This window comes from Bombina bombina, chromosome 4 (assembly GCF_027579735.1).
Source record: "Bombina bombina isolate aBomBom1 chromosome 4, aBomBom1.pri, whole genome shotgun sequence".
In the NCBI taxonomy this organism is placed as follows: Eukaryota; Metazoa; Chordata; class Amphibia; order Anura; family Bombinatoridae; genus Bombina; species Bombina bombina.
The window spans coordinates 820,511,876-820,583,964 of record NC_069502.1 but is presented as its reverse complement, the minus strand read 5'-3'; the positions used below and the strand labels follow the sequence as shown (position 1 = coordinate 820,583,964).

Sequence of the window (72,089 nt, the reverse complement as noted above, 5' to 3'; positions counted from 1 at the left end):
GATCCATGTCTGGAATGCCCCATAATTGAGTTATTTGGGCAAAGATTTCCGGATGGAGTTCCCACTCCCCCGGATGGAATGTCTGACGACTCAGAAAATCCGCTTCCCAATTTTCCACTCCTGGGATGTGGATCGCAGACAAGTGGCAGGAGTGAATTATTTTGAATTATTTTGGTCACTTCTTCCATCGTCAGGGAACTCCTTGTTCCCCCCTGATGATTGATATATGCAACAGTCGTCATGTTGTCTGATTGAAACCTTATGAATTTGGCCTTTGCTAGTTGAGGCCAAGCTTTGAGAGCATTGAATATCGCTCTCAGTTCCAGAATGTTTATCGGGAGAAGAGATTCTTCCCGAGACCATAGACCCTGAGCTTTCAGGGGTTCCCAGACCGCGCCCCAGCCCACCAGGCTGGCGTCGGTCGTGACAATGACCCACTCTGGTCTGCGGAAGCTCATTCCCTGTGACAGATTTCCAGGGTCAGCCACCAACGGAGTGAATCTCTGGTCTTTTGATCTACTTGAATCGTCGGAGACAAGTCTGTATAATCCCCATTCCACTGTCTGAGCATGCACAGTTGTAATGGTCTTAGATGAATTCGTGCAAAAGGAACTATGTCCATTGTTGCAACCATCAATCCTATTACTTCCATGCACTGCGCTATGGAAGGACGAAGAACAGAATGAAGTACTTGACAAGAGCTTAGAATTTTTGATTTTCTGACCTCTGTCAGAAAAATCCTCATTTCTAAGGAATCTATTATTGTTCCCAAGAAGGGAACTCTTGTTGACGGGGACAGAGAACTTTTTTCTTTGTTCACCTTCCATCCGTGAGATCTGAGAAAGGCTAGGACGATGTCCGTATGAGCCTTTGCTTTTGACAGAGACGACGCTTGAATCAGGATGTCGTCCAAGTAAGGTACTACTGCAATGCCCCTTGGTCTTAGAACCGCTAGAAGGGACCCTAGTACCTTTGTGAAAATCCTTGGAGCAGTGGCTAATCCGAATGGAAGTGCCACAAACTGGTAATGCTTGTCCAGAAAAGCGAACCTTAGGAACTGATGATGTTCCTTGTGGATAGGAATATGTAGGTACGCATCCTTTAAATCCACGGTAGTCATAAATTGATTTTCCTGGATAGTAGGTAGGATCGTTCGAATAGTTTCCATTTTGAACGATGGTACCCTGAGAAATTTGTTTAGGATCTTGAGATCCAAAATTGGTCTGAATGTTCCCTCTTTTTTGGGAACTATGAACAGGTTGGAATAAAAACCCATCCCTTGTTCTCTTATTGGAACTGGATGAATCACTCCCATCTTTAACAGGTCTTCTACACAATGTAAGAATGCCTGTCTATTTATTTGGTTTGAAGATAATTGAGACCTGTGGAACCTTCCCCTTGGGGGTAGTTCCTTGAATTCCAGGAGATAACCTTGAGAAACTATTTCTAGCGCCCAAGGATCCTGAACATCTCTTGCCCAAGCCTGAGCAAAGAGAGAAAGTCTGCCCCCCGCCAGATCCGGTCCCGGATCGGGGGCTATCCCTTCATGCTGTTTTTGTAGCAGTGGTAGGCTTCTTGGCCTGCTTACCCTTGTTCCAGCCTTGCATTGGTTTCCAGGCTGGTTTGGGTTGTGAAGTATTACCCTTTTGCTTAGAGGATGTAGAATTAGAGGCTGGTCCGTTTCTGCGAAAGGGACGAAAATTAGGCTTATTTTTAGCCTTAAAAGACCTATCCTGTGGGAGGGCGTGGCCCTGTCCCCCAGTGATGTCTGAAATAATCTCTTTCAAATCAGGTCCAAATAATGTTTTACCCTTGAAAGGAATGTTAAGCAATTTTGTCTTGGAAGACACATCCGCTGACCAAGACTTTAGCCAAAGCGCTCTGCGCGCCACGATAGCAAACCCTGAATTTTTCGCCGCTAATCTAGCTAATTGCAAAGCGGCATCTAAAATAAAAGAGTTAGCCAATTTAAGTGCTTGAACTCTGTCCATAACCTCCTCATACGAAGATTCTTTATTGAGCGACTTTTCTAGTTCCTCGAACCAGAAACACGCTGCCGTAGTGACAGGAACAATGCATGAAATTGGTTGTAGAAGGTAACCTTGCTGAACAAAAATCTTTTTAAGCAAACCCTCTAATTTTTTATCCATAGGATCTTTGAAAGCACAACTATCTTCGATAGGAATAGTAGTGCATTTGTTTAGAGTAGAAACCGCACCCTCGACCTTGGGGACTGTCTGCCATAAGTCCTTTCTGGGGTCGACTATAGGAAATAATTTCTTAAATATAGGGGGGGGGACAAAAGGTATGCCGGGCCTTTCCCACTCTTTATTTACTATGTCCGCCACCCGCTTGGGTATAGGAAAAGCGTCGGGGGGCACCGGAACCTCTAGGAACTTGTCCATCTTACATAACTTCTCTGGAATGACCAAATTGTCACAATCATCCAGAGTAGATAATACCTCCTTAAGCAGTGCGCGGAGATGTTCTAATTTAAATTTAAATGTCACAACATCAGGTTCAGCTTGATGAGAAATCTTTCCTGAATCTGAAATTTCTCCCTCAGACAAAACCTCCCTCATGGCCCCTTCAGATTGGTGTGAGGGTATGACAGAACAATTATCATCAGCGTCCTCTTGCTCTTCAGTGTTTAAAACAGAGCAATCGCGCTTTCTCTGATAAGTAGGCATTTTGGATAAAAGATTTGCTATAGAGTTATCCATTACAGCCGTTAATTGTTGCATGGTAATAAGTATTGGCGCACTAGATGTACTAGGGGCCTCCTGTGTGGGCATAACTGGTGTAGACACAGTAGGGGATGATGTAGTATCATGTTTACTCCCCTCATTTGAGGAATCATCTTGGGCAATATCATTATCTGAGGCATTACTGTCCTTACTTTGTTTGGACACTATGGCACAATTATCACATAAATTTAAATGGGGAGACACATTGGCTTTCATACATATAGAACATAGCTTATTTGATGGTACAGGCATGTTAAACAGGCTTAAACTTGTCAACAAAGCACAAAAAATGTTTTAAAATAAAACCGTTACTGTCACTTTAAATTTCAAACTGAAAACACTTTATTACTGAATATGTGAAAAAGTATGAAGGAATTGTTCAAAATTCACCAAAATTTCACCACAGTGTCTTAAAGCATTAAAAGTATTGCACACCAAATTTCAGAGCTTTAACCCTTAAAATAACGGAACCGGAGCCGTTTTTACATTTAACCCCTATACAGTCCCAGCTATATTCTTTGCTGAGACCCAACCAAGCCCAGAGGGGAATACGATACCAAATGATGCTAACTGTTTCCCCCAACTGAAGTTACTTCATCTCAACAGTCCTGTGTGGAAACAGCAATCGATTTTAGTAACTGTCTGCTAAAATCATCTTCCTCTTACAAACAGAAATCTTCATCCTTTTTCTGTTTCAGAGTAAATAGTACATACCAGCACTATTTTAAAATAACAAACAGTTGATAGAAGAATAAAAACTACATTTAAACACCAAAAAAACTCTTAACCATCTCCGTGGAGATGTTGCCTGTGCAACGGCAAAGAGAATGACTGGGGTGGGCGGAGCCTAGGAGGGATCATGTGACCAGCTTTGCTGGGACTCTTTGCCATTTCCTGTTGGGGAAGAGAATATCCCACAAGTAAGGATGACGCCGTGGACCGGACACACCAATGTTGGAGAAATGTAATTTAAAATTAGGCAGTTACACTAAAGCGCCAGTTCAATTGTAATGTGTTGGTTAACTGGAGGATAAAGCAATTTTTAAAGTTTTATTATATAGTGCAATAGTTGAAAATTGAATTGCAAATTAGCTGCAGACAAAAGAAATTGTATAAAATGTCTCTTGAATAAATTAGTTTCCTTTTCTCTTGGTCTAACATAAAAATGTAGTAATAAAAATGTGCATTGCTCATAAGAACGTCTTAGATTCAGAAAAAAACAGCTTTGCAGACTGGGAAAGGTTTGCGCTATTAAACAAATATTTTACTGTTCTCTTCAAACAGAACTTTGCTCTGGATGCACTGTGGTAAGGAAAACTTACACAGTGCAGCCAGAGCGCACTGCTGTTTGAAGAGAACAGTCAAATGTGGAGCAGCGCTGGAAAGTTAAATCGTTGACAGTTCCTGCATGTGTCCTTTTCTTTTTGCAGACATTCTGCATTTTCTGCGATGACAGCTCAGATCACTGGATGTTCTGCCTTGTAGCATGGCAGGAACTAGTGCTGCCATCTAGTGGTTTTACAAATGGATACCATTCTTGCAAAACTGCTGCCAAATAGTGCTCCAGAAATGGGCTGGCTCCTTAGCATATGTCCCTCCTTTTCAAAAAATTATACCAAGAGATCAAAGAAAAATTGATAATATAAGTAAATTAGAAAGTTGTCTAAAATTGTTTCATATCCCTTTAACAATGTGATTAACCATTGGTTAAACACATAGCACTACAGTGTTGCTAGTGTTGAAATTAGTTGTTTTAACAGCATTTGAACACTATAATAGACTATTACCTTTTTATAATAATCTATATCTGTATATAAGATGCTGCAGAGAGGGTTGTGTTTGTATGGAACCTCTCTACTAAGTTTTTGTAGAAGTTGGCTCTGTTTGATTGAGAGGGAACCTGTCTGTGATAATATGTATCTCTATAAGGTACTGGGGAGGGGTCTGTATCTGTGAGAGGCAGAGGGAACATCTCTATAATTATATATAGCTGTATAGAAGATACTGGTGAGGGGTCTGTGTATGTGGGAGGTATAGGGAACTTTATATATATATATATATATATATATATATATATATATATATATATATATATATATATATATATATATATATATACTGTACAGTAAGCACATTGAGTTTATCTGTTTTTTAAATGTTTAGTTCTATGTAATGAAATAACTTTTTGCAATATATTTTCTCTATCTATTTTGCCCCTTTTCTGTGTAATTTGGTTCAGAAAATTAAAGTGAATTTAAATTTTGATGTTGAAGTGCCCGGTTTTTAAATATTCGATTAAAAACAGGGGCACTTTAATTCATCAAAACCTACCTTTTAAACTTGACAGCCGCTCCAGCTTCCCACGGCCATTGCAAGCCATTTCTGACGTAAGAAATGATGGATTGGTCATCCTCCAATAACGGCTAAAATCCCCCCCCCCCCAGGGGGAATCAGTGTCTGATTCAAAGCCGTGATTGGAGGAAGCCGGATTCCACATTTTAGACCCAGGAAGAGGCTTTGCGACGGGCGGAGGAAACTGGAGCGGCTGTCAAGATTAAAGGGTAAGTATTTTTTCACAACATGAGTGAAATGTAAATTTTTATGAATTAAAGTGCCCCTGTTTTTAATCAAATTTTTAAAAACCGGGCACTTTAGCATCAAAATTTACATTCACTTTAAGCAATTTCTAATTCTAAGAACTTGGGGTGCACCCCTGCTGGCTTCTCAAGGCTAACTCGGCTACATACTGGGGCTAGCCGTGTTGTCTGTGGGCTAAACCCCAGATTGGCTTCTCTAAATAAAGAAAATGCTGGGTGGAGTTTGGCTATTGAAAAATAACTGCTGTAAAGAAGGATGTTAATGTTAGACTTGGCTGATATGTTATTATATAGCAACACAACAGGAATGTCCTGTAATTGCAAGGTGTTTGCTGTCCCTTTAAGTGATAGTAGCTCAGACAAACTGATAAAAGTTTATTCATCCCTGTGACTCAGCCGATACTTGAATCCTGGGAGTCTGTTTAATTGAGGGAACTGTCGGAGTATAAATAGCGCTTCTTATCAAACTCCAGGTGCCATTAAACAATGTTGGTGATGTGGAAAAAAAATAAATGCTTTTTGTTCCACTTGCTATAAGCTACTGCAGTATATTGTAAAACTGTGCATGGGTACACAAGGGAATTCCAGAGAATTATCACCAATTTGGGCTTATATTTTCATTAATTTATTAATTAATGAAAACTAAAGTTGGTTTCTAAAAGTGCTAGGTCTATTGAAAATACAGCATATAGTTTGTGTGGGTAACTCACAGAAGAAATAAACACATTGAAGTTGATATTCAAAAACAATAAATGTAAATGGTTGTAAACAGCTTCAGCACAAGGTTGTCAAGTGGCTCAAATTAAAGGGTTAAGGCTTTGTAAATAATAACATAAAATAAAAAGCTATATATTGTTAGAGAAGTTAAAGGGGCGGTCTACTCTAGAATGTTTATTGTAAAAGATAGATAATCCCTTTATTACCCATTCTCCCTAAGGGTGATGCGGGAAGCCAGATATGGACCCGTTGCTCAGTGTGCCTAGAGCTTTATTACCCAATCCTCAGTTTTGGATAACCAGCATGGTTGTATTAATACACTTTTTTACCTCTGTGATTACCTTGTATCTAAGCCTCTGCAGAATGCCCCCTTATTCTAGTTGTTTTGACAGACATGCATTTTAGCCAATCAGTTACTCCTAGGTAACTCCATGTGCATGTGCACAATGTTATCTATATGGCACAAATGAACTAACGCCCTCTAGCTGTGGAAAACTGTCAAAATGCCCTGAGATAAGAGACGGCCTTCAAGGCCTTACAAATTAACATATGAGCTTACCGAGGACTAGCTTTCAACAAAGAATACCAAAAGAACAAAGCAAATCTGATGATAAAAGTAAATTGGAAAGTTTTTTTTTTTTTTTTTTTTTTTTTTTTTAAATTGCATGTCCTATCTGAATCATGAAAGTTTCATCTTGACTAGACGGTCCCTTTAATGTATACCCCATATGACAATGAACTGTACATGAGTGTCTCTCTCTCATCTCTCTGTGTTTAGGCTCCTGTTACTGTGAAGATCACGTACAATAGACGTCACTGCGTTTGCCAGTAAAGGGGAAACATTATAAGAATATCTGACAAATTCAGTTGTGCTGAACAAGAAAATGTTTGCCAAGACTGAGAACCAAACCTCAAACTTTCCTGATGCTCACGGAGGTAAGCAGGACATCACATGTATGTCACCTGGTTTTGTCATCAGAATGGGAAAATATTTACATTAACTGACCAGAAACCTCCGTGATCTCATCGTCTTAAAGGGACAAAGGGGTTGATAGTATATTGGTAATGTACAGAAGTCTCTACTATGCTGTGTATACAATCTTGCTTTACTAATGTTGTTAATGACCAGCCCCAAGGCAGAACATACTGCGATGTGCGATCTCATCGCAGAAAATGTACCATTTCTGCAGAATTTTTTTTTGCCTGCACTTTTAATTTCTGCCTGCAGGTGTCACTGTTCCATTCTTTCTCAATTTAATTATTTACTACGTTCCTCTCTCTTCAATTTCCTCCCCATTCCTGATCTCCAGTGCGGTACAGGGTAACAGCACATTGCAGAAATGTAAGTCAGGGCTTAACAAATTTATTCTAGGAGTCTAGGAGCCAATCAAAATACTTAGGAGCAAGATTTTTTTTTTTTTTGTTCTTTAATGTGTGTGTGTGTGTGTATGTTTGTATCTGTGTGTGTGTGTATATCTGTGTGTATGTGTGTCAATTTCCTCCCCTCTTCCTGAACTCCAGTGTGGTACAGGGTAACAGCACATTGCAGAAATGTAAGTCAGGGCTTAACAAATTTATTCTAGGAGTCTAGGAGCCAATCAAAATACTTAGGAGCAAGATTTTTTTTTTTTGTTCTTTAATGTGTGTGTGTGTGTGTGTGTGTGTTTGTATCTGTGTGTGTGTGTGTGTATGTTTGTATCTGTGTGTGTGTGTGTATGTTTGTATCTGTGTGTGTGTGTGTATGTTTGTATCTGTGTGTGTGTGTGTATGTTTGTATCTGTATGTATGTGTATGTGTGTCAATTTCCTCCCCTCTTCCTGAACTCCAGTGTTGTACAGGGTAATAGCACATTGCAGAAATGGTGAGTCAGGGCATAACAAATTTATTTTAAGACACTGCAGAAATTTTTTATCAAAAACAATCTCACTGCAGAAAATAAAATAAAAAAAAGTTCTGCCTCTGGGATGACCAGATCGGCACTATGTGCTCATGCCCAGTCTCTGCATAAAGAGCACTTATTGGATAGGTAAGCTCCATGCATAGTGTACCAACCAATCAGCTATTGCACATGTTGCCAATTTCTTATATACAAAATGTCTAAACATGTTTTTGTTTGTTTTTGTAGGCACTTTGCATTGCACAATGTTTTACTCTAGTGCGCTTAAATTGTACAACACCAGTTTATGAAATCAGAGTGCAATCTATACATGACAGCAGTGCTTGTCATCAGAGTTTACTGAAGTAGGCTCACAAGTGTGCTTTATAAATGGCAGCATTGTTTGTTGTTAGAGCATTCAAAGGTAGATTCAGGAGCATGCTCTATATGTACAGCAGTGCTTGTCATGAGAGCATACTGAGGTAGGCTCAGAAGTGCACGCTATCTATGGCAGCAGTGCTTATCATGAGAGCATACTGAGGTAGGTTTAGGAGTGCACTCTATACATGGCAGTAGTGCTTGTCATGAAAGCATACTGAGGTAGGTTAAGGAGCGTGCTCTATATATGGCAGCAGTGCTTGTCGTGAGCCCATACAGAGGTAGGCACAGGAGCACTGTCAATATATGGGAGATGTGTTTGTCATGAGATCATACTGAGGAAGGCTTAGGAGCGCTCTATATATGACAGCAGTGTTTGTCATGTGATCATACTGAAGTAGGCAACAGCAGCTTGCTCTATATATTGCAGCAGTGCTTGTCATGAGACAAGGCTCAGGAGCGCACTCTATACATGGCAGTAGTGCTTGTCATGAGAGCATACTGAGGTAGAACAGGAGCGTGCTCTGTATATGGCAGCAGTGCTTGTCGTTAGTCCATATAGAGGTAGGCACAGGAGCACTGTCTATATATGGCAAAAAGATGCGTAGTCCACAGCACTATGAATAAGCATCTGTTTATTAAAGCATAACAGACGGGTAAATGTGCACATTTTGCTTTAATAAACAGATGCTTATTCATAGTGCTAAGCTGGAAAGTGATTATAGCAAGTAGCCCACCCTAATAACCAGACAAGACCAGTATTAAAGGGACAGTACACTGTAAAATTGTTTTTTATATGAATGTATTTTCAATGACTTGTTATACCAGCTGCATAGTATAAAATTTATGAGAAATTGCATTTTCAGTTTATTTGTGTATATGAAGTAGCTGTTTTTCTGCTTGCTTTTTTTAATTGAGGTTCATGTACAGGTGTACAAAAAATATACGATGAGCAAACAAAGGGAAAACAAAGCATATGATTACAATACAATTAGAAAGCTTTACGTACATCACATTAAAATGACACTAATCTCTGAATAGTTAGTATTGCGCTGTAAAGTTCGGGGAAAGAATGCAGTGTTCATCATTAATGGTGGGTGTTCTACTTATAAACCCTATAAAATGGATTAAGGAGGCCACTCTTGGAACTCAAGTGCTTAAGTGGTAATACTATTTATAGAAGGCATCTGAAAGTGAAGAGGCCACTTTGCGTCTCATCTTGTAAACCTCATTTTTTATTTTTGTAGTACTTTAACAGAACAGTATAGCGTTAAGAAGTTATAGAAGGGGCTCTGCCAGAAAATAACTAATTTACAACTTTTAAGTACTTAGTAGAGGGAGCTACACTTAATCCTGGGGGTTATATCTAAATAGGATGTAGGGGTCAATAAGCTAGTGGCATCATTTGGTGTTGTCACAGGAAAAAGGTCTCAAGGGCCAAACAAGATATGGACTGTAAGCCAGGTGGATTCCTCTGCTAGGTAAACAGAAGAGAAAATGAGATCTCTTGTTGAGCACCTAGATGTGGACTGTTGTAGAATATTAGCAATAGGAAAAATGATAGCCAGAATCATATCTTAAGCCTACAAGGGAGGTAATGGATAAACCCATGTGAACAGCTATTTAATTTTATAAAAGGTGTATATGTGGCTCTAATGTTTAAACTGGTAAATTTATGATAATCTAACAAACACCTAAATGCTGAAGTTAGGGACTCATCGTCTCGCCGTCGAGACCGCTAACAGCAAGGCGCCGCCCCAGAGTGAAAAATAAAGTAAAGTTTAAATCACTAGAAATGCAAATAGGGCTCTGACTAAAGTATGTTCTGGGGTGCAAGTGAAGAGGCAGTCCTATAAGCTAGCTACTATGTGTGGTACAAGAGCATATAAGTTTATCCTTTTTTTAAGCATATTCATACCAAGGTAGGAATTGATAAACAGCAAACGGCTAAAGGGTCATAGAGAGTGCAAGGTGTCTGAAACTATGGGTCTGACAAAGTGTCCTAAGAGAGTAAGTACCATGGGATCTAAAAGTTGACAGACACAGGCTGCAAATATACACGTAGTTAAACATGAGGGACATTCTCGCAGTTTAGAGCATAGTATTGATAGGATTTGATATCTACATGAGAAGATCATATTGTGATATTTAACTTAACATCAAATGATACATTAAAACTAAGGCAATACAACACAACTGAACAGGCTGTGTGACTACAGTTACTTGTCACAGTCCAGGGTGAACATATATTTATAAGCTTCAAATAGACCCATAGCCAAACCAGAACAACATTAGGAGCATTCTCATAGTTTAGAGCATAATATTTATAGAATTTGACACCCAGATGAAAAGATCTTATTATGATATTTAACTTAACAGCCTTATAGGAACACTAAAAACTAAGGCAAGCTTTGTGACTACCGTTCATTGCCATATGTTAGAATGGACATATGCAGGCTGCAAATGGGCAGGTAGTTAGACTAGAGTAACTATGTCCCAACCAGCACCATGTAGCAAAGCCAGAACCAAATGCAATACAGCAGGCTATGCATCTACTGGTTCTTGCCTCAATCTCCACAAACAGCCTGTAATTAACCTCCAGGATCCCATGTTAGATACAGCAAACCTGTGTAGGAAAGAATCTTAGGGTGCTTGTCATGACCAGTCCCAGTCCTGCCTTCAAGGCTCCACCTTAGTTGCAGTGAAATTGTACAGGGAAGGATGGTAGGTATCATCACTATTCGTGCACAGAACGTTATTTTTGGGTGCATGCATATTAGGCCAGTAGAGTCCCCAGAATCTTTACATGCCCTCATTTTGGAATTACAGCCCATCGTGTAAGTTGTTGTCTGTTCAGCACTGGCTACCCACACTGAAGGCTCCGCAGCAGGAAGCTCAGTAGATGCAAATAGCGAGTGTCAAATATTCAAGAAACCGCTTGTTCCATGGATTTTGTCTTCACTCGATTGGGCAATAGAGCTCTCTATATTGTCATCCGGTAGTTTAGCCTTGACATCTCGGACTGTGAGCTCTGCAGGAGCAGAATGAGCTTCGTCATTGGCAGGCAGCAGATGCTGGAGCTCCACCACACCACAGCCTCCACATTTCACTGAGACCTGCTCAGGCTGTATGTGTTTTGCGAAGCATAATTTTCTGTAAAGCTAAATGCCGCGTGCAGCTTCTCTTCAAAGGCAGCGCTATGAGATTCAAGTAGACAGCGCAGCTCCTCCAAAATATTTATAGCTGTCTCCATGGCATAATAAATATAAGGCAAATTGACGAAGTAACGCTGTATAATGCTATGAGAATAGTTTTAAATTGCAGTGACTGGTGAGGTGGCACTGCTCCTTAACGACAGGCCCACAAAGGGTACCCGCAGGGGGGGTCTAAATAATGGCAACAGTCCTCAGCGTGACTTGGGAGCCCGGGTGAATTTGTAAAATCCTGCAGCCACAAGGTTGGAAAGATGGCTGCCACTTATGCAGAGTCAGGATAGGGCTCCGATCCCAATTTAAAGATGTAGCACAAGAAGTTAAATTTGGCTTTTGCCAGCTGCTAGATAGGAGTCCAGGGTGTACTCAAGGGGTTTCTCATGGTTCAACTCTGTGATAAACAATAGGTAAGGTTGAATATAGCATAGTCAGGACCAGAGCAGCAAGATTATGCGACCATTCTTGTGTGCACCAGACTCCACCCCCTGGTTTTGTGCTTTTGAACCACAGCCTATTACAATGGGTTGAGCTTCAGGTAATATCAGATCTCATTGTGTTATCACTTTGTGTACACACACTTGCTTCCCTATCTTATAATTGTCTAGAAAACCAAAGCTCAATACTTAGAGAGAACAATGAAAAATGATCATTTTATTACTTAACTAGCATGCCCCCCACTGAGAGTGTAATCTCCTCTGCTGGCTGTGTTTACTTAGGCTATTCAATATAATCTACTCCAGTATAGTAATTTTCAGTATAGGATGGGACACCACAGGCTAAATCAGCTATTTCAAATGCCAAAATAGGGGTAAAGGAGCTACTTGTAAATAATTTAAAACACTCCAGCAGGTAAAATGAATCAGTGGGAACAATTTAAAGGGGAGACATTTTTTGGGTGAACTGTCCCTTTAAGGTGAAACACGAACAGACTTTATTGTGAAACACACACTGCTTATATACACACTGTGCAAAGAAAGGAAGTGTGGGACAGAAGCGCTCCAAAGAAATGAAGCCTACCTTGCAAATTTTGTGTAGACAATTTTTTGCCGTGATATTATTATGTTTTAAAGTGATAGTACTATGTTGTAGAGTGATCAATATTACTGTTTATAGTATTTCTAAATGTTCCCAATACAAAAAAACAGATGAGACAAGGTGACAAGAAGTGATTTGTACAAAATGTAACAAAAGATTTATTAAAATGCTAAAAATTGCTAATGTAGCACACTAAAGTTGCTATAAGATGCCGGCATCTATAATAATCAATATATTTAATACTAAGCGTACCTCAGCAATGATATGTTATCAATTGTAGGTAGCAATCTTACATATTAAATAGCGCTATTTTTGTATCTTATGGTAACGATTAGCAAAAAACAATAAAACAAAGCCAATACTTGTATGTTAAGCTAAAATATTCCCAAATGGTTTGTGACTTATTCGTTGGTGTATAGTGTCTTGCACCAATATCAGAAATAGATTCTTCGGCTGTGCACAGATTTGTAACTCACAGTTCTCCGCTATACAAACGTGTATTGACAGTCCGTTGGGAGCTCCGGTATAGATGGTGACGTCAGACCAGCAAGCGTTGTGAATCTCGTCCACTTCAAGAAATCCTGTGTCAAACACAGAGGGAGTCTTCAATTTCCAGCTTGGATTCTGTCCCACACTTCCTTTCTTTGCACAATATTTTTTGGATCATTTCTTAGGAATCAATGATCCCCTATAGGAACAGATAGCAAATATACCTTAGAGCTAGCACTCACACCACTCCCCTTCTTTTTCTTATATACACACTGCCCATCATAAGGGTCTTATCTGACCCCCAGATCTCCCGCCCCTCCAGACAGACTGGCGCCCCCATAGGAGCCATAGTCCCATAGAGTCCCCGTAATACAGAGGCAGTGTATTTGTGGTGATCCTGAGGGAGCGGCGGCTATTTCCAGGTACCAGTGGAGAGCCCCGGTCCCCAAGGTGTCCCAGTCCAAAAAGTGTCATGATCCGTCGATGGGGGCCGAAGCAGCAGCTGGTCAAAGGTACACAGGGTAAGCCAGGGCGGTGTAGGAGTTGTAGGGGGGTCCGAAACCCCAAGTTCACAAGGGAGCTCCCTTCCGGCAATCATCCCACCTCTTGCCCTCCCTAGGGGGTACTAATCCCCAAAAGAGCGGAACTCTGTGACAAAAGGCCGCTGGAGCGACCTACGGTAAAGGTCAGCGGGGTTCCGGGGTAGCTTGGCTGGGTAGTAGTTCCGTGAGCCCGGCCAGCCAGGAAGGGGTCAGGCGGTAAGCGATCAGCTCTTCCATGAGGAGGTACAAACAGTGCGAGCACAGGACAGAACGAGTCTAGGACAATGTGTAAGCCACAAAAAAAGCAAAAACAATATAATAAACAGTGACTTAGGTTGTAGGGGGGTGGGGGTCGCCTTGGCAGCCTGGTATCCGTGACAAGGAGCATGCACTATTTATGGCAGCAGTGATTGTCATGAGAGCATACTGAGGTAGGCATAGGAGCGTGCTGTATATATGGCAGTAGTGCTTGTCATAAGAGCATACTTAATTAGGCTCAGGAGCGCACTCTATATATGGCAGCAATGTTTGTCATGAGAGCATATTGAGATAGGCACAGGAGCGTGCTCTATATATCGCAGCAATGTTTATGAGAGCATACTGAGGTAGGTACAGGCGCATGTTCTATATATGGCAGATGTGTTTGTAATGAGAGCATAATGAGGTAGGTACAGGATCATGTTCTATATGAGGCAGCAGTGTTTGTAATGAGAGCATACTGAGGTAGGCTCAGGATCATGCTCTATATGAGGCAGCAGTGTTTGTAATGAGAGCATACTGAGGTAGGTACAGGCGCATGCTCTATATGAGGCAGCAGTGTTTGGAATGAGAGCATACTGAGGTAGGTACAGGATCATGCTCTATATGAGGCAGCAGTGCTTGTAATGAGAGCATACTGAGGTAGGTACAGGATCATGCTCTATATGAGGCAGCAGTGATTGTAATGAGAGCATACTGAGGTAGGTACAGGTGCATGCTCTATATGAGGCAGCAGTGATTGTAATGAGAGCCTACTGAGCTAGGTACAGGATCAGGCTCTATATGAGGCAGCAGTGTTTGTAATGAGAGCATACTGAGGTAAGTACAGGTGCATGCTCTATATGAGGCAGCAGTGTTTGTAATGAGAGCATACTGAGGTAGGTACAGGATCATGCTCTATATGAGGCAGCAGTGTTTGTAATGAGAGCGTACTGAGGTAGGTACAGGCGCATGCTCTATATGAGGCAGCAGTGTTTGTAATGAGAGCATACTGAGGTAGGTACAGGAGCATGCTCTATATGAGGCAGCAGTGATTGTAATGAGAGCATACTGAGGTAGGTACAGGATCATGCTCTATATGAGGCAGCAGTGTTTGTCATGAGAGCATACTGAGGTAGGTACAGGATCATGCTCTATATGAGGCAGTAGTGATTGTCATGGGAGCACACTGAAGTAGGCTCAGGAGCATGCTTTATGTATGACAGCAGTGCTTGTCATGAGAGCATACTGAGGTAGGCACAAATTAAGTTGGGTCAAGTAGTTAGGTACGTACGATGTGACTACAGTATTCCAAGACACTGGTTTATTTTGGCCATTTTAAACATTTAAATTGTGATTTTTTTTTCTTCTTAGCTGAGCTACTGTACTTATTTTTTTATTATTTAAATTGTATTATATAAAATCTGTGCCAATTTCTTCCCAAAGTGATTCAGTATTACTCATTGCTGTAAGTGGCTGCATTTAATACAAAGTGTGATTTAATTAGGCTTCAGGATATTATTGTAAAAGAAGATACAACATACAAACTGCTGTTATATAAGTTTATGTTACACCCTGTACTGTGCTCTATCAGGTAACTTCCTGCTGTAATTACAGGGCGTCTAGAGGAAAACCCGGGCACTGGGCTATTAAATGTGAAGGAAGAGGATGAGACAGATGATATGAATAGTCATCAGACTGAAATACATTGGTCCCTCCCTGCCGGTGAGTAGTAATACGTAAGAGTCTGCCGGGGCTGTGCACACAGTTACTTACTGCTCTCCCTCCCTGCCGGTGAGTAGTAATACGTGAGAGTCTGCCGGGGCTGTGCACACAGTTACTTACTGCTCTCCCTCCCTGCCAGTGAGTAGTAATACGTGAGAGTCTGCCGGGGCTGTGCACACAGTTACTTACTGCTCTCCCTCCCTGCCGGTGAGTAGTAATACGTGAGAGTCTGCCGGGGCTGTGCACACAGTTACTTACTGCTCTCCCTCCCTGGCGGTGAGTAGTAATACGTGAGAGTCTGTCGGGGCTGTGCACACAGTTACTTACTGCTCTCCCTCCCTGCCGGTGAGTAGTAATACGTGAGAGTCTGCCGGGGCTGTGCACACAGTTACTTACTGCTCTCCCTCCCTGCCGGTGAGTAGTAATACGTGAGAGTCTGCCGGGGCTGTGCACACAGTTACTTACTGCTCTCCCTCCCTGCCGGTGAGTAGTAATACGTGAGAGTCTGCCGGGGCTGTGCACACAGTTACTTACTGCTCTCCCTCCCTGCCGGTGAGTAGTAATACGTGAGAGTCTGTCGGGGCTGTGCACACAGTTACTTACTGCTCTCCCTCCCTGCCGGTGAGTAGGAATATGTGAGAGTCTGTCGGGGCTGTGCACACAGTTACTTACTGCTCTCCCTCCCTGCCGGTGAGTAGTAATACGTGAGAGTCTGCTGGGGCTGTGCACACAGTTACTTACTGCTCTCCCTCCCTGCCGGTGAGTAGTAATACGTGAGAGTCTGCTGGGGCTGTGCACACAGTTACTTACTGCTCTCCCTCCCTGCCGGTGAGTAGGAATATGTGAGAGTCTGCCGGGGCTGTGCACACAGTTACTTACTGCTCTCCCTCCCTGCCGGTGAGTAGTAATACGTGAGAGTCTGCTGGGGCTGTGCACACAGTTACTTACTGCTCTCCCTCCCTGCCGGTGAGTAGGAATATGTGAGAGTCTGCCGGGGCTGTGCACACAGTTACTTACTGCTCTCCCTCCCTGCCGGTGAGTAGTAATACGTGAGAGTCTGCCGGGGCTGTGCACACAGTTACTTACTGCTCTCCCTCCCTGCCGGTGAGTAGTAATACGTGAGAGTCTGCCGGGGCTGTGCACACAATTACTTACTGCTCTCCCTCCCTACCGGTGAGTAGTAATACGTGAGAGTCTGCCGGGGCTGTGCACACAGTTACTTACTGCTCTCCCTCCCTGCCGGTGAGTAGTAATACGTGAGAGTCTGCCGGGGCTGTGCACACAGTTACTTACTGCTCTCCCTTGTAGTTTACGGTCTGGTTTATAAGCGCAGATAACACAATGAGTTTAACCCTTGTTTAGTTCATGTTGTATTTTGTATACTGTTATATAGAGGCTCACGGTAAAAAAAAAAAAGGGATGAGAGAGAAAAGGAGAATGTGTGAATTTGCTGTTGTTATTGTCTGTCTGGGAAATGCACAAACTGTGTTATGGTAAAGTTATAAAAAACTAGATCATGTGATATAAAAACTGAATCTACTTTTTTGTACAGATGAAGATAACGCTGATATAGTGAAAGCTGAGAGAACAGAAGATCTGTGTGTGACACGTCAGCTGGAAGCACCAGATGAGGAAACCAGTGACAGCATCAGTCAATGTGAGTGTGCACTCGTGGTGTGTCTGAGGGACACAGGATACAGGTGAGTGGGCACTTGTGGTGTGTCTGAGGGATGCAGGTCACAGGTAAGTGTGCATGTATGTTGTGTCTGAGGGACATGGATTAAAGGTGAGTGTGCACGTGTGTTGTGTCTGAGGAATGCAGGTCACAGGTAACTGTGCACATATTTTGTGTCTGAGGGATATGTGTTACAGGTGAATGTGTATTGTGTCTCCGGGACACAGGTTTACAGGTGAGTGTGCATGTGTCTCAGGGATGAAGGTAGCATGGGTGTTGTGTGTTTTTGGGTTACAGGTGATTGTACACAAGGTGGTTGTGCATATATGGTGTGGGTTACAGGTGATTGTACACAAGGTGGTTGTGCATATATGGTGTGGGTTACAGGTGAGTCGGCACATATATTGTGTGTGAGTTACAGGGGAGTGTGCACATATATTATGTGTGTGAGGTACGTGAGTTACAGGTGAGTCAGCACATACAGTATATTGTGTGTGAGCTATGTGGGTTACAGGTGAGTGCACATATATTGTGTGTGAGGTACGTGAGTTACAGGTGAGTGTGCACATATATTGTGTGTGGGGTACGTTACTGGTTAGTTTGCACATATATTGTGTGTGAGGTACGTGAGTTACAAGTGAATCTCCACATATATTGTGTGTGATTTTCAGGTTAATGTGCACATATATTGTGTGTTAGGTATGTGAGTTTAAGGTGAGTGTACACATATATTGTGTGTGAGTTACCGTGAGTGTGCACATATATTGTGTGTTAGGTATGTGGGTTACAGGTGAGTGTGCACATATATTGTGCGTGAGGTACATGAGTTACCGGTGAGTGTGCACATATATTGTGTGTTAGGTATGCAAGTTACAGGTGAGTGTGCACATATATTGTGTGTTAGGTATGTGAGTTACAGGTGAGTGTGCACATATATTGTGTGTTAGGTATGTGAGTTACAGGTGAGTGTGCACATATATTGTGTGTTAGGTATGTGAGTTACAGGTGAGTGTGCACATATATTGTGTGTGAGGTATGTGGGTTACAGGTGAGTGGGCACATATATTGTGTGTGAGGTATGTGAGTTACAGGTGAGTGGGCACATACCTTGTGTGTGAGTTACCGTGAGTGCACATATATTGTGTGTGAGGTACGTGAGTTACAGGTGAGTGTGCACATATATTGTGTGTTAGGTATGTGAGTTACAGGTGAGTGGGCACATACCTTGTGTGTGAGTTACCGTGAGTGCACATATATTGTGTGTGAGGTACGTGAGTTACAGGTGAGTGTGCACATATATTGTGTGTTAGGTATGTGAGTTACAGGTGAGTCTGCACATATATTGTGTGTGAGTTACAGGTGAGTGCACATATATTGTGTGTGAGTTACAGTTGAGTGTGCACATATATTGTGTGTTAGGTATGTGAGTTACAGGTTAGTCTGCACATATATTGTGTGTGAGTTACAGGTGAGTGTGCTCATATATTGTGTGTTAGGTATGTGAGTTTCAGGTGAGTGTGCACATATATTGTGTGTGAGTTACAGGTGAGTGTGCACATATATTGTGTGTGAGTTACAGGTGAGTGTGCACATATATTGTGTGTGAGTTACAGGTGAGTGTGCACATATATTGTGTGTGAGTTACCGTGAGTGTGCACATATATTGTGTGTTAGGTATGTGAGTTTCAGGTGAGTGTGCATATATTGTGTGTGAGTTACCGTGAGTGTGCACATATATTGTGTGTTAGGTATGTGAGTTTCAGGTGAGTGTGCACATATATTGTGTGTGAGTTACCGTGAGTGTGCACATATATTGTGTGTTAGGTATGTGGGTTACAGGTGAGTGTGCACATATATTGTGTGTTAGGTATGTAAGTTACAGGTAAGTGTGGGTCTACTAAATAATTCTCTTGTGTGCACATAGTAATTTTTTTGCGTTCTCACAAGATTTTTCGTTATATATAATGAGAGAGAAATTGATATATCCCATGAGCACTACAAATAACTTACACATATGCATGTATATTCTTATTGTACAGGTCGTATGGATGTGACGCCTTCAGATGGCTCAGCAGTTGAGTACAGAGAAGAACCGTATGTGTGTGATCACGTGAAGCCTGAGCAGGATGAAGTTCCTATAAATACGGCTACAGGTGATTAGCAATAATTAACACACTACCCTTAAATATCCGCCGGATATAGCGCAGGTCTTGCTTCTGAAGTTGTGCTAGTTAAACCCAAAACGACCACAGAGGTACAGGGTACGTCTGTCATTAAGAGGTTAAGTAAATGAAATATTCTGTGATGGTGACATTTTGCCTCATGTAAATAACAGTTATATTTTCTCAGATGGTTACACAGCAGAGACAAGTCAGTGAGCAGCTCATGTATGAATAACTAAGGGCTAGATTACAAATGAAGCACAAAAATATAAGCACTGCTGAGTGCTAACTCCACTCAAGTTAAATCTATAGTGCTCCTATTCTTGTACTCGTATTACAAGTTAAAATTAAAATTTTATTGCAAAAGCCAATGCCTCAGGCGCGGTAACATATGGAGGTCGGATATTGTGACCTTGCTGAGTCCCTTTGTGCATAGACATCTGTATATTTACACACACATACATATAAATAAATAAATAAATACAGTATATATATATATATATATATATATATATATATATATATATATATATATATATATATATATATATATACAGGGAGTGCAGAATTATTAGGCAAGTTGTATTTTTGAGGATTAATTTTATTATTGAACAACAACCATGTTCTCAATGAACCCAAAAAACTCATTAATATCAAAGCTGAATATTTTTGGAAGTAGTTTTTAGTTTGTTTTTAGTTTTAGCTATTTTAGGGGGATATCTGTGTGTGCATGTGACTTTTACTGTGCATAATTATTAGGCAACTTAACAAAAAACAAATATATACCCATTTCAATTATTTATTTTTACCAGTGAAACAAATATAACATCTCAACATTCACAAATATACATTTCTGACATTCAAAAACAAAACAAAAACAAATCAGTGACCAATATAGCCACCTTGCAAGGACACTCAAAAGCCTGCCATCCATGGATTCTGTCAGTGTTTTGATCTGTTCACCATCAACATTGCGTGCAGCAGCAACCACAGCCTCCCAGACACTGTTCAGAGAGGTGTACTGTTTTCCCTCCTTGTAAATCTCACATTTGATGATGGACCACAGGTTCTCAATGGGGTTCAGATCAGGTGAACAAGGAGGCCATGTCATTAGATTTTCTTCTTTTATACCCTTTCTTGCCAGCCACGCTGTGGAGTACTTGGACGCGTGTGATGGAGCATTGTCCTGCATGAAAATCATGTTTTTCTTGAAGGATGCAGACTTCTTCCTGTACCACTGCTTGAAGAATGTGTCTTCCAGAAACTGGCAGTAGGACTGGGAGTTGAGCTTGACTCCATCCTCAACCCGAAAAGGCCCCACAAGCTCATCTTTGATGATACCAGCCCAAACCAGTACTCCACCTCCACCTTGCTGGCGTCTGAGTCGGACTGGAGCTCTCTGCCCTTTACCAATCCAGCCACGGGTCCATCCATCTGTCCCATCAAGACTCACTCTCATTTCATCAGTCCATAAAACCTTAGAAAAATCAGTCTTGAGATATTTCTTGGCCCAGTCTTGACGTTTCAGCTTGTGTGTCTTGTTCAGTGGTGGTCGTCTTTCAGCCTTTCTTACCTTGGCCATGTCTCTGAGTACTGCACACCTTGTGCTTTTGGGCACTCCAGTGATGTTGCAGCTCTGAAATATGGCCAAACTGGTGGCAAGTGGCATCTTGGCAGCTGCACGCTTGACTTTTCTCAGTTCATGGGCAGTTATTTTGCGCCTTGGTTTTTCCACACGCTTCTTGCGACCCTGTTGACTATTTTGAATTAAACGCTTGATTGTTCGATGATCACGCTTCAGAAGCTTTGCAATTTTAAGAGTGCTGCATCCCTCTGCAAGATATCTCACTATTTTTGACTTTTCTGAGCCTGTCAAGTCCTTCTTTTGACCCATTTTGCCAAAGGAAAGGAAGTTGCCTAATAATTATGCACACCTGATATAGGGTGTTGATGTCATTAGACCACACCCCTTCTCATTACAGAGATGCACATCACCTAATATGCTTAATTGGTAGTAGGCTTTCGAGCCTATACAGCTTGGAGTAAGACAACATGCATAAAGAGGATGATGTGGTCAAAATACTCATTTGCCTAATAATTCTGCACTCCCTGTATGTATATATATATATATATATATATATATATATATATATATATATACACATATACACCTTTGTGCACCAGATCATAGACCATATCCCTTTAAATCACTATTAGAACATTTATTTCAATAATAAACCTTGTTTTTGTATTAAATATGTATAACTCTAAGTGAAATACTTAATTTTAATGTATTAAATATGTGTTTTAATGGGACAGTAAAGTCAAAATAAACTTTTGTGCTTCAGATAGAGGATAGAGTTTAAACAAACTTTCCAATTTACTTCTAGTATCTAATTTTCTGTGTTTTCTTGGTATCCTTTGTTGAATAGCATACTTAGGTAGGCTCAGGGGCAGCAATGCCCTACTGGCTAGCTGATGTTTGGTGTCTGCACAGATATGCCTCTTGTCATTGGCTCAGCAGATGTGTACAGCTAGCTCCCAGCATTTGCTTCATTCTCTTGGTAACAGAAGTACATTGTAAAGTTGTATAAAATTACTCTCTATCTGATTCATGAAAGGATTATTTTTGTTTTTTACATTTTACTTCAGGTCTCTAAAAGCACTAAGTTTCCAGTACTATTTTGTAATGTGCTCGAGTGTAACACTTTTTGTCGCCAATGTAATATGAGCGTTAGTAGCAAATCCTGCGCTATCCATTTAAAGTTTAGGGTGCGCTAAATAAATGTCAGCCTCGGTAAAGGGACATGAAACCCTTAAAGGGCCATAATACCCAAATGTTTAAACACTTGAAAGTGATGCAGCATAGCTGTAAAAAGCTGATTAGAAAATATCACCTGAACATCTCTATGTAAAAAAGAAAGATATATTTTACCTCAAAAGTTCCTCAGTAGCCACCTCCCATTGTAAAGGACTTCTAAGCAGCAAATCAGTATGTCTGTCCCGGGACAAATGAAAGGATGAGCTTCGTGTACTCTCATATTATTTCACCAATCAGGTAAAGGAAGCTTACTATGAAATCTCATGAGAGTTAAGTCAAATCTCATGAGATCACAGTAAGAGTTCATGACCTCAGCACTGCTGATGCTGATTGGCTGCTGTTCATTTCTTCATTTTTTTAATTTTTTTACCTGCAGCTGGGAGCAGGTGAAGTATAACTTTTTACACAGAACTTACTCTGGTGAGCTGAGGAAATTGTGAGGTAAAATATCTTCCTTTTTTACATAGAGATGCTCAGGTGATATTTTCCTGTCAGCTTTTTACAGTTATACTGCATCAGTTTCAAGTGATTTAGCATATGAGTATTATGTCCCTTTAATTTTTCTTTCATGAGGTAGAGAGAATGGGGAGCAGAACCGTTAACGTTACCCTTAGTGTGACCTTGCGCATAATCCTCATCAGAGACATGACATTTTCAGATAGATACAGAGAGAATATAATTTTAAATAACTTTCGAATTTAACTTCTATAATCTAATTTTCTTCATTCTCTTGGTTTCAAAGGATACCAAGGGAACAAAACAAATTAGATAATAAAAGTGAATCTATCTGAAAATGTCATGTATTTAATGATGATTGTGCACAAGGTCACACTAATTGTATGGTTAATGATTTTGCTCCACTTGCACAGGCAAGTGTACATATGAGAATATGTGTGTAATGTGCCTGAGAGATACAGGGCACAGGTGAGTGTATGTGTGTGATGTGTCTGAGGGATACAGGGCACAGGTGAGTGTACGTGTGTTATGTGTCTGAGGGATACAGGGCATAGGTGAGTGTATGTGTGTGATGTGTCTGAGGGATACAGGGCATAGGTGAGTGTACGTGTGTGATGTGTCTGAGGGATACAGGGCACAGGTGAGTGTACGTGTGTGATGTGTCTGAGGGATACAGGGCACAGGTGAGTGTACGTGTGTGATGTGTCTGAGGGATACAGGGCACAGGTGAGTGTATGTGTGTGATGTGTCTGAGGGATACAGGGCACAGGTGAGTGTATGTGTGTGATGTGTCTGAGGGATACAGGGCACAGGTGAGTGTACGTGTGTGATGTGTCTGAGGGATACTGGGCACAGGTGAGTGTACATGTGTGATGTGTCTGAGGGATACAGGGCACAGGTGAGAATATGTGTGTAATGTGCCTGAGAGATACAGGGCACAGGTGAGTGTACATGTGTGATGTGTCTGAGGGATACAGGGCACAGGTGAGAATATGTGTGTAATGTGTCTGAGGGATACAGGGCACAGGTGAGTGTACGTGTGTGATGTGTCTGAGGGATACAGGGCACAGGTGAGTGTACGTGTTTGCTGTGTCTGAGGGATACAGGGCACAGGTGAGTGTACATGTGTGATGTGTCTGAGGGATACAGGGCACAGGTGTGTGTACGTGTGTGATGTGTCTGAGGGATACAGGGCACAGGTGAGTGTACGTGTGTGATGTGTCTGAGGGATGCATTGTGCTGGTTAGTGTGCGTGTTTGCCATTCTAATATTAATTACAACTTCTTTGTGCAGTGCAAAAAAAAGCTAAACTGTGACCGTATATGATCTATGCAGGTGATTTTAAGACTGAAGTCACATCTAATGCTGAACAGACTAATGACCTGGAAGCTTTGAAGCAGGAAATCTGTGACAAAATCAGTACAGGTGAGTGTATGGGGTCAATTTATTATAGTGCGAGTGGACATGATACGATGTAGAGTATCATGTACGCTGCACATCGATAAATGCTTACAGCATACGCTGTCGGCATTTATCATTGCACCAGCAGTTCTTGTGAACCGCTGGTGCAATACCGCCCCCTGCAGATTTGCGGCCGGGGGGATGTCAATCAACCTGATCGTATTCGATTGGGTTAATTTTTGTCCGCCGCCTCAGAGCAGGCGGACAGGTTATGGAGCAGCGGTCTTTAGACACACGGGGCATCAAGATCTGTACGGAGCTTGATAAATTGACCCCTATGTGTGTGATGTGACTAAGGGATGCCCTTGCGCAGGTGTACATGTGTGATTTATCTAAGGGGTGCATGGACCAAGTGTGTTTACGTGTGTGACGTCACAGGCGATTGTAGGTGTGTGTGTTTTTTTTGTTGTTGTTGTTTTTTTATTTATTTTAAACCAACGGGTATAGGGGGCTACTTATCAAGCCGTCTACTTTTCTGGCTTCGCCGGCCCAATACGTCCGCCTAAGCTCGCCTACCTTCGCCGCCGCGGACCTTGAATACGTTCGCCTAAGTTATCAAATAAAGCTGTCAAAAAGCCGCGGGGCGATGAGCAGCGGACTGTGACAGTTATCACTCATCCGATCTCGCTGCCCTTCGGCTTTTTCCCAGCTTTATTGCTAGCCTGTCACTAAGCACTCACACTAAACTACACTGTTCTACCCCCTATACCGGCGCCCCCGGAGGCCCCCGCAACTAAATAAAGTTACTAACCCCTAAACCGCCGCTCCTAGACCCCGCCGCAAGTCTTATAAATGTATTAACCCCTAAACCGCCGCTCCCGGACACCGCTGCCACCTACATTATACCTAGTAACCCCTATCCTGCCCCCCTATACCGTCGCCCTCTATTATAAAATTATTAACCCCTATCCTGCTGATCCCGCACCTCTCCGCAACTAAATAAATAGTTTAACCCCTAAACCGCCGCTCCATGAACCCGCCGCAACCTATAATAAATTTATTAACCCCTATCCTGCCCCCCACTACGCCGCCGCCACTGTAATAAAATGATTAACCCCTAAACCTAAGTCTAACCCTAACCATAACGCCCCCCTAACTTAAATATTAATTAAATAAATCTAAATAAATTAACTCTTATTAACTAAATGAATCCTATTTAAAACTAAATACTTACCTTTAAAATAAACCCTAATATAGCTACAATATAAATAATAATTATATTCTAGCTATCTTAGGATTTATTTTTATTTTACAGGTACCTTTCAATTTATTTTAACCATGTACAATAACTATTAAATAGTTATTAACTATTTAATAGCTTACCTAGCTAAAATAAAGAGAAATGTACCTGTGAAATAAATCCTAACCTAAGTTACAATTACACCTAACACTACACTATACTTTAATAAATTATTCCTATTTAAAAATAAATACTTACCTGTAAAATAAACCCTAAGATAGCTACAATGTAATTAATAATTATATTCTAGCTATCTTAGGATTTATATTTATTTTACAGGTAACTTTGTATTTATTTTAGCTAGTTAGAATAGTTATTAAATAGTTATTAACTATTTAATAACTACCTAGCTAAAAGAAATACAAAATTACCTGTAAAATAAATCCTAACTTAAGTTACAATTAAACCTAATACTACACTATCATTAAATTAACTAAATAAACTACCTACAAAGAACTACAATGAAATACAATTACATAAACTAACTAAAGTACAAAAAATAAAAAAAGCTAAGTTACAAAAAAAAAAAAATTAAGTTACAAACATGTTAAAAATATTACAACAATTTTAAGCTACTTACACCTAATCTAAGCCCCCTAATAAAATAACAAACCCCCCCAAAATAAAAAAAATCCCTACCCTATTCTAAATTACATAAATTTCAAAGCTCTTTTACCTTACCAGCCCTTAAAAGGGCCATTTGTGGGGGCATGCCCCAAAAAGTTCAGCTCTTTTGCCTGTAAAATAAAAATACAACCCCCCCCCCAACATTAAAACCCACCACCCACATACCCCTAATCTAACCCAAACCCCCCTTACAAAAACCTAACACTAATCCCCTGAAGATCATCCTACCTTGAGTCGTCTTCACTCAGCCGAGCCACCGATGGAACTGAAGAGGACATCCGGAGCGGAAGAAGTTAATCCTCCAAGCGGCGCTGAAGAAATCTTCCATCCGATGAAGTCATCATCCAGGCGGCGCTGAAGAAGTCTTCGATCCGGCCGATGTCATCTTCAAAGAGGCGCTGAAGAGGTCTTCTATCCGGGCGAAGTCATCTTCCAAGCCGGGTCTTCAATCTTCCTTCCGCCGACGCGGAACCACCTTCTTCACCGACGGACTACGACGAATGACGGCTCCTTTAAGGGACGTCATCCAAGATGGCGTCCCCTCAATTCCGATTGGCTGATAGGATTCTATCAGCCAATCGGAATTAAGGTAGGAAAATCTGATTGGCTGATGGAATCAGCCAATCAGATTGAGCTCGCATTCTATTGGCTGTTCCGATCAGCCAATAGAATGCGAGCTCAATCTGATTGGCTGATTGGATCAGCCAATCGGATTGAACTTGAATCTGATTGGCTGATTCCATCAGCCAATCAGATTTTCCTACCTTAATTCCGATTGGCTGATAGAATCCTATCAGCCAATCGGAATTGAGGGGACGCCATCTTGGATGACGTCCCTTAAAGGAGCCGTCATTCATCGTAGTCCATCGGTGAAGAAGGTGGTTCCGCGTCGGCGGAAGGAAGATTGAAGACCCGGCTTGGAAGATGACTTCGCCCGGATAGAAGACCTCTTCAGCGCCTCTTTGAAGATGACATCGGCCGGATCGAAGACTTCTTCAGCGCCGCCTGGATGATGACTTCATCGGATGGAAGATTTCTTCAGCGCCGCTTGGAGGATTAACTTCTTCCGCTCCGGATGTCCTCTTCAGTTCCATCGGTGGCTCGGCTGAGTGAAGACGACTCAAGGTAGGATGATCTTCAAGGGATTAGTGTTAGGTTTTTGTAAGGGGGGTTTGGGTTAGATTAGGGGTATGTGGGTGGTGGGTTTTAATGTTGGGGGGGGGGTTGTATTTTTATTTTACAGGCAAAAGAGCTGAACTTTTTGGGGCATGCCCCCACAAATGGCCCTTTTAAGGGCTGGTAAGGTAAAAGAGCTTTGAAATTTATGTAATTTAGAATAGGGTAGGGATTTTTTTTATTTTGGGGGGGTTTGTTATTTTATTAGGGGGCTTAGATTAGGTGTAAGTAGCTTAAAATTGTTGTAATATTTTTAACATGTTTGTAACTTAATTTTTTTTTTTTTGTAACTTAGCTTTTTTTATTTTTTGTACTTTAGTTAGTTTATGTAATTGTATTTCATTGTAGTTCTTTGTAGGTAGTTTATTTAGTTAATTTAATGATAGTGTAGTATTAGGTTTAATTGTAACTTAAGTTAGGATTTATTTTACAGGTAATTTTGTATTTCTTTTAGCTAGGTAGTTATTAAATAGTTAATAACTATTTAATAACTATTCTAACTAGCTAAAATAAATACAAAGTTACCTGTAAAATAAATATAAATCCTAAGATAGCTAGAATATAATTATTAATTACATTGTAGCTATCTTAGGGTTTATTTTACAGGTAAGTATTTATTTTTAAATAGGAATAATTTATTAAAGTATAGTGTAGTGTTAGGTGTAATTGTAACTTAGGTTAGGATTTATTTCACAGGTACATTTCTCTTTATTTTAGCTAGGTAAGCTATTAAATAGTTAATAACTATTTAATAGCTATTGTACATGGTTAAAATAAATTGAAAGGTACCTGTAAAATAAAAATAAATCCTAAGATAGCTAGAATATAATTATTATTTATATTGTAGCTATATTAGGGTTTATTTTAAAGGTAAGTATTTAGTTTTAAATAGGATTCATTTAGTTAATAAGAGTTAATTTATTTAGATTTATTTAATTAATATTTAAGTTAGGGGGCGTTAGGGTTAGGGTTAGGTTTAGGGGTTAATCATTTTATTACAGTGGCGGCGGCGTAGTGGGGGGCAGGATAGGGGTTAATAAATTTATTATAGGTGGCGACGGTGTAGGGGGGGCAGATTAGGGGTTAATAAATGTATTATAGGTGGCGACGGTGTAGGGGGGGCAGGATAGGGGTTAATACATTTAATATAGGTTGCGGCGGGTTCAGGGAGTGGCGGGTTAGGGGTTAATACATTTATTATAGTTGCGGTGGGCTCCGGGAGCGGCGGTTTAGGGGTTAATATGTATAGAGTAGCTTGCGGTGGGCTCCGGGAGCGGCGGTTTAGGGGGTAATAACTTTATTTAGTTGCGGCGGTGTAGGGGGGGTCAGATTAGTGGTGTTTAGACTCGGGGTACATGTTAGGGTGTTAGGTGTAGACAGCTCCCATAGAAATCAATGGGATGTCTGTCAGCAGCGAACTTGTACTTTCGCTATGGTCAGACTCCCATTGATTCCTATGGGATCCGCCGCCTCCAGGCTGGCGCTTTGAAAACCAGGTACGCTGGGCCGTAAAAGTGCCGAGCGTACCTGCTAGTTTTTTGATAGCTAGCAAAAGTAGTGAGAATGTGCCGCACTTGTGTGCGGAACATCTGGAGTGACGTAAGAATCGATCTGTGTCGGACTGAGTCCGGCGGATCGAAGCTGACGTCACAAAATTCTACTTTTGCCGGTCTCGAGCCTTTGATAACTAAGGCGTATCAGCCTCACCACAAATACGCTGCGGAATACGCAGCGTATTTGAGGTTGACGGCTTGATAACTACCCCCCATAGACTCAAATGGACAATTATGATAGTTGCTTTTTAAAGGAGCAACTGTCAAATATACCCTAAGTACTGGTGTGAACTATTAGCGGCAAAAAAGCACTAGAAACTGTGGTTTTACCTCAGAAAAAACCACCTGTAACTAAAAAGATAGTTATTAGAACATGGGGATATATAATTAGTTTGCAGTGCGACTGGAGTAGCTCTGGATCAGATAAACTCAGTCTAAATCTTGCCTAGTAATATGATAATTGCATGAGTAATATGATAATTGCATGAAACTATGTTAAAAATGTAAGTTACTAGAAGTGTAATAATTTCATTGAGTGATATAAAAGACAGATATCTGATTTGAGTAAATATTATATAGGATTTTATTCAAGTAACTCTATATAGACATACATTCATTAAGACAATTAAAAGATTGTACTAACCTATTTGAACCGGATCCGGTGTTAAAATGATTAAAAAACTGTGATAAATATATCTTTTTCTAATAATACTGCGTTCCTAGAAATACATATGTTGTATTTTCTAGCTTCTTACATATGTATCTTAGAGACTAGAGCGCAAACGAGACTATTAGTTGATATGAGGAATAATGCATATAATATGTATATTTATACAATAAAATATATTTATACAATAAAATTGGAATAGAAAATTATGCAAAAGCGCATTAGCCCGGGGCTTGTTGCTTAAAAATTTAAACGGTACCTTAAAAATAGCAGAAATGATCAAGTCTGTGTACTATACCGGTATAGTTATTCTGTGGATCGTGTCTGTTGTGGCAAACTTTTTGATCCTGGAAGCCCACCAGGGGGTCTCATGAAATAGTATCTAAAAGTGTAAGCAAAAGCAACAGTTTGTTACTTTAATTGTAATCCTTTTTTGTTGAAATGTGAAGGTTACGATCTTCTGTATCCTTTGTTGGAGGACCCACCAGGGGGTCTTGCACGGTCCTTCAGGTGTATTTTATTGTTCAAAATACAATTTTTCCTTTTTCTTGCCAATTTCTTAGCTAGATGTTGTCCGACTTTATTCTCTTTTCACCTTTGTTGAGCGGTTAGTCAGAGAAGTTTTCACAAGTATCAAACGGTGGAGTGTTTTGAACTCTTGATTTTTGTGGGTCCCTTTTTATGTCAGTTAGCGGAACAAAGAAGAAGGGGGGTACCGGAGGATTCACACTTTAACAGAGATCTGACTTGTTTTCAGCTATCTCCTTGTAAACGGTCCTCTTTCTTTGTACCTTTCGTAATTTATTCCGGTTGCAGTTCTATGTTCTTATCTTTAGTGTAGAGCTGCTGGATGTATTCTTGTTCAGATGAACAAGCTGAAAAAAGGATCCTGGGTCTCTGGAGCAGTACGTTTGGACGCGTTTCGGCTGTCACCTGCAGCCTTTTTCATACATAATGCTCCATTGCGGTTTGGCGGTCTTATTTAAACCTCCAGTCTATTCTCCCATTGGTTGATATTTACTTTGTAGTTGTCTCAGTTCAGATACCTTTGAATCTTTAGAGGGACAATTATTTGATATATCTTGGCCTTATTTTTATGATAAATTTGAACTTAATGACATAAAAATGAGATAATATGAGAAAATATGAGAAAATTATGGGACAAAAAACGATGTATATGACTGGGAATAAATTAAATTAAACAGTTATTAACAGATGAAGATATTTGTCAATCATATGTTTATAGTAACAAAATGAAAAAAAAATTCAAATTTTATTTTATCAAATTTTATGAATTATTAAGATCAAATTCGTTAAAACAGTTGGATTAAATTCATTTTATTACACTTCTAGTTTGTGAATGATTAGTGGACTTGGTTACTTTATGTTGTCTTATGTCTGGATACTGGGCTAAATGTAGAAGTTAAAATATAATGTCTTTGTCTGGCACTATGTGTGTCTGTAATCAACAGATAAATCGAATTTTAGTCAATAGTGGATATGAGTACATATAATATATTCAATAAATTAGGTATTCATGTATATTTAAAGCAAATTGGTTAGATTGATTAGATTCGTTTTACACTTCTTGCTTTTAAAGTGTTAATTGACTTCATTGTCTTTGGTTGACTTGTGTCTGATATTTATAAGTGGATGTTAGAATTGAGGATTTTAGTCTCCACTCGAGTTGTGGATATTTAGCTTAATATTTCAGGAAAGGTGTAATGCTGAAATCAATATTCAATCCTTTTGGTGCCTTTGTCTCTAGTTCATAGATCCACTTATACTCTAATTTTAATAACTCGTTCTCTATATCACCTCCTCTCCAGTTTTGATTTATTTTATCTATTGCAACATATTTGAATTTCTTTAAGTCGCAATTGTTACATTTTAAGAAATGTTGTGGTACAGGGAGATCCTTATTTCTATCCTCTTCTGCGTTCTCTATAGATAGTATATGTTCCCTCACTCGCTCCCTAACGGGTCTGGTGGATTCTCCTATGTACTGTTTTCCACAAAAACATTCAAGCAGGTAGATTATATTTTTGTCTGTACATCGGATTTGATGTTTTATGTTGTATTCTTTTCCGGTGACGTTGGATTTAAATTTCTTTCTCTTTTCTGAATCTCTGCAAGACTTGCAGGCAAAACATGGAAAAAAAACTTTTATTTCATTGCCTTTAAGGTCTCTGTCTGGTTTCTTTTTCTTTTTTAGGTCAGTGGGTGCTAGTTTGGTTTTTAAGTTATTAGCTCTTCTGTAGATGATTTCAGGTTTTTCACCTATTTGGTCTTTTAATTTTTCATCTAATTTAAGTATACTCCAATGTTTTTTTATAATTTTTTCAATTTTCTTATGATCTTGATTATATTGGGTTATAAATGGCAATTTTGGTTTTTCTTTCTTTGTGCCAATATTTTGTTTGTAAATTATTTCATTTCTATCTCTGTTTTTTATTACTTCTATTTGTTTGTCTATAGTTTCACTTTTATAGCCTCTTTCTATAAATTTCTTTTTTAATAGTTTTGATTGTTCTATATAATCTTCTTCCTTTGTGCAATTCTTTCTGATTCTTAATAATTGCCCTTTAGGGATATTATTTTTCCATTTACTATAGTGGCAGCTTTCTGCATGGATATAGTTGTTACTATCTACTGTTTTAAAGTGTGTTTTACTCTTGATTTGGTTATTATCAATATAAATTTCCAAATCAAGAAAGATGATTTTTTCATTACTGATTTCATACGTAAATTTTAAATTTTTTTCATTGTTATTCATTTTGTTATAGAATTCCTCAAAACTTGACTTTTCCCCTTTCCAAATCATTAAGATATCATCTATATATCTTTTGAAGCATACCAGGTTCGCTCCCAATTGAGTATTTGTTAGAAATTCTGTTTCCCATAGCCCCATAAATAGGTTAGCGTAACTGGGAGCAAACCTGGTGCCCATTGCGGTTCCGCAGATTTGATTATAGAAGTTTCCTTCAAAGAAAAAATAGTTATGGGTTAAAATATATTTTATGCTTTCTAGTATGAAATCTTTTTGTATTGATGACATTTCTTTATCACTACTCAGATACTGGTCAACTGCTTGTAATCCATCTATATGTTTAATGCAAGTGTATAATGAAGAGACATCACGTTATAAGCCACATTTCTTCGGTCCATATTATATCCTTTATTAATTTTATTACATGTGTGGAGTCTTTTATATAGCTTTCTAGATTTATAACATGTTTCTGAAGGTATTTGTCAACATATTCGGAAAGGTTGGAGGTGAGGGAATTAATTCCCGATACAATGGGGCTGCCTGGTGGGTTTTTTATGTCTTTATGGATTTTTGGTAAAGTGTAAAAAAGTGGTATTTTGGGAAATTTTGGTAGTAAATAGTCAAATTCTTTCTCTGTTAATATATCTTTTGTTAAAGCATCTGTTAATATCATTTTTAGTTCTAATTTGTAAAAACTGGTCGGATTCCTAATGCATTTTTTGTAGGTGTTATCATCTTGGATTAATTCGTTACACATTCTTAAGTAGTGTTCTTTGTTTAGAACAACAATCCCTCCACCCTTATCCGCTGCCTTAATCACGATATTTTGATCTTTTTCCATGTTTTCTAATGTTTCTCTTTCTTTTTTTGTTAGGTTATTTGTTTTAAATTTAGAATTATTCTCAATTTTTAGTTTTCTTAGATCTTCATTTACAAGTTTCTCAAAAGTTTCTATACATGGGCCTTTTTCGTGTTTTGGGTAAAATGTTGATTTATTCTTGAGGTTAGAATGTATAATGCCGTTTGTGTTGTTTGTTTGTGAACCTGTAACTTGTTTTTCTAGTGGTGTTTTGGAAAAGTATCTTTTCAAAGTTAGGTTTCTAACGAAATTTTGTATATCTATATATGCGTTGAATTTATTTAGTTTATTTGTTGGAGCGAATGTTAGACCTTTATTTAGGATTCTCTCTTGTTCCTTTTTTAGGGTGACTTATCTGTTGATTACAGACACACATAGTGCCAGACAAAGACATTATATTTTAACTTCTACATTTAGCCCAGTATCCAGACATAAGACAACATAAAGTAACCAAGTCCACTAATCATTCACGAACTAGAAGTGTAATAAAATGAATTTAATCCAACTGTTTTAACGAATTTGATCTTAATAATTCATAAAATTTGATAAAATAAAATTTGATTTTTTTTTTCATTTTGTTACTATAAACATATGATTGACAAATATCTTCATCTGTTAATAACGGTTTAATTTAATTTATTCCCAGTCATATACATCGTTTTTTGTCCCATAATTTTCTCATATTTTCTCATATTATCTCATTTTTATGTCATTAAGTTCAAATTTATCATAAAAATAAGGCCAAGATATATCAAATAATTGTCCCTCTAAAGATTCAAAGGTATCTGAACTGAGACAACTACAAAGTAAATATCAACCAATGGGAGAATAGACTGGAGGTTTAAATTAGACCGCCAAACCGCAATGGAGCATTATGTATGAAAAAGGCTGCAGGTGACAGCCGAAACGCGTCCAAACGTACTGCTCCAGAGACCCAGGATCCTTTTTTCAGCTTGTTCATCTGAACAAGAATACATCCAGCAGCTCTACACTAAAGATAAGAACATAGAACTGCAACCGGAATAAATTACGAAAGGTACAAAGAAAGAGGACCGTTTACAAGGAGATAGCTGAAAACAAGTCAGATCTCTGTTAAAGTGTGAATCCTCCGGTACCCCCCTTCTTCTTTGTTCCGCTAACTGACATAAAAAGGGACCCACAAAAATCAAGAGTTCAAAACACTCCACCGTTTGATACTTGTGAAAACTTCTCTGACTAACCGCTCAACAAAGGTGAAAAGAGAATAAAGTCGGACAACATCTAGCTAAGAAATTGGCAAGAAAAAGGAAAAATTGTATTTTGAACAATAAAATACACCTGAAGGACCGTGCAAGACCCCCTGGTGGGTCCTCCAACAAAGGATACAGAAGATCGTAACCTTCACATTTCAACAAAAAAGGATTACAATTAAAGTAACAAACTGTTGCTTTTGCTTACACTTTTAGATACTATTTCATGAGACCCCCTGGTGGGCTTCCAGGATCAAAAAGTTTGCCACAACAGACACGATCCACAGAATAACTATACCGGTATAGTACACAGACTTGATCATTTCTGCTATTTTTAAGGTACCGTTTAAATTTTTAAGCAACAAGCCCCGGGCTAATGCGCTTTTGCATAATTTTCTATTCCAATTTTATTGTATAAATATATTTTATTGTATAAATATACATATTATATGCATTATTCCTCATATCAACTAATAGTCTCGTTTGCGCTCTAGTCTCTAAGATACATATGTAAGAAGCTAGAAAATACAACATATGTATTTCTAGGAACGCAGTATTATTAGAAAAAGATATATTTATCACAGTTTTTTAATCATTTTAACACCGGATCCGGTTCAAATAGGTTAGTACAATCTTTTAATTGTCTTAATGAATGTATGTCTATATAGAGTTACTTGAATAAAATCCTATATAATATTTACTCAAATCAGATATCTGTCTTTTATATCACTCAATGAAATTATTACACTTCTAGTAACTTACATTTTTAACATAGTTTCATGCAATTATCATATTACTCATGCAATTATCATATTACTAGGCAAGATTTAGACTGAGTTTATCTGATCCAGAGCTACTCCAGTCGCACTGCAAACTAATTATATATCCCCATATAGACTCAAATGTAATGCATCGCCTTTACGTCACGCAAGACGATTTTACAAACATAATCTGGTCAAAACATAAAAGTAAATGCACCATTAACAACTTTATGAAGCATCATCCTGCAAATATAGGGATATATACCACGTTGGCATTTTGACTCTGAAATAACATAACATCATCAAAAACACACATAATCACAATTAATTGCAGCATTGTAAATTATTGCTGGTTTACTGTTTTATTAAAAGCTGTGTTTTCCCCTTTTGGGTTTTAAAAAAACTAAACAAAAAAGAGCTATACAAATAACATTTAATTTCATACCATTAAATTGGGATATTGATTTCTTTCTATTGCGTATGTCAAGAACTTTGACCCCCTAAATGGAAATGTAACAAGGTTTGTATTTCTTTGGGATATGACTGTTTAAAGGGACAGTATACACAAATTTTCATATAACTGCATGTAATACTTTACTATAAAGAATAATATGCACCGATAATGATATAAAAGTCCAGTATAAAACAGTTTAAAAACTTACATAGAAGCTCACAGTTTAGCTCTGTTTAAAAGGTTATTGGAACACCCACTGCAAGTGGGAAATATCAGACACTCCCCCTTCCTTTGCATATTAAAAGACCCTTTACACAAACAGAAGCAAGCTGGAATAGGTATACGTCAGTATTCTCCTAAAACCTTGGGGCTTGGTTAGGTGTCTGAAAATCAGAGCAATGTTATTTAAAAATAAGCAAAACTATCCATTTAAAAAAAAACTAAAAAAACTTTATGGGCTATATAAATAGATCATCTACAAAACATTTATGCAAAGAAAAAAATGAGTGTATAATGTCCCTTTAAGTTTTTTTCCTTTTGCCAAAAAGAGGCTTTGATTTTAATTTCTGAGTTTATAGAGGTATCAAATTGTTCTATTATTAATTTAGCATAGATTTTGTTAATGCACTCAAATCTAGGCTCTTTTTGGACTTCCATTTTTTTAAAACTAAAGATCTGCCTGTCAAAATAATTTTACAAACTTAATATTTACCTGGATTATTGTTTCTCCGTAAAGGAAAAAGATGTACTTGTCCCGTAATTTTATTTAGCTAATAAGGTGCTGGAAATCTACATTTACAACATTTATTATCAGAGAATGTATCCCATTTTGCTTTCACTGCGGGCGTAATATGTGTCCTATTAATTATTTTTGTATGGGATTCTGTCCAGGAGGTTGATAATGTTGCCTTGTCTGACAACTGGAAACTTTTTTGAATTATGTCTGATTGACATCAGTTGGTAGCTATCTTTTCTATATTCTTTAAACCTTGAAACACTTTTGATCTTAATGCTGGTTCAAAGTTTGGGTTTCCACATATTGTAAGATATTTAGACCACCTAGGATTGGCTTGTGAGATTTAAAAAAAAAAAAATTGCCAGACACCTATCATGTTTTTGATAGTAATCACGGTTCTAACTCCTGGTGGTAGTTTTCCTTTACAATGTAACAATGCTTTTAGCAAAGGCGGATTAACTATCTGTTCTTCCAACCCAGAGATTGAATAATATTGTTAACCAATCTATTGCTATTTTCCCCATACATGTTAAATAATATAATTCAATATCGTGGAAGGACATTCCTCCCTCTTCTAAAGTAGGTCATTTTTTTTTTTAGGGCTAGCACCCTTCACTTCCTGCCCCACAAAAACCTCACACATTTTTTTTTTTTTAAATAAAGATAAGTCTCTATGTTTAATAAATAATGGTACATTTTGTAATAGATATAATAGCTTAGGGAACAACACCATTTTGATCAAATTGACTTTACTCGATAAGGACAAAGGAAATTTGGACAAAGTTGATGTAATTAAATATTTTTGCAAAAATACAAGGATAGTTTAACTCAACCAGTCGTTGGGGTTTTTCGCAAATTTAATACCCAAATATTTAAGTTCATCCTTTGTTTCTTTAAATGGGCATTTTTTTAAACTGTTTCTGTTTTTATGTATCCAAAAAAATTCTGATTTAGCTACGTTCACTTTATGACCCGAAGAAGAGCTAACTTTTTCTAAGATTTGGATTACTATAGGAATTTTTGTTTTAGAATCTCTTAAGAAGACTAATAAATCGTCCACGTAAAGTAACAGCATAATTCTTCTTTTCCCTTCCCAAATGCCCTCAATTTCTTTTCTAAGATAAATAGCAAGTGGTTCGATAGCTAGGTTAAATAGGTAAGGGGATAAGGGGCACCCCTGTCTTGTGCCTTTCTGAAGGGAGAAATTTGGCGTAGTACTTCCATTGACTAAAATATTGTCAAAATGATTTTTGTAAATAGTCTTAACAAATCTGAGGAAATGTCCAGTTATCCCAAATTTTTGTATCACCATGAAAAGATAGTCCCACGTGACTGTATCAAATGCCTTCCCGGCATCGATTGGTATGATAGCAATATCTGTTTTAGGTAAGGATCTCTTTTTATTAAATTGCTGCCAATAATAATCAATAGTTAACTGTAATTTCCTCAGATTGATAGTTAAATTTCTCCTCGGCATAAAGCCAACCTGATATTTATGTATTAACAGGTCCATCACTCTCTTTAGCCTTTGTGCGATAACACTAGTAAATCTTTTATAATCATTATTTAGCAATGACATTTTTCTATATGCATTTAGTTCTTAAGGATCCTTTTTCAAGCTTAATAAAATTGTTGATGCAGTAAAATATTTAGATTGCATATTTCCTTGTATAAAAATTGTGTTAAAGGACCACTTAATGCAGTAGAATTAAGTAATTAAATACATAATAAAAAGACAATACAATAGCACTTACTCTGAATTTTAAATAAGCAGTAGATTTGTTTTTCTCCCATTTTCCAGCCCCCTGTATCATGTGACAGACATCGGCCAATCACTAGTATACGTATACAATGTGAGCTTTTGCGCTTGCTCAGTAGATAGTAGATTGCTAATATATGCAACAGGTTTAATAGAAGCTTTCTGATTATAAGAATATATAGGATATTATTTAATGATCACACTGCTGGATGGTTAAATATAGAATGATGAGTTTAAAAGTTCTGTATTAACCTTTTAGCAACCTCACCTATGTTTGCAAGAGGTGTTAAATTACCCCAGATTTGGCTCTATATATACATTTTATGTTTGTTATACTCACTTATTTCTAAATGACGATATACTGCACTGCACTATGATAAAAATATATTGCAATTATTTGTTAATAATGACTGTTTACTTCTTAAAGGTTTATGAAAGATTTTGATTTATTATTGACAGTCTATACAAGACATTTTTCTGATTGGTTGCTGTGAATTAAGACAGTTCTTTGATAAGGGGAGAGGGGGTTAAACATCTGTTAAAATGTTTGTTAGATTGTTCGTTGTCACTTGGTCTGATGAAGGGGTGAGATCTCCGAAACGCCACGGCATGTATAATTTTTGTTCACAATAAAGCACTATTTAAAAGGGTTCAGTGAGTGCATATCTGATTTTGACTATTGATTAGGTTTGCTTGCACCCTGTTTGTTACTCGGATAGTGAGAGTGCGCTTTTTTAAGCTTACATACACATATACACGCCTTTTGAGTCCTTGCCAGTCATTGACAATTTTAAAGCCTTTTTAAACCTTATTCAGTATTAAACATTTTTTTTTTTTTTTTTTTTTTTTAAAAGCTTTATTGATGAGAATAAACGGTGCACAATGAAAGTACAAAGAAAAATAAAGTAAGGTTACAAACATTGCACTGTACAGTCAGAGTTTTATACATCAAAGTAAAGGTGCAATTCACATCTTTATGAAAGATAAAGAAAGGTTCCGCCCATCGGGTATCTCCCCTGGGCGGGAACTAGTTGTCAATTTTTTTTTTTATTTTTTTTTTAACTTGATCTTCAACTTTCTATGTTATGAGCTTAAGGTAAAACATTAATTTGAATCTAGAAGAGGAGAGTGGGAGTGTTAGAAAGAAAAAGCAGAGAGAAGCAGCAGAGGGAGGGGAAGAGAGAGAGAAAAGAGAGAGGGAGAGAGAGGGAAAAAAAAAAAAAAAAATGGCAAGGGAGGAGTCGAGAAGGGAGGGAGGGGAAACTATATTGTTTTGTGCCACAGGGCCAGCATCATCTCGTAAACTGCCAACTTGTGAGTTTTCAGGAAGTGGAATCTCTCCATAAGGAGGGTATCATCAATCTGAGCACGCCATTCCTCTACGGTAGGAGAGACCTGCGTTTTCCATTTTCTGGGTATAAGTATCTTGGCGCCTGTGATCATAATCAGCAGGAGGGCCAGATGTGCTTCACTTTGTGCTTTGGGTAATTCCAGAAATAAGAGTATCTCTGGGGAATTAGGGACGTTAATATTGAGGATTGCAGACATTTCCTCTACGACTGTCGGCCAGAAGTTCCCAAGGTTCTGACAGTGCCACCAAATGTGAAGTAGTGACCCGTCTTCGCCACATCCCCTCCAACAAGTGGGGTTGAGAGTAGGGAACAGTTTATGCAACCTTACCGGGGTAAGGTACCACCTACTTAGAAGCTTTATATGAGACTCTTGAATATATGCTGACACCGAGGATTTCTTAATCAAGCCAATAGCTTTCAGCCATACCTTATAATCGAATTCTGAGCCCAGTTCTCTGTGCCACTGGTCGATATATGTGGGGAGGGTGTCCGCCTCGGGAACGAGCAAAATTTTATAAATCATTGATATCAAGTGCTTAGGGACTTGTACAGAGGTACATAGGGTCTCAAAGGGTGTTAGATTCCTTCCCAAGTCCTGTCTATTTTTGTGGGTTTTTATAAAATGGATTAGCTGATTGTAGTGTAACCATGAGTTAAATATTCCTGTGTGTAATTCTCTCAGCCTATCCTGGGGCAAAATGTTTCCGTTTTCTACTATGCCTTGTAATGACCCCTCTCTAAGACTGTATGGCCTGGACCTGTGGGAGCCTAATTTGTGAAAGGGAAGATCAGGATTCTCGACAATCGGGAGAAGAGGAGAGCATTTTGTAGATATATGAGTAGTAGTAGCTACCATACAGTCCCACACCCGGAGAGTCTCTGTCAATAAATGATAATTCCGAATGATCTTCGGTCTCTTTTGAGGGGAGATCCAAGCCAGTACGCCCATATTATTTAGTTTGAGTATGTTTCTGTCTAGCTGCACCCATGCCTTCTGTTCTACATTGTGAGACCATTCGACTACCCTCTGTAAAATAACAGCATTTCTATATGTTTTTAAGTCGGGAAGGCCCAATCCCCCTCTATCTCTGGGCAGGTACATGTTTCGCCTAGCAAGACGGGGTTTAACTTTAGCCCATACAAATTGCTCGATAAGTCTTTGGAGCTGGTCTAGAGCAATAGGGACTGTCTGAAAAATATATAAAATCCTTGGAAGGATGTTCATTTTGATAACTCCCACTCTTCCCAACCAGGAGATGGGCTTGTTGCTCCAAGAGGAGAGATCTACTGTGATATTATGTTTGAGTGGTCCATAGTTATGTTTATATAGGTCTGAGGGGTTGGGGGTAAGATATATTCCCAGGTACTTTAATTTATCCTTGGCGATTTTGATTTTGTATTTTTTTTGTATAGCTTGTATAATTTTAGGACATGTGTTAATATTTAAGAGTTCTGACTTGTTAAGGTTGAGGAGGAAATTGGAAACATCACCAAAGGTCTTTAATTCATTTAATAATTCGGGGAGAGATGTATCGACTTCAGTGATTGTGTAGAGAACATCGTCAGCATAGAGAGCTTGTTTATGTTCGACTTGATCTAAACGTATTCCCGATATGTTTTGATTTTGTCTGATTTTTTGAGCTAGGGCTTCTATGGATATGGCAAATAGGAGCGGGGATAGAGGACACCCCTGCCTGGTGCCATTGCTAATAGGGAAAGATTCAGATAGAGTCCCGTTCACTCTAATCCTAGCGTTAGGGCTCGAGTAGAGGGCGAAAACCGTATTAAGGAAAGCTTCCCCGAGACCCATTCTCTCCATAACCCGACGCAGAAAAAGCCAATCGACCCTGTCGAAGGCCTTCTCTGCGTCGGTTGAGAACAGCACCAAGGGTATGTTTGTGTTTCTGGCGTGGGAGATAAGCTGCAAGACCCTGGCGGTATTGTCTTTGGCTTCCCTGCCTGGGACAAAGCCCACCTGGTCATTAGAAACTAATTCTGGGAGATATTTGTTGAGGCGATTCGCCAGGATTTTTGCCAAGAGTTTCATGTCCGTATTGATTAGGGATATGGGTCTAAAGTTTTCTGGAACCTCTGGCGCCTTACCGGGCTTAGGGATGACTGTTACATGGGCTTCCAGGAGAATTTTGGATAGATGCGGGTTGTCTCTAAGGTTATTAAACAACTGAAGGAGGGGGATAGATATCTCATCGACAAATTTTTTGTAATATGAAGACGTAAAACCGTCCGGGCCTGGGCTTTTTCCCGAAGGGGAATCTTTAATGGCTTGTATCAACTCCTCCCTAGTAATTGGGGAGTCTAGATATTCCGAGGCCTCACTAGGTAAAGTCGGTAACTCTAGGCCTTGGAGGTATGTATCAATGGCTTTAGACTTCTGAGGCTGCTGGGTCTCTCCCTCAGACGGCGCCATACTTGTCTTTATGTTATATAGTGAGTGATAATATTTGTGAAACTCAGAGGCAATCTGCGAGCTACTATGTAAGTGGCGACCGTCTTTGGGTTTGAGTGAGTGGATATAGGACTGTAGCTGTTTTTTCTTAAGGGATCTAGCCAACATTCTACCAGGCTTGTTCCCTCCTTCATAATAGTAGCGCCTCAGGGAAAGTGCTTTCTTTTGCCTCAGCTCTTCTAAATATTTATTTAACTCTAGTCTTGTAGAGGTTAGTCTATCTCTCACGTCTGCGTTTAGAGGGTCTGACTTATGTGATGTTTCTAGTGTACTTAATGTAGAGGTTAATTCAGAGTAACAGACTCGCCATTGTTTATTTAGTTTTGCTTTGTGTCTAATTATAGCTCCCCGTATCACACTTTTATGAGCTTCCCATAACGTCACCAGTGACGTAGAGGGGTTTGTATTTATGTGGAAATACTCCTTAATCGCTTTGCGTATGTCTTCTAGTATTAAGGGGTCATCAAGTAAGGTGGCGTCGAGTTTCCACGTGTAGTTGGTGACCGGAATATCGGGCCATTGCACCAGGCAAGTGACCGGTGCGTGGTCTGACCATGTGATATTACCTATTTCGCATTTTTGCGTGATTGAAAGGCCGTTGGAGTCTGTATAGATGTAGTCTATTCGTGAATAGCTATTGTGGGGTATAGAATAGAAGGAGTAATCCCTTGATTTCGGGTGGAGGAATCTCCAAGTGTCGTGGAGGGCAACCTCTCTAAGGGAGGAATTAACCTGGTGTATTGTAGATGAGGGGGTGCATGTTGTACCCTTCGATGAGTCCATTACAGGATTGGCTACTAGATTAAAGTCCCCTGCCAAAAATGTAATCCCCTTGGAGTGTTCCAAGAGGAGGTTAGTGACCTTCTCAATAAAGCATCCCTGTGAGTGACTGGGAGAGTACACGGCTGCCAGTGTAATGTAGTGGCCGTATAGTGTTCCTATCGCTATTATAAATCTGCCCTCCGGATCTTTTTCTAGTTGAGTTAAGTGGAAAGGTACTGACTTATGAAAGATGATGCCCACCCCCCCTTTTTTGCTCGCCCCCGAGGAAAACACCGCCGTTGGGAAAGTAGGGTTATGCCATTTAGGTTCTTTCCCCTTCTGGAAGTGAGTCTCTTGCACAAGAACAATATGGCTCTGAAGTTTAGCTAACTCTTTAAAGGCAATAGACCGCTTGCCCGGGTTATTAAGGCCTTTTGCGTTTATTGTGGTGATATTAATACCATGATCCTGAAACCTGCTGGCTCTGGGCAGCATGTTTACTTTCTGTGTGGGCGGGAAAGGAGAGGAAGAAAAAAAAAAAACAAAAAAAAAAAAACTAAAGATTAGAGAAAGAAAAAAAGAGAAGGAAACCTATATATACAAAACAATTGAAGTACTCTTCTAGTTATGACAGTGTATTACTCATACACCGTTATGTGTTGTAATTATGAGCAATCAAATGTCTGTGCAATTCAATAAACAAAGTAAGAAGAAAAAACAAATCGTATTCTTTTATAACACAACAATTTCAGAAAGAAAAAAAAAATAAAGACTCTATCAACAACAATAGGGGAAAAGCCCCATAACTGACGTTAGTTATTATTGAACTCAGCACCCCGATTACAGCATCGGGGTGCGATGCATTCTATTTTTTATGGCACATGATGGAAAGATAGGGCTTACGTGCTGGGCCGTGTGAGGGGGTCAGAACCCCCTGTTGGGGCGTATATAGTATTCCTAGAAATTTTGTTGGGATTGACAGCATACTTCAACTCATCTGCTACATATCAAATAGTGCAGCCTATCTTTTTTTTTTTTTTTTTTTTTGTAAAATATTTCAACCGAGAAGAAAACTATGAGTTTAAAGTATTAGACAATCTGTAATTAAATTGGCTTCTATTGTGAGTAGGGTTCAAGGAGGGGGAGACCAGGTTTACCATAATATTCCTCGTATGGGGGCGTAGTTTCAGAGCCCAACTGCCCTTAATATCATATAAACCATTTTCTAAGTAGACAGTGTATTTGTAAGGGGGAATAACAGGGTCTGTAGAGGGTAATAAGTGGATATAACTAGTGATATCTGTTCCTTAGAATGTACGTCTTAGAACTTTGAAGTACCCTGCAGGTGGCTCAAGGACTCCATTAGGTTTTAGTCTAGTGCCAGGGGCCTATACTTAAATCTCGTTTAATTCTAATAAAACACTCCAGAGAATTTAACATATCTGCTTTCAATAAAGATAAACAAACCTAACAGTAAATACATAAACAATTCTATATTATCAGAAGTCCAGATTCAAGTCCAGCATCTTAGACCGGGGATAAGGTCTATCATATCACAACTTTATCAGAAAAATAAATGATACAGTACTTTACCCAACAGATTCCGGACCCAAAGGTTCACCCAAAGGAGGATTGGGAGGAGGGTGTATCATTTTCAGAACTTGCACTCCTTGAAGTGGGCATCTGCAGAGACAAATTATCAAAGAATTCTTTTTCATCCGCCCCTGGCCTAAAGATAACGGTCTTATTGTTATTATTGGCTATGATGGAGACGGGAAAACCCCAGCGATATTGTATCTTGTGAGACCTTAAGGCGGATGTTATGTGGCTTAGTTCTCTCCTCTTCTGGAGGGTTACTGGCGACAAGTCAGTAAAAAGCTGTATCTCTTCCCCGGCATGTGTTATAGGATGTTTACGCCTTGCTTCTTGGATGATCTCTTCCTTGTCCTTAAAGCTAAGGAATTTGACAATTATGTCTCTAGGCGGGGCTTTGCTGGGAGGTCTGGGCCTGAGGGCCCTGTGCGCCCTTTCAAGAGGAACATCTGGAGCAGAAGGCTTTCCTTTAATAATTCTGAAAAGGGCTTGCAAATATCCCTCAATCCCTTGCTGAGAGACCGTTTCAGAAACACCACGTATTCGCAGGTTGTTCCTGCGGCCTCTATTATCGAGGTCTTCGATTTTGTCATTCAAAAATTGTAGGTTATCCGCATGGTGTTGTAATTCAGTTGAATTCTGTTTTATAGATGCAGAGGTGCTGCCCATGCTTGTCTCCACTCTAAGAATTCTAGAATCAAGTGCTGCCATGTCCTTTCTTAGGTCTCCAAATAAAGATTTCATCTCCTGTAGGACACCCTTTATATCCTCTTTGGAAGATAAATTAACTATGTCCTCCTTAGTAAGAAATGATGAGTGTGGAGAGTCATTATTAGGAGAGGGAGCCTGAGTCAGATCCATGTCTTCCCTGCTCACAGTTTTGCCTGTATTTACTGGCTTTAGATATTGAGAAAGGGGCTTAGAGTGAGCTGCTTTATCGGCCCTGCTCTGCTTCTTATTCGGCATAACCTGCTTGTGTGAGATCTGAGGGTTATGATGTAGTTGAGAGTCCCAGAAATTGTATCTATGTGGCGTGGGTGCCTGTGTATGGGGAGAAGTGAAAGATCAGGCCTCTGACTATTATTTATTTCCACAGTTCCCACAGAGCGCCTTAACCACCACCCCACAGTGCACACTGATCTCCGGTCCTCTACCTGCTTCAGGCACTACCCTCTGTCCCCTTCTTTATTGACAGATCTGTGGTGCGTTTTGTGTTACCTGCTGCTTGCTCCGGCGGACTGATGTGGGGGAGAGCAGGCAAAGCCCTCCGATTGCGGAAGCAAGCGCTGGTGTCGACCCTCTCAGAATGGATGTGTATCCGCTTCACCGGCTTCTCGCGGTACAGGGTGCTCTGCAATATACCCGAGGTAAGATGTAGGTCCGGTGATCTCCGGGGTACCAGGGGCTGTAGGTTGGTGGTGGTTTCCAGTGATTGCCTCCTCATCCAGCGCGGGCCGCAAACAGTAGTCGGGAGTTTCCGGTCCCCAGACAGGCCTGATAGAATCTCGGCACCGCAACAGACAGGCCCTGCAGCGATCGAGTTCACAATAGCCTCAGAAAGTTAATGTCACCCCTCAGGGGTGCAATATCAGCCTTTATGCCCTTATTAATGTTCAATTAGTGCCATAGAAAGCTATCCTGTCAGTTAAGGAAGCAGGAGCCCTTCTAGTGCGTGGCCATCTTCCTGCACGGCCAGACTCCGCCTCCAGTATTAAACATTTTTTATTTAAAATGTTTATGTATGAGTGTAACACTTATTTAACATGCAGTTTTTTTATTATTTTTATTTTAACCCCTAAAGGCTGTGACACACTGCAAGCGATGCAGCACGAGGCGAAGCAGCTGCTTCGCACTGCGTCGCATCGTTTCTCAAGTTCAAATATTTCTGCAGCAGAGTGCTCAGAGATGAAAAGGCAGGACACACTGAACGCGCACAGCCACATCTGCACGCCGCTCCGCTTGCAGTGTGTCACAGCCTTTAGACTTTTCTTCAGATCTCAGGTTGTGCTAATTTTTTTTAGCACTATTTTATAACTTTAAACTTCTAATTTGAGCAATATTTGTCACTTTCACAATCTCCATTAAAATTAGAGGGCATGCTAAGGATGTGTTGGCTGCGTTAAACCTTCTCTGGTAAATCTGTTATACTGTGGACTTGTAGTATTAATTTGTGCACTTTTTTTTAGCATGGTCCAATGATATTGTACCTCGCACTATAATTAGTGCTCTACTTGTAATCTGGGTTTATATTTGGTATTTTTCAAATAGTTTTTAATTTTGGTCTAAATTGTAATACTTTTTAAAGTCAGTATTGCGTTATAAGTTTAACATTACAGAAAATAATATTTGACGTCTTAGATTTGTAGGCACATTCTCTGTTTACCATATTTTATTTTGTAGACAACATAAACATATTTTAAGTTTTCAATAGATGAAATAAATCCTATCTTTTGTAATTTAAAGGGACAGTCAACACCATAATTGTTTTTGTTTTAAAAAGATAGATAATCCCTTTATTACCCATTCGCCAGTTTTGCATAACCAACACAGTTATAATAATACATGTTTTACCTCTGTAATTACCTTGTATCTAAGCCTCTGCACACTGCCTCCTTATTTCAGTTCTTTTGACAGACTTGCATTTTAGCAAATCAGTGCTCACACCTTGGTGAATTTACGTGCCTGAGCTCAATGTTATCTATATGAAACATATGAACTAACACCCTCTAGTGGTGAAAAACCATTCAGATTAGAGGCAGTTTAAGGTCTAAGAAATTAGCATATGAACTTTCTAGGATTAACTTTCAACTAAGAATACCAAGAGAACAAAGTGAAATTGGTAATAAAAGTGAATTGGAAAGTTGTTCAAAATGACATGCCCTGGTGAGACACTTTACCTGTCTACCCCCTTTAAGACAATTCTATGTCACTAGATTGTCAAAGATATTAGTGATAAATGATACTTTAAATAGACTTAAAAACTTTTATTATGCTTGAGTAGCTATTTAAAGGTTTTAACCCCTTAATGACCACAGCACTTTTCCATTTTTTACATTTTTGCGGTGTTTGTGTTTAGCTGTAGTTTTCCTCTTACTCATTTACTGTACCCACACATATTATATACCGTTTTTCTCGCCATTAAATGGACTTTCTAAAGATACTATTATTTTCATCATATCTTATAATTTACTATAAAACATTTTTATAAAATATGAGGAAAGAATGGAAAAAAACACACTTTTTCTAACTTTGACCCCCAAAATCTGTTACACATCTACAACCTCCAAAAAAATACCCATGCTAAATAGTTTCTAAATTTTGTTCTGAGTTTAGAAATACCCAATGTTTACATGTTCTTTGCTTTTTTTGCAAGTTATAGGGCAATAAATACAAGTAGCACTTTGCTATTGCCAAACCACTTTTTTTCAAAATTAGCGCTAGCTACATTGGAACACTGATATCTTTCAGGAATCTCTGAATATTCCTTGACATGTATATTTTTTTTTTGTTAGAAGACATCCAAAAGTATTGATCTAGGCCCATTTTGGTATATTTCATGCCACTGTTTCACCACCAAATGCGATCAAATAAAAAAAAATGTTAAATTTTCTCCTGTTAAGTGTGATCAGTCCACGGGTCATCATTACTTCTGGGATATTAACTGCTCCCCTACAGGAAGTGCAAGAGGATTCACCCAGCAGAGCTGCTATATAGCTCCTCCCCTCTACGTCACCCCCAGTCATTCTCTTGCACCCAACGAATAGATAGGATGTGTGAGAGGACTGTGGTGATTTTAATTAGTTTATTACCTTCAATCAAAAGTTTGTTATTTTATAATAGCACCGGAGTGTGTTATTCATTCTCTGGTAGAATTTGAAGAAGAATCTACCTGAGTTTTTTTCTATGATTTTAGCCGGAGTAGTTAAGATCATATTGCTGTTTCTCGGCCATCTGAGGAGAGGTAAACTTCAGATCAGGGGACAGCGGGCAGATTAATCTGCAAAGAGGTATGTAGCAGTTTATTATTTTCTGACATGGAATTGATGAGAAAAACCTGCCATACCGTTATAATGTAAACTCAGCCTTCATACAGTAGATGTATCTGGTATTAGGCTGTCATGTATGTATATTTTACACTTCAGTATTCTGGGGAATGGTACTTCTCTGGATTTATACTGTATGCATAGTCCTAACCTAATTTGCAGGGACTTGCAATAGGTTTTTAAATAACAATTAATTTATTGAGGTTAAACGTTTTTTTGCTGGCATGTAAAATCGTTTATTTCTCTGAGGTACTGGGTGAAAAAATGTTTTGGGCACTGTTTTTTCCACTTGGCAATAGTTTTATTTAAATTTAAACAGTTTACTGATCTCTCTCACTGTTATGTGTGAGGGGGAGGGGCCATTTTTGGCGCTTTTACTACGCATCAAAGAACTCAGTCAGAGGTTCATTTTCTTCCTGCATGATCCGGTTCATCTCTACAGAGCCCAGGGATCTTCAAAGCTTGTTTTGAGGGAGGTAATCATTCACAGCAGAGCTGTGAAGATTGTAGTTCACTGTGATAAAAATCGTTTATCTGTGTATTTTTTCTGCTGTCAGGGTTAGTTATCCTTTGCTAATGGGAACAATCCTTTGCTAAAATTGTATATTTCTTACAAAGATTTGATGCTATAATTTATTTATTTCAACTGTCATAATTTTTTCTGTGCTTCTTATAGGCACAGTTTGTTTTCATATTATTGTAAATTACTTGAAAAGCATTTCCAAGTTGCTAGTTAATTGCTAGTGTGTTAAACATGTCTGATTCAGAGGAAGATACATGTGCTATATGTGCTAAAGCCAAAGTGGAGCCCAATAGAAATTTATGTACTAACTGTATTGATGCTACTTTAAATAAAAGTCAATCTGTACAAATTGAACATATTTCACCAAACAACGAGGGGAGAGTTATGCCGACTAACTCGCCTCACGTGTCAGTACCTGCATCTCCCGCTCGGGAGGTGCGTGATATTGTAGCGCCGAGTACATCTGGGCGGCCATTACAAATCACATTACAGGATATGGCTACTGTTATGACTGAAGTTTTGGCTAAATTACCAGAACTGAGAGGTAAGCATGATCACTCTGGGGTGAGAACAGAGTGCGCTGATAATATTAGGGCCATGTCAGACACTGCGTCACAGGTGGCAGAACATGAGGACGGAGAACTTCATTCTGTGGGTGACGGTTCTGATCCAAACAGATTGGATTCAGATATTTCAAATTTTAAATTTAAGCTGGAAAACCTCCGTGTATTACTAGGGGAGGTATTAGCGGCTCTGAATGATTGTAACACAGTTGCAATACCAGAGAAAATGTGTAGGTTGGATAGATATTTTGCGGTACCGGCGAGTACTGATGTTTTTCCTATACCTAAGAGACTTACTGAAATTGTTACTAAGGAGTGGGATAGACCCGGTGTGCCGTTCTCACCCCCTCCGATATTTAGAAAAATGTTTCCAATAGACGCCACCACACGGGACTTATGGCAAACGGTCCCTAGGGTGGAGGGAGCAGTTTCTACTTTAGCTAAGCGTACCACTATCCCGGTGGAGGATAGCTGTGCTTTTTCAGATCCAATGGATAAAAAATTAGAGGGTTACCTTAAGAAAATGTTTGTTCAACAAGGTTTTATATTGCAACCTCTTGCATGTATTGCGCCTGTCACGGCTGCAGCAGCATTTTGGTTTGAGTCTCTGGAACAGACACTTGAATCATCTACACTAGATGAGATTACACACAAACTTAAAGCCCTTAAGTTAGCTAACTCATTTATTTCAGATGCCGTTGTACATTTAACTAAACTTACGGCTAAGAATTCCGGATTCGCCATTCAGGCACGCAGAGCACTGTGGCTAAAATCCTGGTCAGCTGATGTTACTTCTAAATCTAAATTGCTTAATATACCTTTCAAAGGGCAGACCTTATTCGGGCCCGGGTTGAAAGAGATTATCGCTGACATTACAGGAGGTAAAGGCCATGCCCTGCCTCAGGACAAAGCCAAAGCTAAGGCTAGACAGTCTAATTTTCGTTCCTTTCGTAATTTCAAAGCAGGAGCAGCATCAAATTCCTCTGCACAAAAACAGGAAGGAGCTGTTGCTCGCTACAGACAAGGCTGGAAACCTAACCAGTCCTGGAACAAGGGCAAGCAGACCAGGAAACCTGCTGCTGCCCCTAAGACAGCATGAATCGAGGGCCCCCGATCCGGGACCGGATCTAGTGGGGGGCAGACTTTCTCTCTTCGCCCAGGCTTGGGCAAGAGATGTTCAGGATCCCTGGGCGCTAGAGATCATATCTCAGGGATACCTTCTGGACTTCAAATCCTCTCCCCCAAGAGGGAGATTTCATCTGTCAAGGTTGTCAACAAACCAAACAAAGAAGGAAGCGTTTCTACGCTGCGTACAAGATCTTTTATTAATGGGAGTGATCCATCCAGTTCCGCGGTCGGAACAAGGACAAGGGTTTTACTCAAATCTGTTTGTAGTTCCCAAGAAAGAGGGAACTTTCAGGCCAATCTTGGATTTAAAGATCCTAAACAAATTCCTAAGAGTTCCATCGTTCAAGATGGAAACTATTCGAACAATTTTGCCCATGATCCAAGAGGGTCAGTACATGACCACAGTGGATTTAAAGGATGCTTACCTTCACATACCGATTCACAGAAATCATTTCCGGTATCTAAGGTTTGCCTTTCTAGACAGGCATTACCAGTTTGTAGCTCTTCCATTCGGATTGGCTACGGCTCCAAGAATCTTCACAAAGGTTCTGGGTACTCTTCTGGCGGTACTAAGACCGCGAGGAATTTCGGTAGCTCCATACCTAGACGACATTCTGATACAAGCTTCAAGCTTTCAAACTGCCAAGTCTCATACAGAGTTAGTACTGGCATTTCTAAGGTCGCATGGATGGAAGGTGAACGAAAAGAAGAGTTCTCTCTTTCCACTCTCAAGAGTTCCCTTCTTGGGGACTCTGATAGATTCTGTAGAAATGAAGATTTACCTGACAGAAGACAGGTTAACAAAGCTTCAAGATGCATGCCGTATCCTTCATTCCATTCAACACCCGTCAGTAGCTCAATGCATGGAGGTGATTGGATTAATGGTAGCGGCAATGGACATAGTCCCCTTTGCACGCCTACATCTCAGACCGCTGCAATTGTGCATGCTAAGTCAGTGGAATGGGGATTACTCAGATTTGTCCCCCACTCTGAATCTGGATCAAGAGACCAGAAATTCTCTTCTATGGTGGCTTTATCGGCCACATCTGTCCAGGGGGATGCCATTCAGCAGGCCAAACTGGACAATTGTAACAACAGACGCCAGTCTACTAGGTTGGGGCGCTGTCTGGAATTCTCTGAAGGCTCAGGGACTATGGAATCAGGAGGAGAGTCTCCTTCCAATAAACATTCTGGAATTGAGAGCAGTTCTCAATGCCCTTCTGGCTTGGCCCCAGTTAACAACTCGGGGGTTCATCAGGTTTCAGTCGGACAACATCACGACTGTAGCTTACATCAACCATCAGGGAGGGACAAGAAGCTCCCTAGCAATGATGGAAGTATCAAAGATAATTCGCTGGGCAGAGTCTCACTCTTGCCACCTGTCTGCAATCCACATCCCGGGAGTGGAGAACTGGGAGGCGGATTTCTTAAGTCGTCAGACTTTTCATCCGGGGGAGTGGGAACTTCATCCGGAGGTCTTTGCCCAAATACTTCGACGTTGGGGCAAACCAGAGATAGATCTCATGGCGTCTCGTCAGAACGCCAAACTTCCTCGCTACGGGTCCAGATCCAGGGATCCGGGAGCGGTTCTGATAGATGCTCTGACAGCACCTTGGACCTTCAAGATGGCTTATGTGTTTCCACCCTTCCCGATGCTTCCTCGATTGATTGCCAGGATCAAACAGGAGAGAGCATCAGTGATTCTAATAGCACCTGCATGGCCACGCAGGACTTGGTATGCAGATCTAGTGGACATGTCATCCTGTCCACCTTGGTCGCTACCTCTGAAACAGGACCTTCTGATCCAGGGTCCCTTCAAACATCAAAATCTAATTTCTCTGAAGCTGACTGCTTGGAAATTGAACGCTTGATTTTATCAAAACGTGGTTTTTCTGAGTCAGTTATTGATACCTTAATACAGGCCAGGAAGCCTGTTACCAGAAAGATTTACCATAAGATATGGCGCAAATACTTATATTGGTGCGAATCCAAAGGTTACTCTTGGAGTAAGGTTAGGATTCCTAGGATATTGTCTTTTCTACAAGATGGTTTAGAAAAGGGTTTATCCGCTAGTTCCTTAAAGGGACAGATCTCAGCTCTGTCCATTCTGTTACACAAACGTCTGTCAGAAGTTCCAGACGTTCAGGCTTTTTGTCAGGCTTTGGCCAGGATTAAGCCTGTGTTTAAAACTGTTGCTCCGCCATGGAGTTTAAACCTCGTTCTTAACGTTTTACAGGGCGTTCCGTTTGAACCCCTTCATTCCATTGATATAAAGTTGTTATCTTGGAAAGTTCTATTTTTAATGGCTATTTCCTCGGCTCGAAGAGTCTCTGAGTTATCAGCCTTACATTGTGATTCTCCTTATTTGATTTTTCACTCGGATAAGGTAGTTCTGCGTACTAAACCTGGGTTCTTACCTAAGGTAGTCACTAACAGGAATATCAATCAAGAGATTGTTGTCCCATCCTTGTGTCCAAATCCTTCTTCAAGGAAGGAACGACTTCTGCACAATCTGGATGTAGTTCGTGCCCTAAAATTTTATTTACAGGCAACTAAAGATTTTCGACAAACGTCTTCCCTGTTTGTCGTTTACTCTGGTCAGAGGAGAGGTCAAAAAGCTTCTGCTACCTCTCTCTCTTTTTGGCTTCGTAGCATAATACGTTTAGCCTATGAGACTGCTGGACAGCAGCCTCCTGAAAGAATTACAGCTCATTCCACTAGAGCTGTGGCTTCCACTTGGGCCTTTAAGAATGAGGCCTCTGTTGAACAGATTTGCAAGGCTGCAACTTGGTCTTCGCTTCATACTTTTTCCAAATTTTCCAAATTTGACACTTTTGCTTCTTCGGAGGCTATATTTGGGAGAAAGGTTCTTCAGGCAGTGGTTCCTTCTGTATAAAGAGCCTGCCTGTCCCTCCCGTCATCCGTGTACTTTTGCTTTGGTATTGGTATCCCAGAAGTAATGATGACCCGTGGACTGATCACACTTAACAGGAGAAAACATAATTTATGCTTACCTGATAAATTCCTTTCTCCTGTAGTGTGATCAGTCCACGGCCCGCCCTGTTTTTTACGGCAGGCAAATATTTTCTAAATTATACTCCAGTCACCACTACACCCTTTGGCTTCTCCTTTCTCGTTGGTCCTTGGTCGAATGACTGGAGGTGACGTAGAGGGGAGGAGCTATATAGCAGCTCTGCTGGGTGAATCCTCTTGCACTTCCTGTAGGGGAGCAGTTAATATCCCAGAAGTAATGATGACCCGTGGACTGATCACACTACAGGAGAAAGGAATTTATCAGGTAAGCATAAATTATGTTTTTCACAAACTTTAGGTTTTTCACTGAAATTATTTACAAACAGCTTGTGTATATATGGCACAAATGGTTGTAAATGCTGCTCTGGGTTCCCCTTTGTTCAGAAATAGCAGACATATGTGGCTTTGGCGTTGCTTTTTGGTAATTAGAAGGCCGCTATATGCCGCTGCGCATCACACGTCTATTATGTCTAGCAGTGAAGGGGTTAATTAGGAAACTTGCAGGGTTAATTTTAGCTTTAGTGTAGAGATCAGCCTCCCACCTGACACATCACACCCCTTGATCCTTCCCAAACAGCTCTCTTCCCTCCCCCACCCCACAATTGTCCCTGCAATGTTAAGTACTGGCAGCAACTCTGCCAGTACTAAAAAAAAAGCTATCTTTGATTTTTTTTTATTTTTAAAATAAGCATATTTACATATGCTGCTGTGTAGCCACCCCCAAAGAGCTCTCTAACCCTCCCCTCTAACTTATTGGGAGCCATCTTGGGTACTGGCAGCTGTCTGCTAGTACCCAGTTTACAATACAATATTTTTTTTATATATTTATTCTGTAGTGTAGCTTGCTCTCCCTAAAGACCAATCCCCCACTCCCTCCTAGATCCCTTAGATGATTTATATTTAATACTTCCACCCCCTCTCACTTTTGCTTTGAAATTTTTCTGCAGTGTAGCGGTTCCCACCCACTCCTGCCCCCTGTGCACGCACGCGCGTTCATGTGCACCCCCGATTAACCCATCCATGATCCCGCCCCCCTCTGCATCATTGAAGCCATCGATGTCCGCCCACCCGCCTCCCACGTCGGCTCGCACCCACCAACGATTGCTGCCATCGATGTCCGGTGCAGAGAGGGCCACAGAGTGTCTCTCTCTGCACCAGAGGGCTTATAAAGGTTATTGCAGGATGCCTCGATATCGAGGCATCACTGCAATAACCGAAAAGAAGCTGGAAGCAATATGGATCGCTTCCACAGCTTTCCCAGACTGAAGACGTACAGGGTACATCCTCGGTCGTTAAGGGTATTTTTTGGAGGACGTACCCTGTACGTCATCGGTTGTTAAGGGGTTAAATAAACAAAACAGATTATATTTTTTTTCTTCGAATTTTCTTCTAATATTAGGTCTGTTAGAGATTTTTTATAAGTGATTCTTATGTTTTGCTTCATCTGTACAATATTTGGATCTTAGATCTTCGGAAAATTTATTTTTTTACATGATTTCTTTAAAGGGACAGTCAACACCAGAATTTTTGTTTTTTAAAAAGATAGATAATCCCTTTACCCATTCCCCAGTTTTGCATAACAAACACAGTTATAATAATACACATTTTACCTCTGTAATTAGACTGCACCATTATTTTAGTTCATTTGACAGACTTGCACTTTAGCCAATCAGTGCTCACTCCTCAGTAAATTCACGTGCATGAGCTCAATGTCATCTATGTGAAACACATGAACTAATGTGGTGAAAAACTGGCAAAATGATTTCAGATTAGATGCGGCCTTCAACGTCTAAGAAATTAGCATATGAACCTCCTAGGTTTAGCTTTCATCTAAGAATTCCAAGAGAACAAAGCAAAATTGGGGATAAAGGTAAATTGGAAAGTTGTTTAAAATTACATGCCCTATTTGAATTTTGAAAGTTTTTTTTGGACTTGACTGTCCCTTTAATGTTGGTTATAAAATAAATATAAAATATTCTTAAACAACTTTCTGATGTACTTCTATTATCATGTTTTCTTGTTTTCCTTTGTTTAAAAAGCAGGAGTGTAATCTCAGGAGTCTGCACCTGTCTGCAGCACTATATGACAGCAGTTTTGCAACAACTTATACATTATCAAGAGCACTAGATTGCAGCACTATTTCCTATTATGTAGTACTTAAAGCATGTGCAAGCTGCTAACCTAGGTATCTCTTCAACAAAGAATAACATGAGAACGAAGCAAATTCGATAATAGAAGTAAATTGGAAACTTTTAAAAAATTGTATTATTTGAATAATGAAAGAAAAATGTTGGGTTTCAGATCCCTTTAAGCATTAGCATAAAGCTAGGGAAAGGTGTAGGTGGTCATAGCCTGCCCCTTACTCTTGTGGTAGACACTCATTCATAACAGTTGAAATGTGCTCAAAATATAATAATTATGTCATTAATAACTAACATTAATCCCATTGTATATCTTAACAGGTGAATTTACAAACTGCAGTTATCCTAGTCCTAGCCATGGTGAAAATACGGATAGCAACGTGGAAAATTTATGTTCTGAATATGGGAATTTTTTTACCAGGAAATCAACTCTTAAAAGCCATCAGAAAATTCATACAGGAGAGAAAGCATTTTCATGTTCTGAATGTGGGAAGTGTTTTACTGACAAATCAACTCTTATTAGACATCAGAAAATTCATACAGGAGAGAAAGCATTTTCATGTTTTGAATGTGGGAAATGTTTTACTCGGAAATACACGCTTAATGCTCATCTGAGAATTCATAAAGGAGAGAAAGCATATTCATGTTCTGAATGTGGGAAATGTTTTACTTGGAAATCAACTCTTAATATTCATCAAAACATTCATAAAGGAGAGAAAGCATTTTCATGTTCTGAATGTTGTAAGTGTTTTACTGACAAATCAAATCTTATTAGACATCAGAGAATCCATACAGGAGAGAAACTATTTTCATGTGTTGACTGCGGGAAATTTTTTACACAGAAATCAATTCTTATTAGTCATCAGATCATTCATACAGGAGAGAGAGCATTTTCATGTTCTGAATGTGGAAAATGTTTTGCTTGGAAATCACATCTTATTCAACATCAGACAATTCATACAGGAGAGAAAGCATTTTCATGTTCTGAATGTGGGAAGTGTTTTAATGACAAATCAACTCTTAGAAGCCATCAGCAAATTCATACAGGAGAGAAAGCATTTTCATGTTCTGAATGTGGGAAGTGTTTTGCTCTGAAATCACATCTTATTCAACATCAGACAATTCATACAGGAGAGAAAGCATTTTCATGTTCTGAATGTGGGGAATGTTTTGCTCGGAAATCACATCTTATTCAACATCAGACAATTCATACAGGAGAGAAAGCATTTTCATGTTCTGAATGTGGGAAATGTTTTGCTCGCAAATCAATTCTTATTAGTCATCAGAGAATTCATACAGGAGAAAAACCATTTTCATGTTCTGAATGTGGGAAGTGTTTTAATGACAAATCAACTCTTAGACGCCATCAGAGAATTCATATAGGAGAGAAAGCATTTTCAGGTTCTGAATGTGGGAAAAGTTTTGCTCCAAAGTTAAAACTTATTGCGCATTAGAAAATCAATTTGGGAGATAAAGCATGCTAATATTTTGCACAGAGCGAACCCCTATGTTAAGCCCTTATCTGGTTTAGGATAGTCCCCCTAGCTGCATAAAATGCATTGTGCTGAATTATAACAAATAATATTTTTTGATTTCCAAATTTTTATTAAAAATAAAAACACTAAATTATTTTAGAAAGGTTACTTAATATATTTATAAATCCATAAATGTTTTGACTACATTTGAGAAAATATCAATAATCTTGTGTATTGAAATTGTAATAAAAATTATGATTTATTTCATACAGGTGGTGAAAGTTCACAATCCATTTGATTCTTTGGTGAGAGGGGTTCTCAGACAGAGTTGTGGCTCATTTCCCTACAGAGTACAGTGATTTTTGGAGGGATGTATTTGTAGTATAGGTAGTGATATATTTTTCACCTATTGGGATTTAATCAAATGCCTTTCCACATGTGTCACAGGGACGTGTCCTTTTCCTCTTTCTGTTGGTTTGAGAATATACTCTTATTCCAGATCCTCTGCTGTTATGTTTCAGCACTGGTTTTGGCTTCCTACTGGTTTTCTCCATTAGTAGGGTGTCCAATGTTAAGTACTATATTTTTTGTTATTTGGCAATCTATAAGCCTTTTAGGTTATTGTTATATATTTATTTAATTTCCCCTTTAAAAACTTTTTTATGTATTTGTCATGTTTTCACTCATGTACATTTTTTAAACCTTACAGGCATTTCATGTGCATATAATTTCCATCTTAAAGGGACAGTCTAGGCCAAAATAAACTTTCATGATTCAGATAGAGCATGTCATTTTAAACAATTTTCCAATTTACTTTTATCACCAATTTTGCTTTGTTCTCTTGGTATTCTTAGTTGAAAGCTTAACCTAGGAGGTTCATATGCTAATTTCTTAGACCTCTTTCAGATTGCATTTTAACAGTTTTTCACCACTAGAGGGTGTTAGTTCACGTATTTCATATAGATAACACTGTGCTCGTGCACGAGAAGTTATCTGGGAGGAGGCACTGATTGGCTAGACTGCAAGTCTGTCAAAAGAACTGAAATAAGGGGCAGTTTGCAGAGGCTTAGATACAAGATAATCACAGAGGTTAAAAGTATATTATTATAACTGTGTTAGTTATGCAAAACTGGGAAATGGGTAATAAAGGGATTATCTATCTTTTAAAACAATAAAAATTCTGGTGTAGACTGTCCCTTTAATGGGAGGTAAGTCCACGGCTTCATTCATTACTTGTGGGAAATAAGAACCTGGCCACCCGAAGGAGGCAAAGACACCCCAGCCAAAGGCTTAAATACCTCCCTTATCCCCCAGTCATTATTTGCCTTTTGTCACAGGAGGTGGGCAGAGATGTGTCGGAAAATTCGGAGTAGTCTCTCATGGAGGGTAGTACTCTTCAAGATGGGACTGGAGTTTTAAGTAGTCCTGTTAGTCTCTCAGTGAGGGCATGGATGAAAGTTATAGTTGGAGATGCAGGGAGAGACTTTCTGCGAAACCATCCCAACTCAGATTAACAGTTCCATTAGCAATCAGCATTGATGAGTTTTGCTGCCTGCTCTCTGCACTCAAGTCCATGTCAGGAGCGATGCTACTAACCTTTCACACTTGAAGGGCTGTGTTCCTGTTCCACAGTGTTGATTCTGGTAAGATCATTTCATTTATACACATATGATAAAGCAAGAAGACAGGGTCACAGTGTGACTCCTTTATCGCTATAGAATCAAGGGTTGATATCCCCAGAAGGTGGTTATTTAATAGTGGGGGATTTATGCATAATATTTGTTATTGTGTTTAATACTGCGACATGTGTGAGATGAGGCTCTGTCAATGTGTAAACGGTCAGGTTTCCTTTGGAGATTTCTCTTTAGTGCAGGGGCGGTCCTGCATGGCACTCCATGTGATCGGGTGTGATCTTTTCAACTTCCTCTTAACCGGCGGTTGCAGGAGACAAAGAGGTTTCTCGGTGGTTCAGGTCATAGGAGGTGGTGAGTGCCCCGGCCATTAGGTATAAAGGTGCCATTTAATCTATCTAGTCCATAATAAAGGTGCAAGCTATGGAGGATTCTGATATGTTAGAGGGTACTCCCTCTGTAAAACTAATACCTGTGTTTATTGTGAGAAAGTTCCGATTGATCCGCCTGCTCAACTATGTTCCACATGCTTTGATAAAATTGCAATATCCAAAAAGAATAAGATATTTAATACAACTGAGCCATCCACCTCTAAGTGTTCTCCACCCAGTGAGGTGCGTTCTCTACATTCGTCTCCGATTACACATGCTGCTCCTTAGGGCACTACTAATCTTCCCATGGGAGGGGCCCTCTGGCAGCCAGATTTCGCTGATCAGTTGCAAACGGCAGTCTCTGCGGCCTTCAATGCCTTACCATGCCCTACTAAGTGCAAGCGAAAGTTTAAACATAGCTATCCATCCCAGGGGTCATCTACTCCGTTGGACGTCTCTGAGAGATTATCCGCTGATGAAGACAACTCCGACTATTCGGAGGACGCTCTTTTCTGGGTCGTAATCAATGACATCTAGGCCTCCAGCTGCGGGGGAACCAGATTTTAAGTTTAAGATCCTGCATTTGTGCTTTCTTCTGAAGGAGGTGCTTGCTACGTTAGATAGGAAATCGAGGTCAACAGAATTACCGAATGACAACCAGACATAACAGAAGGTAGGTCAAGAAAGTTTAGTAGTAAATATATCAAATAGGGTGTTTGATGAAGCAACTCTTGATGTTTTACAAAAAGGTCTATCATTTGTACCTTCCACACAACCTAATTTCTTTGAAATCGAATGTGACCTTCAAAGATTCTTTCGACAGATAAGACTCAAGAGTTACTTTGTGAATAACCCTATGCAAAATACTGAAGTAGAGAATTCCCCATTTCAATTCCATCTTAGAGGAATAAGACCTAAAAGTAAGTTTAATCCTCCCCCTACTAATTCAGCAGTTGAAGCTTACATTACTCTAGTAAAAAAAGACTTAGAAAAATTGCGTAAAAATTATAAATACAGATATGAATATAATCTTACGGCTAAACAGAAAAGTCTAATTACAGAGATACAAAAGGATAAAACAATTATATTGAAATCAGCGGACAAGGGTGGGGCAATAGTCATTATGGATCGAGAGGACTACAGAAATGAGATACTGTTACAGTTATCCAAACAGGAAAATTACAAAATGATCTCATTTGACCCCACTAGGAGAATACAAAATAAAATACTGGAAATAGTAGAATTGGCTAAAGAAATGAATATTATTACATCTCAACAAGCTAAATTCATGATCAATCCACATCCTATTATTCCAGTATTTTATATCTTACCCAAGATTCACAAAAATATTCAGAGACCTCCGGGCCGCCCCATAGTGGCGGGAACGGATTCTGTTTTTCAACCCATTGTGATTTTGGTGGACAGTTTAATCAGACCCCTATTGGGCAGTATAAGATCATATCTCCAAGATACCACTGATTTCATAAGTAAGATTAAATCAATTAAGGTACCTCCTAACTCCATTTTGGTTACTATGGATATTTCAAATTTGTATACCTCAATTCCACACGAGTTGGGCATAGAGAGTGTATTCTATTATATCAACAAGGAAGGATTATTTACTCCCTCTGAAAGGAGGTTTATATCTGATTTGTTAAAAATAATCCTAAAAGAAAGTTATTTTATGTTTGAAGACACTTTCTATGTCCAAACGAAGGGCACCGCAATGGGCTCTAATGTGGCCCCGACTTATGCGAATGTATTTGTAGGAAAATTTGAGGAACAATATATTTATGAAGATGAGCTTTTCAAGACCAACATTAAATGTTGGTATAGATACATAGACGATGTATTCCTATTATGGACAGGGGATACAGAGAGCTTACAGAGATTTGGAGAGATCCTCAAAAAAAAAAAAATGATTACCTTAAATTCACTATGGAGAGCAGTGTCACTAAAATCAGCTTCTTGGACACAATGGTATATATTGACGAAGAGAGATTAGAATGTGACATCTTTACTAAAGCTACAGATAGGAATAATCTACTTAACTTTGATAGCTTTCATCCACCGAACACTATAAGGAGTCTTCCTTACAGTCAGTTACTGAGAACTAAAAGAATTGTTTCTGACCCTCAGAAACTACAAGCGAGACTTGACGAAATGGTAACTAAATTTAGAGAACGAGGCTATCCGAATCATGTTATACAAGACAATCTAGACAGAGTGAATCAGATTGAAAGAACAACACTTTTTAGTCCTAAAATAAAACAGAACAAACAATTTTCTATACCCCTGGTGACACACTATGGTTTCCATAGTAAGAAACTAAAAACGGTTAAACACTGGTATTTGTTAAAAGAGGAACCACAATTGGCTGAAATATTTAAAGATCCTCCTCTCCTATCATACAAAAGAATTAAGAACCTTAAAGATGAACTTATTAGAGCGGATATGGGAACTACAAATCCAGCTCCATCTTTACAAAAGAAAGGTTGCTTTCCTTGCTATAATTGCACACAATGCAATTCGTTGATAAGAGGGGACAATGTGACACATCCTCACAATGGAAGTAAAATTGGAATTAAGAACACATATACATGTAATTCCAGTTATGTAATATATGTTATAAAATGTCCATGTGGGTTAGCCTATGTAGGGGAGACAACACAATGTGTCCGTGATAGGATCAGACAACACAAGGCAGCTATAGGCAATCTTGATGTAGATGCTCTGGTAGCATATCACTTCACGGTAGCGTCACATAACAAGAGTCAATTAAGATTCCAAATAGTGGATGATGTTCCATTATTTAGAAGAGGGGGTGATAGGCAAAGAACACTATTTAAGAAATAGGCCCAGTGGATCAGAAAACTAGATACCTTATTCCCTAGAGGTTTGAATAGGGATATCCCATGGGGTCATTTTGTATGATTATTAAACATACAATTTCAATCTTTAAAAAAGCAGATCTGTGAGTGTTAAGTATAAGCATAAGTTAAGATTTAACTTGTACTTAATATCTGAAAAAATTTTTTGTAAATAAATTCTTTTACGAATAAAAGTCCCTTTCATATGCCAGACAGAAGTCACGTTAAGAATTTATCTATAAGGGGCTAGGTAGCTTTAATCTAATGTACTAGGTTGTATATCAATCCTGCTGCACAGTGTAAATATAAGTTAGAGTTACATTATTGCTTTTTTTATAAATGTTATAGGTTACTGGACATCTTAGAATAGTGAGCGTTTACATGAATGAGAGTGACGTATAAGTGAGGTGTGTGCGAAGTAACCAATAATATGGCATTAGGGCCTTTTTTAAGAGGCTGTGCCTTCAATGACGTATACTCCTTGAAAAAGAGCGGAGTCCCGAAACGCGCGTCGGAGTTTGTTATGCTGTTCATCAACTGACTGAGACGCTGTTTGATACACTTCCGATATTAAGCTTTTGTAACCGATGGAACCACTCGTATTCAGGTGGATGAGTCATCTCCCCTCCGTAAGTGTGGATTAAAAATTGGGAACTAAGGGGGCGGAGCCAACTACAGAGGCACACGGACGTGTTTTTTTGGAGCTCCGGGCTTTGGAATATAATTATATGGTTAAAGCCATCCATAAAAGATCTGAGCCTCTACTATGGTATAACAGACAATCACTTCAATCTACTATTTCCCTAAAGAAAGGGATAAGTCAGTCTAAGAACTCATTGCTGCGATTTCTTTCTAAGGTGTGCCACGTGGAGCCATCTGAGGGTGCCTATTCCTTAACGACATGGCTGGCATGGAGGCTCTAAACTCTTGGGAACGTCACATCCAACAGCTCCTTGAAAGACACTATCAGAGCCTGAAAAGTGACCTACTATCGCTATTAACGGCCTTTATGCCACTGTCGGAACACCCAGCCACATGCGCGGATCCTGTACAATGGGACAGGGCCTCCGCTACACCTGCACCCAAGTCTCAAGATAACTCAGTGACCCCCTTTGACAGTCTAACACAGAATACGGGGTATTGCAGGCTGTGGCGGATGTCGGAACCCTACATTGGGCCACCTACACTGGCTGAACTGGAAACGGAGGGGAAATTCTGTTCTGACACCCTGCACATACAAGATGATAAGCCTATAGCTGCAGCGTCGCCCCATGATATCACACCTCGGTTCCAGGCGAGCATTCTGGTCTACTCAGGTGGGGCAACACAATCCTACAATACTTTTGGTGAAGTGACCAGCGTTATGAGAGATGACAGCTGTGGAGCAGGAACGCTAACTCATGCAGGTATAATATATAGCTGTACCGCAAGAAGTATTTCACAAACGGCAGCAAACAGGGACAATTTTGCTCAGCCGAAGAGATATACACAAGTCTCAAACTGTCATTTGTACCCAGGGCTGAAGCTGCTCACCCAAATTGCACAGAGTGACTCGTACCTGATTTTGCCCCTAGATCGTGGAGGAGCGGTTGACTTCCGTGGTCTGAAGCCATTAAGCCCTGTAGATTTTCTTAGAGGCCCCGTGCCTTTAATGTGGCGAGAGTGCTCACTGCTTCAAGTACCTGACATGATCAACTCAGAACCTCAGAAGGTCAAACAGCATTGGATTCTCCCTCAATATTTGTTTAAATCCGAGCGGCTACAAAAGAGAGGGGTAGGTTAGCTACAAGAATCCTGACACTCACTGCTTGAAATCATCTGGATGAGACCTCGCTAAGGGACACATTAGATAAATCTATGTTACGCTATTCTATTACTTGCCCTATAACTAGAAAGTTTTATATAGTGGATTGTGAGCTGTTTGTTCTACAGTTATTAGATTTTATTCTTTACTATTTCCTTAAGTGTATTATAACATTTATATATTTTCTTATACGCACATGTAGCCTTGATAGAGACTTATCATTTCCCAACACTAAACTGGACTTATGTCAGAAGCTAAGAATGACATCGCCTAAGCTAGGCATCAGGTAGGATGGAATAATGCTTCAGCTGGCAAACGTGGACGGCTGCAGTTGTTATGGGACCTTTTTGCTATTCTTTTTTTTCTTTTTTTTTTCTCTCTTCATTCTGGGATGACTGTTACACACACGGGGACATATTGGAACTAAAGGATAATGAAGCCACACTTGTTATTGTTTGTATCTCATGTTGTGGAACGTTTGTCAAGCCAGCTCTATAATAATTTAGACAAGTTTTGTGTATTGTTAGGGTTATCTTCTATTACTGTTTAAAATATGATATATACAAAATCTTTATTTGTGCCTCAGTTGCTATGTTGGTACTGAAAGCTAGGTTTTACTATATTAACTTACAGTCTTATGCATGCTCAGTTAGCTTGTAGGTTTTGATGCCAGTACATTTGTATTAACTCAATGTTAGTTCTAATACTCTCGATATGCTGAGATTATAACTTTTCTTACACATAATTATTAGGGTCCTATGATATTACTTAAATGAAACTAACACTATATCCAGTGGGAGATCTATGCATATATATATATATATATATATATATATATATATATATATATATATACACCCTCTACCTGATATGGTAAAATGACTAAATTATACTCACAATTTATTATCCTGCTGTTTAGCCATTATGTATATTAGCGAGTCTTTATATGCCCTTCTATCTTCAGCCGCTCAACTAATTTTCAATGTAATTCAGGGTTTTAATTTATTGTTTGGTGTATTCTAAAAGTTCTATTTTTGTCCTTGTTTTGTCTGAAGCCATGCAATGACAATGTTAGATGCTAACTTATATTAACTCTCCTTAAGATCTATGTTAGCGGTTCATAAAGCTACATGCAAATAGGCTGAAATCATTTTACATTAACTCATCCCCCTATATGTAATTTCTTCAGGACACTAAACCTAGAGATCCCAAAGCGCCATCAGACTATTACTCTAACAGGCCCCGCCCCCACCTCCCCCACTTAATTTTTAATCGCCTGTTTGAATGCTGTTGTACTATACGCATGTTCTTTTTTTACTTATTTTTTTATTATTTTTCTCATATATGTAACATACTAATGTCCTAACCCGTCTCCCATACAAGGTTCTATCACTAAAGCTGATCCATGATTTAGAGTAGAAAAGTCCATCCCCATATATTCCCCCTGACATGCGTTATATAATTTATTGCAATGTGATATTTCTCATGCTCTGCTCTGTGTGTTTTTACATTTATAATGTCTTTTGGATCATGACATGTATAACTATTGCTCGCAGCCTATGGGACTCTATACTCTTCACAGGAGATGGCTAATGATGAGACTTATTGGCCTCGCTGGGTGCTTATACTAGACTTAGTCATAGGGATAAATATCTTTCATGCATATAGATACTTTTTATATTATACATGTTATTGGAAATGTTATCCTATATTTTGTGCATTGTGGGTCTCTATATGTCTTAGTTAATGGCTATAATGGTAACACTCAGTAAAGTTTACATACTATCTAATAGATTTGGGGTACATATTGCCCTATTCTCCATATGTCCTTAGTAAAGTTAACATACCATACGCTTAGACATTCACAATGTGTAACATGTTTCCCACACCTCTCTATTCCCATCGACATTATTGGTTATATATATGTTTGAGCGGCCACACTATGTAATATACAATTTACATTAACTCATCCCCCTATATGTAATTTCTTCAGGACGCTAACCCTAGAGACCCCAAAGCTCCACTAGACCATTACTCTAACGGGCTCCGCCCCCCCCACCTTCCCCCCCTAGAGCGGCTCTCGCCCGCTGAAATTCCCTTCCCCCAAATGAAACCGTTATATCAACCCCCATTTTACCTTAACTTAGTTAAAATAGACAAACTGTTATAAGAATTCCATAGTAAATGGGGGCTCATCATTATTTTAATTTAGTCAAAGGTTATAAAAAGAGGTGTTATTATATGTCCCAGTTTTCCACATCTTTTACACACAGGTCCCTATGCGACTCTATGATGATCTTACTATTATGTATGCTTAAAGCCTATATCTATATGTATCGAGTAGATAAGACATCTACCATTGTAATTTCATTATCTTGAAGTTTTGGACCAAACTTATTCTCTCTAAGAAAATTGTAAAGATGTATTTTTCAAACTAAGATATATATTTCGACATATTTACTGTATTTTTGGATGTAATTTTTCGTTACCTCAATAAAAAAATATTATTCAAAAATTGGGAACTAAATTTGACTCGAAGAGTAACGGAACCGCAAGTATCTGTTTAAATACTAACATGCATGTTATGTAATGGCCACTCTGAACGAATATATGTACATTTGATACAAAGAGATATGTGTGCTGGCATATAATAGGACATTCAGATCACTGTTCTAATACAGAGTATTATATGCCGTTTGGACTCATCGACTAACATCTGTGCATATATTTAATTATGCATGAACTTTGCTGTTGCTTTAAATGCTGTATTCAGGACAAGCTCTTCCCTGCCGCAAGTGTGGATTGAAAGTGGGATAATTTAATGTTGAGAGTTTGTAAGAGACAAAATACAGATTTACGGCTTTGCAACTAATATACACGCTGAACTAATTAACCAGCTTGCTCTACTAATCACACTGACATAAGAATAGATGACATGATGAACCGCAATTTTATGCTGAATATGCTTTGAGTATGTCTGTGGTCTAATGAGCGCTTACTGAATGCTAAAGATAAAGAAGAGTGGACTATAATTTGAAAAGAGTGATGGTACTTGAGCTAAGTTACCTTTAAGAAATATATTGGAAGTGACGTGGTTCTTAACAGCCATAATTTACTGGACTCAGTTCTTACCTTTCTTATACGAGGGACTTTTCATATATATTCATATTGAACTGTTTCCAAACTCTAAGCAGAAACCTTTTTTCTCATAAGATGACAGCTGTTTTTTTTATTCACCCAGGGACGCCTGGGGTTGAATCCTTTTTATAGTATGATTGATGAATGTGTGAATGGACTGAGAGTTTGGATTTTGATACACTGTTATTTAAGTTAGATCTAATAAAATTAAGCATTATATTCTTAAAGGTGTGCTGAGTCTTAATTAAATAGATTGTTTTGAGTATTTTGTGAGGCAATACTTGACTCTTGCACCCCCCAAGCTATTCTAATGGATACATTCACCTGTTATTTAAATCAGATTATCAGTTGTTAATCAGGTAGTGCTACGTTAGAGGTTCCGGAACCATAACTACTGGAGAAACCTTTGATCCCTAAGCTAGATAGGGTTTACGAGGACAGGGTGGTACCTCAGACCTTCCTGGTCCTCGTTAAGATGGCTAATATTATTAAGAACAAATGGGAGAAACTTGGTCCGTCCTTTTCTCCTTCTTTTAAGAAACTGTTTCCCGTCCCGAACTCTCAGCTTGAGCTGTGGGGGACCATCCCTAAAGTGGATGGAGCAATCTCCACGCTCGCTAAGCGTACTACTATCCTGTTCGAGGATAGTTCATCGTTCAAGGAAACCCATGGATAAAATATTAGAATTCATGTTGAGGAAGATGTTTCAACTCACGGGGTTCATGTTTCAACTCGCTGCAGCGATCGCTGCGGTGGCTGGAGCTGCTGCCTACTAGTTTGAGGCTCTATCAGCTATGGTCGAGGTGGAGACTCCCCTCAAAGAGATACAGGATAGAATTAAGGCCTTAAGGGTAGCAAATTCATTTATCTTTGATGCAATTATGCAGATTATTCGCCTGAATGCCAAGACATCAGGTTTTTCTGTTCTAGCCCACAGGGCTCTGTGGTTAAAGTTGTGGTCTGCTGACATGGCTTCCAAATCTAGATTAATATCCCTCCTATTTCCGGGGAAAGTTCTTTTTGGTCCAGGCCTGGGCTCTATTATATCCACGATCATGGGAGGCAAGGGTGCTTTCCTACCGCAGGATAAGAATAAGCCTAAGGGTTCTACTTTTTGTTCGGACAAGTCCCAACGCCAGCGGCCTGCCGCAAAAACTGAGCAGTCCTAGGGATCTTGGAAACCAGCTCAATCTTGGAACAAAGCAAAGCAAGAAGCCTGCCGAGACAAAATTGGCTTGGATGAAAGATGTACAGGATCCTTGGGTTCTGGAGGTCATTGTCCAGGGTTACAGGATAGGGTTTAGAACTCATCTGCCCATGGGGCAGATTCCTCCTGCCTAACCTATCTTCAAGACCAGAGAAGAGAGACGCCTTTCTAGAATGCGTGAGGGATCTCTCCTCGCTTGGAGTAATTGTACCAGTACCTCTAGCAGAAAGAGGTATAGGGTACTATTCAAACCTTTTTATGGTCCCAAAGAAGGAGGGCACATTTAGCCCGATTCTAGACCTAAAGTGCCTAAACAAGTTTTTGTCGGTCCCATCCTTCAAAATGGAGACGATCAGGTCCATTCTGCCCCTAGTTCAAGAGGGGCAGTTCATGACTACAATAGACTTGAAGGATGCTTACCTTCATGTCCCAATCCACAAGGATCACTTCAGGTTCCTCAGATTTGCATTTCTGGACCAACACTTCCAGTTTGTGGCCCTACCCTTTGGTCTGGCGACTGCCGCAAGAGTCTATACAAAGGTTCTGGGAGCACTGCTCATGGTAGCGAGAGCCAGAGCTATTGCAGTGGCGCCTTATCGGGGTGATATCCTAGTTCAGGCCCATCCTGCAGTCTCGCAGAGGACCATTCCAGGGCTCTTTTTCTCCTTTGATCTCATGGGTGGAAGATAAACTTAGGAAAGAATTCACTGGTTCCCAGCAACAGAGTGGAATTTCTGGGCACGATAATAAACTCCATATCCATGAAGATATTCCTTACAGATCAGAGACCTTGCAAGATAGCATCCAGCTGTCTTGCCCTTCAGACCTCCTCAAGGCCATATGTGGCCCGGTGTATGGAGATGATTGGGCTCATGGTATCCAGCATAGATGTCATTCCATACGCCAGGTTCCATCTCAGACCTTCAGTTGTGCATGTTGAGGCAATGGAACGGCGATCACTCAGAGCTATCCCAGCAGATTTCTCTGGACAACCAAACAAGAGAATACCTCTCTTGGTGGATCTGTCCAAACCAACTGTCCCAGGGGACAGTATTCTTGAGCCCATCCTGGGAGATCGTGAACACAGACGCAAGTCTGTCAGGATGGGGAGCTGTTTGGGGTGCCAAGAAGACACAGGGCAGGTGGCCTTGAGAGGAGTCGCTCTTCCCGATCAATGTTCTGGAGCTTTGAGCGATCTTCAATGCTCTGAGGGCTTGGCCCCTCTTGGGGTCATTCCGATTCATCAGATTCCAGTCGGACAACATTACCTCGGTGGCTTACATCAACCGTCAGGGGGGCACGAGAAGCTCCTTAGCCATGAGGGAAGTATCTTGGATTCTGTAATGGGCAGAGACCCACAACTGTTCGCTATCAGCGATCCACTTTCAGGGTGTGAACAACTGGGAGGCGGATTTTCTCAGCAGACAATCGTTTCATCCGGGGGAATGGTATCTCCATCCCTAGGTGTTTGTGGACATCTGCAACAAATGGGGGATGCCGGAGATAGATCTCATGGCGTCCAGACTCAACTTCAAGCTACCCAGATACGGGTCGCGGTCCAGGGATCCCCAGACAGAGCTGATAGATGCCTTAGCAGTGCCTTGGGGGTTCAATCTAGTCTACATCTTTCCACCGCTGCCACTTCTACCTCGAGTAGTGGCCCGCATCAAGCAGGAGCAAGCTTCAGCTATTTTGATTGCTCCGTCATGGCCGAGGATTTGGTTTGTGGATCTGGTGGGGATGTTGTTGTCTCCTCTTCCATGGAGGTTACCTTGTCGCAGAGATCTGCTGATTCAGGGTCCATTTCTACATCAAAATCTCTGAGATTGACTGCGTGTAGATTGAACGCTTAGTCTTAGCCAAGAGAGGATTCTCTGTGAGAGTGATTAATACTCTTATTCAAGCCAGAAACCCGGTCACTCGTCGCATCTATCATAAGGTGTGGAGGACCTACTTGGCCTGGTGTGAGGAACGTGGCTATACCTGGCATAAGGTTAGGGTATCTAGGATACTGTCCTTCCTCCAGGATGGGTTGGAGAAGAGACTTGCCGCCAGTTTCTTAAAAATGGACAGATTTCGGCTTTATCTGTATTGTTACACAAGAAGCTTGCGGAGCTTTCTGATATTCAGTCTTTTGTTCAGGCTCTGTCTAGGATCAGGCCTGTCTTTAGACATTCCGCTCCCCCTTGGAGCTTAAACTTGGTTCTTAAGATTTTGCAGAGGGTTCCTTTTGAACCTATGCATTCGATTGACATTAAAATACTTTCCTGGAAGGTTCTATTCCTACTGGCTATTTATCGGCACGCAGAGTCTCTGAGTTGGCTGCCTTGCAATGTGAATCTCCTTACCTGGTTTTTTACGCCGATAAGATTGTTCTCCGTACTGGACTGAGATTTCTTCCCACGGTTGTGTCAAATCGTAATATCAATCAGGAGATAGTAATTCATTCTATGTGTCCTAACCTTTCTTCTTCAAAGGAAAGTTGCTTCATAATTTGGATGTTGTTCGAGCCTTGAAGTTCTATCTTTAGGCCACAAAGGAATTCAGACAGACTTCGACTTTATGCATTGTGTATTCAGGGAAGCGCAAGGGGCAGAGGGCCTCTTCCACTTCTTTATCCTTTTGGTTGAAGAGCATGATTCGCTTGGCCTATGAGACAGCGACACATAAGCCGCCTCAAAGGATTACGGCTCACTAAACTAGGGCTGCGGCCTCTTCATGAGCCTTCAAGAATGAGGCTTCTATGGAGCAGATTTGTAAGGCGGCTACCTGGTCCTCCTTACATACTTTTACAAAGTTTTACAAATTTGATGTTTTTGCTTTTGCAGAAGCAGTTTTTGGGAGAAAGGTTTTGCAGGCTATGGATAGTGTCCACCTCCTTTTTGCCCTACCATTTTTTTTAATTCAGTGTCCTCTAGAGCTTGGGTATTTGTTTCCCACAAGTAATAAATGAAGCCGTGGACTCTCCTCCCATTAAGATGTTGGAAAACATAAATTATGCTTACCTGATAATTTCATTTCCATCTGTGGGAGGAGAGTCCACGGCTCCCGCCTGTTTCTCCGGTTGGCGGACTTAAATTTAATTTTGTTCTTTTGGCACCATTTATGCCCTGATATTTCTCCTACTGTTCCTTGTTCCCTCAGGAGCATGAATGAGAGATGAGGGGTGGGGAGGTATTTGAGCCTTTGGCTGGGGTGTCTTTGGCCAGGTTCTTATTTCCCACAAGTAATGAATGAAGCTGTTGACTCTCCTCCCACAGATAGAAATGAAATGATCAGGTAAGCATAATTTATGTGTTTAAAACATGGTGAGTTATTTGTGCACGTACATTTCTTGATGCACATGATGCCAGATTGACATGTACTTCCACTCATAATTATGCTATCTTGATACCAGGTGTCCTGAGTGTTACCGCATCTCTGCTTTAATGATTTTTTTAAATTTATAAGTTTTTTTAGATGTTTTTTCAGAAGCGGTATTTCCCTTTCTTCAATAGCTCTTTTAATAGGGATATTGCCATTTAGCTATATGCTTGTTTTTTTCTCCACTTAACTTCAGTATTAGTTTCCTGCAGTTATAGAGCCTTCTGACTCTGTCCCTAAATCTGCCTTAGAAGCTGGGTCATCTGAACACTTTTCTTGCCAGTGTTAAATGTTTTTATTGTAAAAAAACTGAGGTCTTACCTCCAGCAAACATATGCAATAAATGTATTAATATTTTAATGCATTCTTTTCTAGTGCTGCTCTTGCTTCTAAAGGTGTTACTGCTCTTTCTGTCTGTTCCTTACAGGAGAATCCTACTGATTTCACTCCTGGAGTCAAGGATATTATTCGATTTACTGTGTCTGAAAGTTTGGCGTTTATGCCTGCTTCAAGTAAGTGTAAAAGGTCAGTTCAGAATTTACCTTCTACTAGTTCTATGCATGCTGAGGCCAATGTTTCTAGTCATGAAGATGCTATGTCCTCAGAAGGAGAGGTTGTTTCTGATGACCAGGGATCTACCTCTGATCATGAACCTGAAACATCT

At 39.7% G+C, this 72,089-nt stretch overlaps 1 pseudogene; it reads left to right on the top strand.

The window, feature by feature from the left end:
* Window positions 1-19,274: 19,274 nt before the first annotated feature.
* On the top strand, window positions 19,275-57,050 carry LOC128657911 (gastrula zinc finger protein XlCGF26.1-like; annotated as a pseudogene).
* Window positions 57,051-72,089: the final 15,039 nt, after the last annotated feature.